Source organism: Centroberyx affinis, unplaced genomic scaffold (assembly GCF_046629955.1).
Source record: "Centroberyx affinis isolate AG114_WGS23_722 - 3 ecotype Tasmania unplaced genomic scaffold, CSIRO-AGI_Caff_v1 ptg002412l_1, whole genome shotgun sequence".
Classification (NCBI taxonomy): domain Eukaryota; kingdom Metazoa; phylum Chordata; class Actinopteri; order Beryciformes; family Berycidae; genus Centroberyx; species Centroberyx affinis.
Window position 1 is genome coordinate 1 of NW_027280660.1, and position 54365 is coordinate 54365.

The 54365-nt window shown below is 41.3% G+C and overlaps 1 protein-coding gene across 1 annotated transcript; it reads left to right on the forward strand.

Annotated features, from left to right (window-relative positions):
* The first annotated feature begins 6056 nt into the window (after nucleotides 1–6056).
* mgll (monoglyceride lipase) lies at nucleotides 6057–52520 on the forward strand. The gene is made up of 8 exons (XM_071533727.1): nucleotides 6057–6127; nucleotides 8672–8801; nucleotides 27232–27338; nucleotides 34049–34185; nucleotides 45482–45592; nucleotides 46964–47053; nucleotides 49376–49591; nucleotides 51062–52520. Exons 2-8 carry the CDS (start codon nucleotides 8677–8679, stop codon nucleotides 51200–51202), a joined length of 927 nt encoding a protein of 308 aa, XP_071389828.1. The 5' UTR covers nucleotides 6057–6127; nucleotides 8672–8676; the 3' UTR covers nucleotides 51203–52520.
* The last annotated feature ends 1845 nt before the right edge of the window (nucleotides 52521–54365 follow it).

A 54365-nucleotide genomic window follows, 5' to 3' on the forward strand; every position in this document is an offset into this window, starting at 1 on the left:
CACACACACACACACACACGCAGCCCCTATGAATAAATGTTTCCCATGAGACAGTGAGGGAGCTCACAGAGACAGAGGTTTTTGGAGCGATAGTAAGAAGCTGGTCAAACTAAATCCTGACAATCTTACCATGAAACTCATCAGGGGTTGGATTCACAAAACCCTCTTAAGAAAAAAACCTTCTCAAGTGCCATTTTTTCTTAACTTTAGTCTTAAGGAAAGAAAATAGGACAAAATGCTATTCACAAAAACAGTTCTTATATATTTTCTTAACTTTACTTTCTTGTTATGTTTCTTCCTAAGAAAAAAACTTACGAATAAATGGTATTCTTGAAATGAAAGTTCTCAGATTTGTTCTTGATTATTTTCTTAACTTTAAGACAACTCTTCACCTGTCTTAAAACTCCTACAGTGAAAAGGTAATATCATCTATTTAAACACATTTTAGACAAGTAGGTTATAGTTCAAAGTCTTCATAGGTTCCCCTACACCTAACATTAAGATGAACATTTATTGTAAAGCTTTATTTGGTGTAGGGCCAGGTAGGCCTCTGTCTCATGTCTGTTGAAAATAAGCTAACAAATTTTACAGTTACCAACAGCAACCAATGTTTAAATCTTTGCTCTAGTTGCCCTAAACAATTTGTTTTGTAGATGGAAGCACTTTGGGTTGCCTCCTAGCCTTGTCTCCTAGCCTCCTAGCCTTGTCTCCAGCCTCCTAGCCTTGTCTCCTAGCCTCAATGGCAGTAAGCCTAAAGTTTATTAACCAGAATTAATTCAGGCCCTATTTTGAGAAGTTCTTAAGTAGGGAAATTAAAGAAATTCGTAAGAAATGAGACTGTTACTAAGAAAATATTGAGGAATTGCACTTAAGAGCCTTCTTAAGAACTTCCTAAAATTTCCTCTTGTGTCATTTCGTAAGAACTATCTTAAGAACACATTGGTGAATCCGGCCCCTGGTCTTTGGTTCTCAATCTCTTTCTCAGTTCAATCCAATTCCATTCAGTTGAGTTCAGTTCAATTCAAGTAAACTTTATTGGCATGAATTTAAGATAACCAGTATTGCCAAAGCATTTCAGTAGATTACATTAAGCTCAGAAATACATCAGAGAGATATAAAAGTTTAGAAAATGCACTGAATACAAGACTCAAAAAAGTTATGTATCTATATAGAGACAATAAAAAGTTTAAATCAGACATAAATTATTTAAATCTTAAACAAACAACAATTATTTCTGAGTTTGTATCATGCTGAGCCAAACTTTCCTGCAACACACACACACACACACACACACACACACACACACAGTCTTTTCCTCTTCGCCAAGTGCTACTGGGAGTTTTATGACACTGGGGGGAGAGAAGAGGAAAAATCTGGAACACATTTTTGAAATTCAGGGTGGTGTTCGTCTCTCACTGGGTGCCTCTCTCTGTCTCACTTTATATCTTTTTTCCCCTCCCACCGTTTCTCTCTCTCTCTCTCTCTTTCTCTCTCTCTCTCTCTCTCTCTTTCTCTCTCTCTCTTTTCGCAGGAGATCACAGCGACTCATTTCTGAGCTGTGAGAGGACGGATGGAGCGTGTATTATGAGAGAGTGACAGACACACAGTCCGAGCATTTTCATCTAGTGAGCCTTAAATAACTGGGACTCCTGTCTGTCACCAACACAGACGCATAGACCTGCAGAGGAACATGCACACACACACACACACACACATACACACACACCAGAACACACACAGCGAGGGCAGCATACACAGCAGTGCAATAAACAACACAGAACGCACACATAATCACACACACAGAAACCCACATTGCTGGAACAAGAGGAACAGGATACAAACTGATGCAATAGACAACAAATGCACACACACACTCATGCAATGAACAACACAAGCACACACACACACACACACACACACACACACACACAATAGAAACTGTCAGAGATGCAAAGACATCAACGTACATCGAAACTGAATGATGTTCTTCTATATATTCTATTTTTGACCAACTTGAATTTTTGTGGTTTTGCGGTGCATAACTTTTTTTTTATGAAAGTATTACATTGCCTCATAATCACTACACTGATTGTATATTTATGGAAATGCAAAAATATGCCAATATTTATGAAATTACATGGAAAATAAATATTATTTGGATTGTTAGTTGGAAGCTGCTCTCTGTTCATTTACATACTGCAGATGGAAGGTTTTGGATTGAAGCCTCTCTAGGGAAGACATTTTGAGTTGGTGATGCAATGACAAGTAATCTCCAAATAACCTTTGAAGTGATCTAGACTGATGAGACAAGATGACAAAATGCACTTTAGAAAATATAGAGGTGTCCCAAACCTGGATCCAGTGTATTAGTCCCCCTTTCCCTTTTCACACAGTCTGCACCTTACAGTACACCTTACAGATCGGGCTGGGCGATATGGTTGAAATCAATATCATGATAATCATAAGGATTTTTCTCGATATCAATATATATCACGATATGGTTAATGTATGCAAAATCACGTTAAATAATCAAATGAATGAAAACAAAACTGAAGTTTTCAAATAATATTCCTATCATACCTCATTTTATCAGAGTTTTTAAGTAAAATTTGCTTGTCATCATCAATTTAGACAGCAGAAATGTGTGTCACGATATCAAAATATCTTCATATCATCACGATATGATTCCACTGAAAGACGATAAATGATAATATTGAATTATCGCCCAGCCCTACCTCAGTGACTGTTATGTGATTTCATATGTGATTCATCGTTCCTGTGCATTATAAGATGTTCTCTGAGACGTTAGCATTCAAAACATGTTTGGAACTGAAAACTTTAACCAAGCAGATTAAAAAACGCGCAAATCACGATCTTAAAGCTGCAATATGCAACTATTCCACCTTAAAATGACAATAAATAAATAGGATATATTATAGATTATCAGTCTGTGTCTGTCTGTCTGTAACCCCGGGTGTTCATGCCTAAATCTCCTTGTTTAAGTGAAATTGGGTTTTAAAAATGTTGGAGCATTTTGGAGCGTTTACACCATTTCCTGTGGGCGTGGCCAGCGGTGAGCTGGGTTGTGGCTATCAAAGTGAGGCTAGTGGCCCCAGAGCGGAGTCATTCCTATGTTCCCAGGGTCCTATGTTCCCAGGGTCCTATGTTCCCCGGATTTATATGACACATAATGGGAACATGACAAAGGGTCCTGTGTTCCCAGGGTCCTATGTTCCCCAGTCTAGGTTTAGGGTTAGGTTTGTTGTGTGGCCTTCAAAATCAAATAAAATGATAACCATTGGTTTTGTTGTGTTTATATAGCTGTTTTGAAGCCTTGTTCCAAAAAAAAAAACTGGATATGTATGAAATATTTGATCTTGAAACGGGTCAAATTTAACCCGAACACAATAGGAGGGTTAATGTGTGTTAACAGAATGTCGAACTGGGGAACTTAGGACCCTGGGAACATAGATACGCTCCCCACAGAGCAGGGAAGTCACAGCAACAACAGCAATGGAGGAAATCAGTAAGAGAAGAAAATACAGCGAAGCTAAACGTGCAGCAGACAAGACCGGTTCAAAAACACGGTGAACGTCTGTGTTTCTTTTCCACGCTGGAGCCTCTGAGGAGGGCGACTTCCAAATAGTCTTCACTGCCTCTAGGTGAAAAATGTAGGCTATACTTATTGTAGCTTAATCAGCTTAACCAGTTGCCAGACAGAGTGAAAAGCATAGAAGAAAAGTAGAGTCCGCACACTGGAAGCTGCTGAATACATTAACACCTACACATGTGATGTTTGTGGAAATGGGGAAAAATGGAAATGGTTCGAACATGTTATCTTTAATCCTTTGTGTTGCTGCCTGATATTCACTGCACATGCAGACTGAGACACACAGCTCTCATCATCAGATATGATCAAACCTGATTTTTTGGGGTTGTTTTGCTGCTTTATATCCTCCTTTCTTTTATTTGTTTTCATAAGCTCTTACGTTTTTTTCTTACCTCACCTGCAGAAATTAGAAATTGCCATCTCATATTTCTTATGAATGATTTTTAGCACTGTGTTTATTTTATATTACCGTGTTTCTGTGTTCTTTTTCACTGTGCAAATAAACCATGCAGCCATGTCAGTCAGATCTCACCTCACCTGTGTGTTGCTATGGACAGAGGCAGGTGGGGTGAAGCTTGGAAACGGGGACATTACAGAATTTTGAACGGATTTGTTTTATTTTCTAGGCTAAATGCTGTTTGGCAGACATTTAGAGATAATGTTAGTATGGACGGCCCCAGTGGAAATCAAACCCATAACCACCAAAGAAATACATTTGACATTTTTAGAAAAATTGCAGGCTTTATTATGCCAGAAATGCACTGTATCGTGTAGCCTTTTGCTTGCCTGGCTTGACCATTATGACTATACTGTATGTTTATAGATATAAAATCCAGAATTTATTTGATCATGGACATTTATGGTGTTTTCCAAAATGTCCTTGAAAAGTTTGACTTAACTGTGATAAATACAGGTGTGTTTAACTCTCATAGCCACAAGCATTCCAGATGTTAGCACACCTTTCACAGCCTCATAACACATCTAAAAATAATGTGTAGTTGTCACATATACTTTCAGTCCTTGTATCAAAACAAAAGATAATTATTCAGTGTGAAAAAACGCCTTCTATCTCGTAAATAGTGGAGCAACAGTGTTTCAGTTCAATAGATTTGGCCTTCAGTATCTGCATCAGAATGACATTAAATGTATAAGAATTTGTCTTGGTGGCTTTAGTGCAGAGACATTTCTACAGCTCACATGGAAACATGCAAACATACAGTACATGCAAATTAATTCTTTCCTTGTTTAAAGTCACACACACAGAAGCAAACACACAAATACATTATGGATTACAGTCATTTTTCTCTGACTCTGCCTCTCTTCTCTCTCACTTGCATGTTTGCTGTTTAGAAAGAGGGAAAACTGTGTCTCTTTTGTGTGTGTGTGTGTGTGTGTGTGTGTGTGTGTGAGCAATTAGAGAGAGCAAAAGGGGGGGAAAAAATTAACGTCAGCGTTGCACAACAGAAATGTGCAACCACAACAATCATCTGTAACCCAAACCAGATCTAATGAGCCTCAGTTTATTGGAAACACGAACGCTGAATCATATGTAATCGTAAAAAAAAAAAAATCGATTCTCATCTAATGGATTTCATTAAAATGCCTTTTGCGTTGTATGGTAAAAATGTCCGTTTCTGTTCTCCAAGGATTCACTTACAAAATCCAAAAAGCAATATTTCTCTCATCATGTGGAACGCAGAACATATGCTGAAGCTTTAAACGAGGAGAGAGAGGCTACTAATACTCAGTGTGTGTGTATGTGTGTGTGTGGGGGGGTGGAGAAACTGAATATGTAGCAATCTACATCATCCTGAAACTCATTGAAACAATGGAACTGAAACACACACACACACACGCACACACACACACACACACACACACACTGATACAAGGAGGCGAGAGAGAGACCATGAATGGAAAAGTGTGTGTGTGTGTGTGTGAGAGAGAGAGAGAGACAGAGAGAGAGAGAAAGTAAAAATAATGATCTTCTGTCCTGATGATTTGTCAATATTATTCTTTACGTTCATGCCAGGAAAGCACATTAAAGAGAGAGACTGAGGGGGGCTAAAGAGCGAGGGAGCGAGAGGGAGAGAGAGAGAGAGAGAGAGAGAGAGAGAGAGAGAGAGAGGTGTGTGTATGTGTGGGAGGGGAGGGGAGGTGGAGGGGAGGGGGGGCATCTCCAAAAGCGACTAGAGTAGGGCTGGACTGTCGAGCAAGCACTCCCCGCCTCTGGGGAAAATGTGTGTCAGTGTGTGTGTGTGTGTGTGGTGTGTAGTGTGTAAGGGTGTGTGGTTATGTGTGTGTAAAGAGGGTGTGTGTGTGAATACTTAGTGTTTCCCCAAACGTCTCTGACTGCATTCTTCTCTCGACGGGCGGCGAGAGCAGAGCATCAGAGAGAGAGAGAGAGAGAGAGAGAGAGGGCGAGAGAGAGAGAGAGAGAGAGAGAGAGAGAGAGAGAGACCAGCGGAACCGGAGAGTCCGAGAAGAAGCAGAAACTTCACAGACGCTCCTGTGCAGGTTGGTGCTTTCTCTATAATATCCCTATAATATTCCTATGATATTCCTATCATAGGACTTAACAGCGCGTCCTCGGTACTCAGCAGTTGAGTTACAGCGACCTTATAGTACTTTAGCGTATTTGATCTCCTAAGGCATCACTATAGCCTAGTACTCCTATTGGGAATGTATGGCTTTTTATGGCTTTAGCTGTCAATAAAACTTAAGAGTTGCAGAGATTTTCGCACAGCATCCTCATATTTATCATAGAATTACCTTTTGTTATTTATCGTTAGGGTTCCTCCATTCATCATTTTCATAACATCAACAAAACCCGGAGACATTTACAACGTTATAGCCTGCTGTTATAGGCATTGGCTCGGATATTAACCGTAAAAATCAGGTGAGTTAATTGTAATTAACCTGAAAGACAGGAGAAGCCTGTTCTGATATCGCAATCGTTGGCTATTTCTATACAGGTGGAAGCATCTGAGTGAGTTCAATCTATTCCGATGACTGAATGAATTTCCCCTAGAATTGCCCGGCTACCCACACAGTCTGTCTGGTGGAAATGGCAAATCCTCATCATTGCCTGTTTGATTCCAGCTGGGACGAAAACAGAGGAAGGCTGTTTGTGTTTGATGGGAGCAGTCACTGTCATGCGTCCGTGTTTCCAATCATGATCCACTGAGTTGTTGCTGATATAGCCTATAGCGATTGCCTCCACATGTGTGATGCACATGATTCACGTTGTGGTTTCTCCGGATTGTTCATATATATGCCGTTTGCTCTGTTATGATCCTGTCATATGCGGTTGAATTGACCCATATTTCCCTGTCGCAGAATTGGAAACAAACATGGATGTAGTGGAGCGTAAAAAACCCCACCAAAACCCAGTTTACACATCTTTTTTATTGAATCCTTATGATGAAAATTCATAGCAGACATCATGGTGAATAGAAACAAACTGGTGTAATTAGCCTACATGAGGATATTGTCTTTCAAGGGGAAAAGCATGAATTAAATATTCATAATCCAAGTTTTTGTCACTGGCTATAACATACATAAAATGACAAAGTATGGTCTAGTATAGGCAACCAGGTCACCAGCCTAGGTTGCTCCAAACCTGAAACTAGATACCTTCACCTCAGGAAATAGCACTCGCACCATACAGGGGCTATTTTTACCGCAGGCGGTGTGCCAGGCGGTCCGCACGCGCTGCGCTTCATTGTAATACTGTACATACCATTTCATCGTTATTATTATATAATAAGAGAGAGAGGAGAGAGAGAGAGAGAGAGAGAGAGAGAGAGAGAGAGAGTATCCCAGTGTTGGAGGAAAGAGATGAAAGAGATTGTAAGAAAAAAACTGTTTTGTACATTAGTGATTCATTTTTCATTATTGTCTATATGCAATTGTATTTGGATGCTTGGGCAGTGCTATTGCCAAGGCAGAGCGAGAGAGAGAGAGAGAGAGAGAGAGAGAGAGAGTATCCCAGTGTTGGAGGAAAGAGATGAAAGAGATTGTAAGAAAAAAACTGTTTTGTAGCCTACATTAGTGATTTATTTTTCATTATCGTCTGTATGTAATTGTATTTGGATGATTGGGCAGTGCTATTGCCAAGGCAGAGAGAGAAAGAGAGAGAGAGAGAGAGAGAGAGAGAGATAGAGATAGAGATAGAGAGAGTAGATGTTTTCCAGCCAAATATTGAATCATCTCAATGTGCTTTGAATGTACAAAATGTTGTGTTTTGTCACTTTTCGGAAATGACATACTGTATTCTGTTCTGCTTTTAACTGGCAACATTGTTTCTGATAAACCGCGTGTGTGTGTGTGTGTGTGTGTGTGTGTGACCACGCAAAGTCACCCGAGGGAGGGAGAGAGAGAGCCATAGAGAGAAAATGGGAAAGAGAGACAGAGAGACAGACAGGGAGAGAGAGACAGAGAGAGAGAGAGAGAGAGAGAGAGAGAGAGACTATGTTCCAATGTTGGAGAGAAGAGGCGGTACACTGTTCAGCGCTGTCCAGTATTTATTTCCATTATGTCTTATATTCAACGAGGCTATATTTAGATGCTTATTGGCTTCTGACGAACCGTCATGGCAAAATTGTGTGTGCGCGCGTGCTTGTGTGTGACCACGCAAAGTCACCCGGGGGAGAGAGAGAGAGAGCCATGGAGAGTTCAGAGAGAGAGTGTGTGTGTGAGAGAGAGAGAGAGAGAGGGAGGGAGAGAGAGAGAGAGTGGGCGAGAGACATTGTGGACAGCAGAGCATATGGTTCCGTGACGTCACGCTGGTCGGTGCGGGCGCTCTGACAACATTCCCTCTGTTTTGCATGGCAGCATAGGAAAGGATCCAGTCTAACCCAATCTAACCTAATTTACCCTAACCTAACCTCGCGCTAACCTCCCGTCAGCCCCCTGTCATTTCCGATGCACGGTCCATTCAAAAGAAACTAAACATGAACGCCGTGACCGCCGCCACCTGCCTGCTCGTCGCCGCGTTTTCCTGCTACCTCTACGGCCACAGCAGCGATGTGTTATCGGTGCTCCGTGTCTCTGTTGCAGACCCCATGCCCGAGCCGGGAGCTCCGCGGCGGACCCCGCAGGGAGTCCCCTACGCCGACCTGCAGCACATCGTCAACGCCGACGGACTGCACCTGTTCTGCCGCTACTGGGAGCCCGCCGGCCCGCCAAGGTCAGTGGACGGAAACTAAAATAGCGGAAAAGCCGGAATTAAGAGCTCGCTCTCGCTCTCTCTCTCTCTCTCTCTCTCTCTCTCTCTCTCTCTCTCTCAATTTAATTCAGTTCAATTCAATAAGCTTTATTGGCATGAAATAGGAAAAGCCTCAAGTAATCTATAATGAAAGCATTAATAATGATGATGATAAAAAGTCAACCCTAGCCTAATGGTAATAATGATAGTTGTAATAATAACAACAATATATGTAAATAGAGAATAGATTAATGTCAATATTAAGTAGAGAAGAGTATACCATAGAGAGTGCAGTATAATGGAAAATACAGTAAAATATCTCTCTCCCTCTCTCTCTCTCTCTCCCTCTCACTCTCTCTCTCTATTAAACTTTATTGGCATGAGTGTTGCCAAAGCATATTACAACAGCGCAGGAGAGGTGAATATGGTACAAATTCAGTAGAATAGGCAAATTCAGAATGTATAGGAACTCACATTTTCCCCATGTGATATGTATGACTCCATAAATATGATTATAAGCAATAAGATTGCATTGATTGCATATGCATTGATTCATAAATGCATCATTGGAAATTTAGTAGCTATTTATCATCCCTGACATTATAACACCATGAAACTCTCTCTCTCTCTCTCTCTCTCTCTTTCTCTCTCTCTCTCTCTTTGTAATTTGTAGAGTTGTTTTGCTGGCTTGAAACGAGCGAATATGTCTTTATTATGAATGCTGATTAAATCTTCGGGTATTTATTATGCTGTGTGGGGAAAAGTTAGTCTCAGTCACATGGTTCTCAGTTTGTTCAACCAGGGAGTCATGTGAGACTTTATTGTCTCTCAATCTGGGACCCAAGCTCATTAAAACACACTGCATTTATGTTAATCTTCTCATAGTGGGGACCCTAACAGATGTACCAGTGACTCATATTGTGTCATGACCCCATTAAAAAAAAAAGAAAACAAAACAGGACTTAGTTTGCTGTAAGAAGACCAAAGTACAGTAACTTTCTCAGCCTGACCCAGCTGGAGTGAATATAAACATAGACGTTTGGTCACTCATTGTGGGACTTAGGCTGAATAAAACATATTACAGTTATTTTAACCTTCACATGGGGGGGAACTATTAGGAATAACACTGACTCAAAAGGTCGTGACCCCTTGACCTAGTTTACAAAAACCCAAACGGGACCCAAATGTTGTGAATTAAGAAGATAAGAGTATCATCACACCTACAGTACAGCTTGTTTTCTTCAGTCTGAACTGCAGTGGAAAAGTTGACTTTGTTGCATTTTTGTATATTTGGTTCATTTAGGTTCACACGCTCAGTTACAAGCCAACCAGGGCTTGTAAACAGAAGCCACTTGGACTCACCAGGAGCTCATTTATTGGACAGGATAACTGCAGGTTATACATTAGATTTTGGCATAAGGGAAAGTCAAAACAAATCTGACTCCAGTCCCTGTAACTTTAGCTGAGCATGATGTACTTGTCTGCACTCTTTGCTGTAATTTACCTTCTCTTAGTGTTCAAACCTCATGAAGAAACAGCTGAATATGAGCATCAGTCCAGACTGCAGTTTGCCCTCGGTTTGTTTTGTCATTCTAGGCTTTCCAAGCATGAGGAACTGCTGGCTATCAGATGTCAACATCCGTCTCTTTATACCCATAAACCCTTGTGTTTTGGGGTCGTTTCCTGTAGTTGGTTCAGACTACGTTCTCACTCCTAATGAACCGCACTGCAGTTCTCCTGTTAGAGGACTGAGACTCACATCTTCAGGCGTCTCGGTGCCGTTATTTGATGCCACCAGAGTTCGACCAAATGCTCCAGAGTTCGTTTGACCTGCTCCAAACATACTTGGTGTGAACGTGCCCTTAGTCTCTCATCCTGGGACCCATGACAACATAATTTCAGCTCTTCACATGGGAATCCTACATTAAGTGGTTTATTTGGTCCCCAATTGGTAGTGTAATAGCCAAGCTGGCCAAGTTTTTATGAACTAGATCATAAAAACCCCCGGGCCAATTTTGCACAGACTCTTAGTAGTGATGTTTTCCACAGTAAGTTATATGCCCCATACTGCTGCTGGAGGCCTCTTGCCCTGAACTCTCAGCCCCTAACTCATAACCTTTCCTCCTCTTTTCCACTCTCCACACATGTGGAAGAGGCGCAGTATGAAACGCAACACAGATGTCACTCTGAAACTGGGTTACGGCACACATATAGCTGCAAACGCAACGCTTACGCACAACTACGAGATGTGCTGGAAACATCTGGAGTCAAGCACACACACACACATACACACACACACACACACACACACACACACACACACAGACACATGCAGCAAGCCGTGACTCATTAACTGACACTGTGTCTGTGGCTTTGCTGTGTAATAAACCAAGGCTCATAGGTTACCATAACTAGCGTGTGTGTGTGTGTGTGTGTGTGTGTGTGTGTGTGCGCATGCCTGTGTGCTTTTTTGCATTTATCCTGCATTCATTCACACACGGATATGTGTTTACAGTATGTGTGTGAATATGTTTGTGTGTGTGTGTGTGTGAGCGGCAAACCTTGAGTTTTTTTGTATTAGTGGGTGGAATTGAACTTCTCCTCCTGATTCACACTGCCAGTTCTTGCTGAAATGCAAAATGACTTGGTTCTGCACAGGCAGTGGGACTAACATGTGACTTGTAGTTGCCATTGATGCAATGACTTCCTCTTAGAGGGAGGCCCTTGAGTGATGAAGTTGCTTAATACACACACTCAAACACTAACAAAAATCTACCTACATATCTACCTACTCACATATTTAGAGCTTGCAGCCTTTCTAGACAGAGTTAAGCCTCGGAAATAAAAAAAGCAACACCACAAAAGTCTCCAACTCCCCCTGACAGGAGGTTCAATAAACCGATAAGTGCAATTAGAGTCAAATAGCAGTTTTTTGGGCCAATATTGCTTGCTTACCTGGAAGATATGGTTCTTGGAAGGAAAGAGCTGAGTCACCGGGGGCTTAAAATAGCTGCAGATCCTCCTGTGTTGTAACTGTTTTAGATCCAAGGCTTTGGATGGCTTATGTAAGAGCATTCTCACTGGAGAGCAGCCATGCTAGAGATGTATGCACTCGAGGTACTGAAAGGTGCTTTGGATGAAAGAGTGCATGAAACGGTTCGACCGACATGGGGTTTTGGTTTTTGAAGGCTGAGAGTGATATTTTTAGACCGAAGCTCCCGATAGCCGATATTTTGTGTCGATATCTTGTGCTGTATATTTGAATTTGACCATTTTCATGTAAAAAAAAACCCATCATGGGACACAAAAACACTAAAGCTCTCCATTGAAAGCCATAGCAATTAAATTATTTTAGGTGGGTTAGGGTTAGAAGCTGTTAAGTAAAATCATACCTACAACACTGACTGGCTGATATGCATATACAGTATTATTTCGTTCTTATCTATTTTATATTTTGGTAACATTTTACAATAAGGGTCACTAAGTTAAGGGGTAGTTAATGCTTAATAACCCTTAATTAACAGTTAACTAATGTGTAATTTACTAATGGTGTTCATGTTAACTAAGGTATTAATTTATACATTATTTAATAGTTTATAAAGATGACTATTACATAATGTATAAATTAATACCTTAGTTAACATGAACACCATTAGTAAATGATTGCCAGACACATTAGTTAACTGTTAATTAAGGGTTAGTTAATGCTTATCAAGCATTAACTAACCCTTAATTAACAGTTAACTAATGTCTTAACTTAGTGACCCTTATTGTAAATTGTTACCTATATTTTTGTATCTTATACTCTATTTTCTTATAGTTTTTATCCTTAATTAGGCATCTATAGGCTTGCTCCAAACGACATTTCATTGTACTCGTACAGTGACAATAAAGATATCTATATGTTTTTGGATCCAGAAGGGCTTAACTGAAATTTTAGGCAAAAATTAGATGTACAGATATATTAAGTAAAAGCTCTTGAGGAGATTTAGTAGTGTAAATATTTGTGTATTTATATGTGATGACAGTACCAAAAGATATTTACAACAGTTGATCAAAGTTAGGACCGCTCTCCTGTAAAGTTTACCCAAAACCTACACACAGAAAAATAAAGGTGCGAACTGGAACCGAATTGTGTTTTTGTTATCTGCCCCTGTATAGCCTCATTTGCAAATTGCACAATATATATTGTACTATGGAGATGTTTGGTTATTTTCCACATTTATGTCATCACTCACCATCCAATAATGAAGAATTAATAACCTTTTAATATCCCAAAGAACCATATATGTTTCTTCTTTTTAGTTCCAGTTCGCACCTTTATTTTTCTCCCTCGTTATCTTTATTAAAAGCCAATATTGGCCCAGTATATCGGTCTAACACTAGTCCTGTCTTCTGTTGTGTTGTGTTGTGTTGCGTCATCCTATCAGAGCGTAATCCTCGGTAGTAGTGAGTAAAATCAGCATCCTCCCAAACACTCCGCCATCCAAAGTTCCTGTCACAATATCACAGTTACACAGGAGAAGTCACCATGCTGTAAAACTGCTGAGCAAGTGACACACATGGCGGCACTTGGGTTTGTTGTTGTCTATCGCAGAGTCTATTCTACAGCACATGGAAGTTTTTTAAGCGTAAAATAAATTATCTGAATGCACATTTCCTGACATGCCACTGCTCTGTGATTTTTCAAAGATAATATGTTTTGGGTTTTTTTTGGTTTTTGTGGTGTTAACGGGCGGACGGAGCCTCTGCCAGACTCACTCCTACTCGCTCGCTCCTGTCAGATTAGTAATTTAACACAGTGTGACGCGGCGTTTCAGAACCACTGGAGATGAAGCATGAAATCTGCGGCTCTGTAGATGCAACTTAGCCAAGAGCTTATAGCATTAGAAGTACTTAGGCTGCAAGTTGGTTTGAGCCGTCGGGCATTCATTGGAAATGGGAAAATATCTGTGGATGTTTTTTAAAAATGCTCGAGCGAACGCATGTACCCGTCTCTTCCATGAAGTTTCAGCATGACTACAACTCTGAGATGATAAACTGTATGAAATGATGAATTAATGGAGTTTTGGAGATTTTTCAGAGTTCCTGAAAACAGGAAAATTTATCTTTCTCCCTTATTGGGATCATTTCATACGCACAGCTGCAGTTGCTGTAGCGACGACTGTTTACTATCATTACCGTCTTCCTCGTTCTTTTTCTGCTTCTGCCTCTGCTTCTTCTTCTTCTCTTCCCCACCGCTAACATCGGTGTGACCATCATCATCATCATTATGGTGTTTGTTATCATCACTACCATCATCATTGTTATCGTCTTCTTCTTCTTCTCTTCCCCACCCACACCCACTCTCTTCCCTTACAGTACCAACATCGATGTGATCTTCATCATCATCATTATGGTGTTTGTCATCATCATTACCATCATCTTCGTTACGTTCTCCTTCTTCTTCTACTTCTTCTTCTTCCCCACCGCTAACATCGGTGTGACCATCATCATCATCATTATGGTGTTTGTTGTCATCACTACCATCATCATTGTTATCGTCTTCTTCTTCTTCTTCTTCTCTTCCCCACCCACACCCACTCTCTTCCTTTACAGTACCAACATCGATGTGATCTTCATCATCATCATTATGGTGTTTGTCATCATCATTACCATCATCCTCGTTACATTCTCCTTCTTCTTCTACTTCTTCTTCTTCCCCACCACTAACATCGGTGTGACCATCATCATCGTTATGGTGGTTGTCATCATCATTACCATCATCGTTCTTACCGTTTTCTTCTTCTTCTTCTTTTTATTTTTCTTCTTCTCTTCCTCACCCACAACCACTCTCTTCCCTTACCAACATCGATGCGATCTTCATCATCATCATCATTATGGTGTTTGTCATCATCATCATTACCATCATCCTTGTTACATTCTTCTTCTGCTTCTTCTTCTTCTCCTTCTTCTTCTTCGTCCCCACCACTAACATCTGTGTGACCATTATCATTGTTATGGTGGTTGTCATCATGATTACCTTCATCGTTCTTACCGTCTTCTTCTTCTTCTCCTTTTTCTTCTTCTCTTCCTCACCCACACCCACTCTCTTCCCTTACCAACATCAATGTGATCTTCATCATCATCTTCATTATGCTGTTTGTCCTCATCATTACCATCATCCTCGTTACCTTCTCCTTCTTCTTCTTCTTCTCCCCCCCCCCCATCCCCACCACCAACATCGACGTGGCCTTCATCTTCATCATCGCTATCACCTTCACCATCATCATCATCACCACAGCTGTGTTTCGATGTGCTGTAACCATGGTGACAGCCAGCCTATAGGCCTACTGTTATTGTCTCAACCACTTCTACCAGCAGAATCCAGACAGTTTATTGCGTGGATTGTTTGTTTAGTAAAAAAAAAAAGGCGGAAATAATGCAGACTGCTTATTATTAAATCTCATGCTGAGCTCACCCACGGAAATATTTTTTTTTCCAGAAGAGAGGCTTTGGACTGATTGCTGCATCAGTTTGGCAGTTTGGCAGGGAGAACTGATGTTAGAGCAGAATATCAGTTCCAGGCAGGGAGGGAAAGTACCTCCAGCCATCAGGCAGATGAGGATAAATTATGACAGGAGCTTGGTATGTAAATTAGTTTTCTCTACCAACCACTTTGGCAGGTGTTCAGGTTTCATTCAGGCATCCAGTTCTGTTTCAAACATCATATTTGGTCGGTGTGATAGTGAAATTGTCAGGTGAATTTTGGAATCCGTCAGTCTGTGGCAGGTGGACTGAAAAAAAAGTTCTAGGAAATCAAAATTGAATCACCTCTCTTTACAGTGCAAAGATGTTTTTTTAAATTAAGATTAAACTAGTGCAGTGCCCGTTCGCGCCGCTGCTCTACAGAGCGCTGTCCGCTTGTTTATTCAAAGTTTATGTCCAAATCGTGTCCAAATTGCACCAAATCTGACACTGCACGTCCTTGGGTCCCCAGCAATACACCCGCCAAGTGTGAAGTCGATCAGACGAACGGTTCTCGAGATATGCGACGGACACACACACACACACACACAGACAGAGATTCCTTGCTTTATAGTGTGATTATAATATTCAGATTCTGATTATATCTGATACTGGCTGAATGGGAAATCCCCATGGACACAGTGTGCAGACAACAATATAGGGACACCAGGTGAGTGCAGGTGAAAGTCATGATCCCTCACCTGTTACAGTAAAATCCCCTTCAGTCGTGAACAGCAGATGTAGGTGAAGGGGAGGAGGAGGCGGGTTGCAGAGGCGTTTTCAAGCCTTGAGACAACTGTTTGATTGCATCTCAGCATTAGGAAGGTGGTCCTGATGCTTTGTGTTCCAGAAACATGTATAGAAACAGTAAACTGGGGAATAAATTAGATAATCACTCCTTTGTCTGGAACAAATATTGATCTGTCATAAGTTGAAATGCCCCACAAGGACAGTAATGACATCAACAAATGGCAGTATGTGGACATAGATTAAATAACTAACATACATTGAGCGAACAAAATATTAGGATAACCTTCCTGATATTGACTTTTGTCGTTTCACCTACTTTTTTTTACACAATCAAAGCCCTAATTCTTGTCCAGACTTGGAAGCTTTTCAGTTTAGTTTGTTTTGTTTTGGATAACAGTGATGTCCCGCTGCTGTTCACCTGCACAACTGTGCTTTCTGTATCTTTTATGTTGTTTATTCTTTCACGTTTTTCAGTGTCCTAAATATATAGAATTAAACCAAATGGAAGGTGATTTTAATATTAAAATTCAAAACGGGCTTGTAGCTTTTTTCCTGGATTCCCCTGCAGTCTGTTTTCAATGAAAGTGACAGGGAGAAACAACTTTTTCAGCCATCAGCCATCTTTCACTACTTTACCAGACAAAATTATTTTTACAATAGAAAACAGCTGGTTGGTTTGTCTATTCTTAGTTGCTGGAAGAATAGAAACAAACTCTCCAGTCACAGACAAACATTTGGCAGCAGTTTGTCGGTGATTGGTGAAATATTCCCATCCTGCTCCTACAATGTTGTATAATAAATAACATGACAGGAAAACTGCCAAAATATACAAAAACATAACTACATATTTGTCAGTGAGATGAGGACGAGACGGGGTCAAAGGTCATGGGCTTCTGAAAGGCCCTTTCTACTAGAACCAGGAAGTAGGTGAAAGGTGCACAGACGGGGGGGGAGGGGCCTCTGCAATGATTGACAGATCTGTCAATAGATCATCTATCTGGGGTTGTGAAGGGCGGTGTACACACACACACACACACACAAAACGAGGTTATCAAGGCGATGAACCCAGATCGGTGTCAGATTGGTGGACGTTTGTGTGTTCATATAGTGTATATCTCTTTCTCTATCACACACACACACACACACACACACACACACACACACACACACATAGCTTCCTGCAGGTTTAAGTGGGTCATGCTGTTATTGATGTTTTAGCTGATGGCGTCTGGATGAGATTCCTTCCCAAACAAGGCCGGCTCGCTCTGTTTGTCTTTCTTCTTTTAGACTATTTAATTTCCCCGCTCCTCTCTGCCAACGTTACGCTTGTCAATTTCATTTGGTGGGAACTTTATAAAGTGATAAAAGGGCTATTTCAAAATATTGGTCTCCTGCTTCTTTGTGCCTTGGGGGGAAATTTGCCTGAATAATACTCAAGAGTGTATAAAATGTTAAGGCCACTTGGTATTTCCGTGGAATATACAGACCAGGTGATTTAATGATCATTTAATGTTATGTTTATGAGGAGGAGAGAGGAGGAGACAGGTTGGAGAGGGATTTTTAAGTCTTACATTTACAGTTTTCATCCTGCACTTCAGGCATTTCACTGAAGCTCTTATCCAAAGTGACTTATTGACTGTATCAGTAATAAGCTTAAATTCCTGGATCAGCAACATCACCAAACAGCCTCCAAGTGAAACAGACTGAGGTGTGGATTGTGCAAATCGGTGTGTAATTATCATAGTGTTCCTAATACTAAGTACTTTTTTTTAATTAGCCTTTATTTAACCAGGTTTATCCCACTGAGATCAAGGATCTCTTTTTCAAGGGAGACCTGGTCAAGAATAGCAGCAACACAGAGTTTCAACAAAAAATTAAGATAAAAAACACATAGAAAACACAGATTTGACATTAAAATGATCAGATAGAGCATTTGCACACAGGCAACCTGGTTTCAATAGATTTCACCAAAGCTTTAAAATCATTCAGGGTTACTAAGTTTTGAAGTTTAAGATCAGACTGTAGATTGTTCCATGCAGTAGGTGCAGAAAACCTAAAAGCTTTCTTTCCCAGTTCAGTTCGGACTTTGGGAACAGCAAATCGCAGAATGTCCTGAGAGCGGAGCTTATAATTTCCATATTTAAAAGGAACGATAAGTAAGTAGGAATTTTGCCAAGAATGGCTTTGTAAATCAAAACATACCAATGACTGAGGCGGCGTGCACATAAAGCAGGCCAATTCACTTTTGAGTATAATACACAGTGGTGAGTAAGAGATCCACAAGAGATCCACCTCACATTGAGAACCACTGATGTACAACACATCACCATAATCAATAATAGGTAGAAAGGTAGACTCAACCAATTTCCGTTTCACTCAAAAAGTAATGATTACAGAGTATTTTCCCACACACTGCAAGGCTTCACATCTATTTCATATTGAAATATATTTAAAGGTACAACGTTTTAACGTCAATAAATCATTACTACATTAATTTAGTATAATTACTGTAAACAAATGAGACCATCGCTGAGAAGACTGGCAGCCTCCAGTCTTCCTCTTCTCACTGCATTTTGCGTTGTGTAATTTGCTTTTGCTTTACAAGTAATACACAACTTTATTCCAGTTCCACTATTCTCACGGCATAGTTTCACCTTCACATCAGTTTGCCTCGTGGGAAAGTATATAAAGCAACATCCTCTTTGCAACAGGAACTAATGGGGTCTATGTGTAACGTGAGCTTCATTTTTAGAAACAGAAAATGCAACATTTAATGTTTCTATACAGCAGGAACAGAAGACACTGGAGGGAGTTTTGCTGTGTTTTGCCACCAGGCTCCATCAGATTTTCTCATTCATCGTATTCTGATTTTACTTCATAGATACATTAAATAGTAGATTGGATTAGATTGAAACTTGAATGATCCCTGTGGGGAAATTGGGCCATTGCAGCAGCAAGGAGTAATAGGATAGATCAAAGAAAAGTAGGATATGAAGAAGAATAGTGCAAATGGGGGTTATATATATACACTATTACAGTATTACAGTATTACAAAGAAATTTATGAATGAAAATGTGCAAAACAGTATGGACTCCAGCATTAACAGGAGGTGCAGAAAAATCAGTAGCAGCAGAACTGAAAATGATAAGAAAAAGGTGAAATATTCTATAAAAAATATGAAAAATATCAACATATATGCAATCTATAACAATGAGAGGATTATGAGAGCATGAAAAAGACTGTGCAAAAAAAATACAGTATACAGGATGTGCAACGGATGTACAGAAGATCTAAATTTAAATAGAAGTTATATATTTAAACATGAAATGGGCCTGAAGCCTTTCTCTCTCTCTCTCTGCTGTACAATACTTTCATCTTTGTGCGTCGTTTTTCAATTTAAATTTTTTTCTTTCCTATCACTCACTGGTAGAAACTCTCCTGCTGTGTGAAATGGATGCAGGGAAACTCACTGTGTGTGTGTGTGTGTGTGTGTGTGTGTGTGTGTGTGTGTGTGTGTATGTGTGTGTCTGCCTCTGTCGCACTTTCTCCAATTTCCTCTTCCTCTCCCCTTTCCTTTTTTTGCTCTCTCTCTCTCTCTCTCTCTCTCTCTCACATACTTTTTTTTCACAACTTGTCCTCATTTTCTCTTTTTCTTTTTCATACCTGTTTGTCACACTTGGGTCACACTCTCCCTCTCTCCCTGACTCTACATCTCATTTTCGAATCTGTCTCCCCAACTCTCTCTCTCTCTCTCTCTCTCTCTCTCTCTCTCTCTCTCTTTCTCTCTCTCTCTCTCTCTGTTTTCTGTTGCTCTCACTGCATTTTATCTTCCTTTTCTTCAGGGAATCTGCAGGTCATTAAAAATTTAATTATGTCAATCTGATGTCTTGAAAAGTATTAAAATGTTTAATATCCAGAGAACAGAACAGTACAATATGTGAAACATTTGTTTTCATTGTATCTCTCTCTCTCTCTCTCTCTCTCTCTCTCTCTCACACACACACACACACACACACACACACACGTCTCGTTATCTCCTCTTTCTACCTTTGGTCCTCTCTTCTCTCTCATACTCTCTCTCTGTCTTTAATTTTTTCCCCTCTGTGTCTCCATACTTCACACACACTTCTAGCAGCACATTCACTGAGTCAGCACTTAACAGCCCTGACAGTCACACACACACACACACACACACACATATGCAAACACACACATGTGGACACACATGCACACATACATTAAGACCCCTTAGTAGCTCTTCAAAGAAGACTCAGTAATTTGTGGTTCTTTCTTACTCACACACACACACACACACACACACACACACACACACACACACACACATACACACACAGACACAGACAGACACACACATGCACACAAAGTACCTTGGGAATTTATTCAAAGAGCACTCAGTAACATACAGTATATCTTTCTCTCTCTCTCTCTCTCTCTCTCTCTCTCTCTCTCTCTCTCTCTCTCTATCTCTCTCTTTCTCTCCCCCTCAAACATGCTCTCTCTCTCTCTCTCTCTGTCTCTCTCACACACACACACACTTACACACACACACAAACACACAAACCCTGACCCTGAAGTTCTGAGCAGTTTAAGTCATTAATCAGATTAACATGCCATGCGTTCGGTCGTTCTGTCTCGTCCTCTGGCTCCTGCCTAGTCTGGACACACACACACACACACACACACACACACACACACACACACACACACACACACACACCGGTACAGACTGCACATGTCAGCTAGATCTGGCTCTGTATGTGTGTGTGTGTGTGTGTGTGTGTGTGTGTGTGTGTGTGCGCGCCTTAATGTCTCTTTACTTCTAACCTTAAAGCTGCATTAGGCAATTTTTCAAGTTCCCAATGGCAGCCAGACGTAACTGTTTGTATTTTATGGACTTCATTACCCAGAAATCCTCTAATGTGAGGTCAGTAAACGTCACACAGCTCGCTCATGTTTACCCACTGGCCAGTCTGTGATGCTTTATACCAAAGGAAACCAAAGAGACAAGAGAGGAGAAGATCTCACTCAGCTTTCACTTGCTCACTGCTGTTTATGAGACATGAGTTTGGATTTCACTCTCAAGTTTTGATTTGTCACTTCCTGTGAGCGGAAAAGTGTACTGAACTGACACCAGACAACAGGGTGAATCTACAGCATCTCAATTAGTGGGGATGGGATGGGATGTTCTTCTCCATTGCAGCCCCACCTTGTGCTTTAGGCTCATAAGCTGTTGAAGAATTTTTACATGAATACCTGTCCTACTGCAGTTTTAACCAAATTTATTTCACAAGGACACAAAGATGAGGAAAGCGAGGACATTTTAGTAGTCATTACTTGAGGTTATGCAGAGGTTAGAGTTAGAATAGCTGCTGTTGTAGCTGTTTTACTTGAGATTGTATACTGTGTAATTTGTATATTTGTATGTATTCCTTGTAATTTTACATTGTGGTTTTGTGTTGTATTTTTGTAACATCTGTTTGCTGCTCTCTTGGCCAAGGCTCCCTTGCAAAAGAGATGAACATCTCAATGGGACTCACCTGGTTAAATAAAGGAGAAATACATAAAATAAAAATAAGAATCAGGGCTAGGCTAAGGGAGGTGTAAGGAGAGTAAGGAGTGGAGCCAGGCATTTCATAGTTGGGGTTAGGGGTAAATGCATAACTGAAATAAAGGGGCAAAACTCTCCTTACCCCCTTAGACCCTGAGTTTCCCCTTAAACCTGCTCTTAAGTATCTTCAAAGTTAGAAAGATTTTTTTTTAACATTTGAACATTGAAGCTACAGCTGCTTCATTTTGTTTTATGTCTGTGCCATTTCAACAAATGGAAAAACTCTAGATGTCTTGTGCATCATTTTATACACATTTCCCTGTAATTCAGCCTGACATGTTTGGTATCTTTGGAAACCTTGGGATCTTGACTAGAAGTTAAAGTAAAGCTCTGTGGGTTTGAACAAAACAAAGCTTGGCCATGAAACATGTGTTTGTAATGATGGACCGCATGAGGGACCTTAGGGCAGGATTCCCACTGGTCAGGCAATTTCTGGAACATCGCTGTATATTCCAGACGGGGAAAGTCAAGGAATTTGATCATTTCTGTGGGGAAGTCAGGGGAAATCAGGGAATTTTACAAATACTTCATTTTACAGGAATATACCAGACTGTGTTTTACAACTTGTTTCACAAATTGATTGCATTAGATGATACTCAGCTGCTTTTCTCCACAACAATTGCCAGCTGCAGTGGAAACCAGACTGTGTATCCATGTTTAGAAAAACAACATTAACAAATTGGGAAGGAATGAAAATTGTTGGGTCATGGAAACGCTCCGACTCAGTTGTGGAAATTAATGGGAAAAGTCAAGGAATTTTACATGAGGGCCAAGGTGGGAACCCTGCTGCTTTTACCATAAGTCACCATCAGCTAAAATGTAAATATAATATAAATGCACATCACTGGCTGTGGTAGTTGTTTTTTATTTTAAAGCCCTCAGACAGGGAAAATGGATTGTGCAAAAGTCTGTCCAGTATTAGGAAGGTTTGCCCTCATATTTTGACATAAGTGCGGCATTTTAGCAGAGTTAGCAGGTTAGTAAATTCCTAAATAATCTTCGAGTGGCCAGTCAGCATCGCATTAAGGGGATTAGGGTCTTGGCTTTGTTTTAGGGCCTGTGGGTGTTTGGAGTAGCTTTGAGTTGAGCCAGTGGGAGGACTGGACTCTCTCTCTCTCTCTCACTCTCTCTCTCTCTCTCCCTCTCCTTCTCTCCCTCCCTCTCTCATGGGTTCTTAGGTTCTTGGGGGTGAGTTTTAATAAGCCTGGGTATAAGCCATGTTGCTCGAGCGAGGGAAACAATGTGGGAGACAAGTGGGTCTCCAGTTCCCATGAGAGGTGTGCGAGAGAGAGAGAGAGAGAGAAAGAGTGTGAGAGAGAGAGAGAGAGAGAGAGAGCAAGAGAAATGAAAAGCCTCCTTTTTTGTTGGGGGAAGATTAAAGTACTGCATGGCTAGCAGCTTCGTTTGTCTATACTCCTTTCACAAAGCAAGGCACAATAAGCAGAAAAAACATCTTTTTAGCCTATACGTTCATAGCTTAAAGCTGCACTAGGTAAGATTTTTATGTAAAAAACACACACCGGGCTTATCGGTCTAAAACACAAAGAGGTGCTGCAGCAGAGAATGGTGTGAGAACAAAAGTTTGGTGTTTGGTTTGCTCACTGGCAGGAAGAGATGAACGGACGTGTGGAGAGCAAAATACAAAACTGTCTCCTCAACAGCAGCAAGCCATGCATGCATCGATATTACCAGATGTTTCTCTTTCTTTTTACTTTACTTATTTATTAAATCTAATTTCCCCTAATACTGTAATTTTTTTTAAACCGTGTCTGCAGTTACTTCTGTATGTAACAGTATATTTTCTTCTTCTTTGTAGTTTCATTTTATTAGTATTACTTTTACTTTGGTACTCTCTTCCTTTTTCTCATTTTAATGATTCAGTGTACAGTGTCCTTGGGTGACTTGAAAGGCACTTACAAATAAAATGCATTATTTTTGTTATCGTTATTTCCGCACTCTATATGCTTTGGCAACACAGATGTATTTTAGTTGAAATCGAAATTGAGAATGAGAGAAGAGGGGGGTATAAAGAGAGAGAAAGAAAGAGAGAGAGAGAGGTAATGAGAGAGAGAGAGAGAGGTGTTGTGTGAGAAATACATAGAGAGAAGCTGAACAGTCTCTCTCCAATGCATCCAGATTCGCCCCATTGAACCCCTACTGCCCCTCAGCATGTGTGTTACATACAAAGACACTCATTCACACGCAAGCACATACTGTAGCGGGCACACACACACACACACACACACTCACACACATATACACACACACACACACACACACTGGTTCTCAGCCAACAAGTGCAGAGGAAGCCTTAGCCTGAGGCGCTGCATTTCTAAAAGGAGGGAAAGAGCATGGAGAGAAATCAGAACAGAGTGATTTGCTAATGAAGCTTGATGAACAGCTACTCTTATTCTACTCTTTTTTTTTTTTTTTTCCCCGCCGCCTCGCTCTCTCTCGCTTTCTCCCTGTTTCACTCCGTTCCCTTTTCTCTGTCGCTGAATACATTTGGGCTAATTGTGTGCTGGTGCTGATTGAAGCTCTCACAGGCTTCTCAGCACTTGCTTGCTGCTACTTAGGGAGAGAACATTGGCGCGCTTCAATGCCGCAGAGCTGGTGCGTTGATTAATATGCGCCGATACAAGCAAGGTGGTAAAACTTATCACCTAAAAAAAAAAAACCTTTGCCTCAGAGCTGCCCGACATGCAGGTGGAGATCTGAGTCAAAATGAGTGGGGATTACTGCCTCCTGTTGGCACAAATTACCAAATTACCAATTCTGAGTGGAGATTTTAGGCAAAATGTGAAAGTAAACAACGATTTACTTCCCTAACGTCGTCATTTGAGGACCAGCTTAAGTGAAGTTATGTCCCCTTTTTTGTCAGTCTGCATCTCAACTGTCTGGTGGTTTAACAGTCCTTCTTTAACCTGTTCTTCCCCTTCATGTTCTTCTCTTCTTCATGACTGAAGTGGATTTAACTTCATTGATTTCACCTGTTAAAGGACTCACTTGTTTACAGTTTATTTTGTGGCAAGAGCAGATGATCCTGATGTTTCTATACTGTGTTTTAGCACAATACTGAACCTGAAAATGAAGTAGTAGAAAGTAAAAAGTAAAATATGTAGAGAAACAAATTCATTACACTGTGTAATGTGGCTATGGAAGTGCTATAAAAATGCAAAGGTATAGAGTCATTTATCAAAAATGGTCCGCAAATGGCCCAAAGATAGGGCTGCACACCTAACTGTGTATAGTCATAGCCTGTTTCCATAATTAAATTGATCAACTTTGAAACATTTCACTTCATTTAGAATACCCGCTGTTGTTGAAAATAGTCAAGATATTGATATAAGTTGCAAAAACTGCAGTAAGATCATTTTTTGACTTAATCTATCAATACTCATCATAATCATGATAAATAATTGTTATCACAATATATTGAAAAATATCAGGATAATGTCGCCAATAATCTTGCAGCTGTGATATTCCTGATAAAAGCATCCTGCCTCAGTTTTTTTTCCTGTGTGAAAACCAGTGGTGGAATATAACTCACTCATTTACTCAAGTACTGTACTGAAGTACAAGTTAGAGGTACTTGTACTTTACTTGAGTATTTCCATTTCATGCTACTTTATACTTCTACTCCACTACATTTCAGAGGGAAATATTGTACTTTTTACTCCACTACATTTATTTGACAGCTTTAGTTACTAGTTACTTTGCAGATTTAGATTATTAATATGAATTATAAATCAACTAATAAATTATGATATATTTTTATAGGTTAAGCTACCCAGCAGTATATAAAGTAATTAAAATCAGCTCCACCTTTACCAGCTGCAACATTAAAGTGATGAACACATTAATGCATCAATAATTATAGTCCAATAACATGATATATATGATTCTGAAATGGGCCATTCTGCATAATGAGTACTTTTGCTTTTGCTACTTTAAGTATATTTTGATGCTAATACTTTTGTACTTTGACTAAAGTAATACTTTGAGTGCAGGACCTTTACTTTTACTTACTTAAGTCAAAGATCTGAATACTTCTTCCACCACTGGTGAAAACTGAACAAATGTCCCAATGCCTACTTGTGAGGAAGAAAAAAAAACGAGGTATGATGTTATTAGAATATCCACATGTGTTTGTTAAACTGTGTCAGAGCAGCAGCTCGGTCTGACAGCAGTTTGCCTCTGAGGCTGGATTGCAAAGTTCAGAGGTCATGTGACATAATCAGTAGTTTCTGTATTTTCCCATTCAAATGTCACGTGAATTTTAAGTGAACTTTTGCAAATGTCTGCAAAAGATGAAAATGAGGATTAGGTTCAGTACATTTCCATCAGCTGGGTTGAAGTGAATTAACTGGCTCACTGAACGTAGAATGAAGCTACTAAGCACTATGCAATTATTTATTTGACAAATGCGATTCCAATGCGATTTATTGCATAAACGCTTAAGTAACAAAAACCTCAGTCTACATTTTGCCCATGTTTTTATCGCAATTATCAGAAAACCAAGCTGTTTTCCATGTGTTTTTTTTTAGGATAGACTTATGAATATTCCAGGAAAAGAGCGCAGGAATCTCTCGGCTAGAAGGCCTGTGTGTCAGTTTTCTGTGTGTTTTTGGATCACATGCAGTGTTTTGCCAGATTCCCTTCGGTGTCTGTTTCAAGTTAGCTCCCACGGTATATAAGGGTGTGTTGGGGTGGACAGACGGGCAGATGGATGATAGCTGTTATCTCTCAAAACACAGGATGTCTTTCTCTGCCCGTCTTACTCTGTCTTTCTGTTTTTTTTTTCTATCTTCTTGTCTGTCAATCTCTCTTTCCAGTATCTCTCACACACACACACACACACATAGTTACAGTAAAGATCTGCTCGATAAATTCTCTTTGACTTTTTTTTAAACTTTTGTGGGTTGAAAAGTTGAAAATTCCCAGCTGACGTGATTTTTGCAGAATCCCGCAGGAGCCTGAACTGCAGTCAATGAGGCATTTTGGGATTATCTTTGCATTGGATCGTTCATATTTTTCAAGCTTCTCCCCAGCCAATCAGGTCCTCCATCTCTCTCCCCCCTCTCTTCCCCTCCTCCCCTCCCCATCTTTCACATCCCAAACAAGTCCCATCCTGATGGAGACAGATCGGCTTGATTTGCTTGATTTGCATCAGTTGGAAATGTTTGATAAACCCGATCAAAGTAGGACAACACCCCCATGGAGAAAATGCAAACAACATTAGCTGTTTGTTTGTGTCTGTGTGTGTTAGTGTGTGTGTGTGTGTGTGTGTGTGTGTGTGTGTGTGTGTGTGTTTAAGAGAGGAGAGAGAGAGAGAGAGAGAGAGAGAGAGAGACTAAGTGTAGGTCTGTGTTTGTGAACACTTGAATTAACTTTGTTTACTTGTGTTTTTCCTCCACTCCTCTCCTCCTCTCCTCTCCTCTCCTCTCCTCTCCTCTCCTCTCATTTCCTCTCCTCTCCTCTCCTCCTCTCCTCCTCTCCTCTCCTCTCCTCCTCTCCTCCTCTTAGAGCCTTGGTATTCGTGGCCCATGGGGCAGGAGAGCATTGTGGGCCGTACGATGAGATCGCACAGAGACTGAAGGAACTGTCCCTGCTGGTGTTCGCTCACGACCACGGTGAGTCACACACACACACACACACACACACACACACACACACACACACACACACACACACACACACACACGCATGCATTTACACATACACACATGGATGCACACACTTCTACCAGTAATTCACACACAATAACTTAGGCAGCTTTTCAAAGAGAACTGAGTAATTAGCATTTCTCTCTCTCTCTCTCTCTCTCTCTCTCTCTCTCTCTCCCTCTCTCCCTCTCTCCCTCTCTCTCTCCTCTCTCTCTCCCACTCTCTTTGATAATAGGCTTCATTAATTGTTGAGTGAACTAAGCCTGTCGGTGAACATTAATTAGGCTCCTTGATAGAATTGCTGCTCTATTGTTCTGCCACAGTGCTCCTGTGTGTGTGTGTGTGTGTGTCTGTGTGTCTGCGTGTGTGTGTGTGTGTGTGTGTGTGTGTGTGTGTGTGTGTGTGTGTGTGTGTGTGTGTGTGTGCATGCGTAGGTGGTGTGCCTCTCTCTCTGTAAGTTCAAGGTTTAGTTCAGACAATGTCAAGGAAATCTCCCCATGAAGCCCATTGTGTGTTTGCCAAGTGTGAATGAAACTTCATCTGGTTTCAGTGAAAAGCCCTCAGCACTGGGAGAACTGGTTTGGTGCTCAAACAAGAGAGAGACCAGAACACACACAAATCTACATTATAGGCATTTAGCTGACACTCTTAGCCAGAGCGACTTACAATGAGTGAGCAGGTTGGGGTTCAAACCTGTGAGCTTCTGGTTACAGGACAGTCTCTATAACAATTTGGCCACACTGCTGCTCAGATTGAGATATGAGGTTTTTTTTTTCCACCATAGCATCGATATTTGATGGCCTGTTTTATCCAAAGCACCTCAAGTATGAATTTAGCCCAATTAAAGTTTGTCCTACATTCTCCAGGAATAGCTGTTTTTGTTTCATTACATTACATTACATTGCGTTGTCAATTAGCAGACACTTTTATCCAAAGCCACTTACTATAAGTACTTTTTTTCAATAGTAGTCAAAACCGACGGTATATCACAGTCTTCATCAGCTAAGTCTTCAATAGGAATAAATAGCATTTTGTACAATCAGATTTTTTCATCATTCTTTTGGTTGTTTTTTCTTCATGCACTTTGTAGGAAAGGTTGCAGATTTTTTTGCCCTTTATCCAAATCTTCAGTATCAGTATCTTACAGTATCATGAGTGCATATGTGATTTTTTAGTAGATTTAGTATCAGGAGTGCCTACATCTATAGTATGAGTTGATCCAACAAGAATCAAACCCCAAACCCTGGCAGACTCTACTCATTTAAATACACAGGACTATATATATATATTTTTTTAAAGCTGATCATTACATTGACACACTGTGGCATCGGGTACAAACCCACAACCTCATGCTTTTCAAACAAGGATGCTGCTACTGCTACTGCAACAGGTGCATACTGGGTAATCTTATCTGGAGTTACTTCATAGGTGTGTTCCATGTTCAGAGTCTACATGCAGTACATGGAAAAATACTTCCTCAGCTCATCTTGTCTTCTAACCCTAACCCTTTGTTCAAGGTCTGTCTTATTATTTCAACACCTGCTCATTACCTGCTCATTACCGTATTTCCTCTAATATTGCCCCGGGCCTTTATTTACCTCAACTGCAGAGGGTACCAGGCCTTTATTGGAAGCAGGCTTATATTAGAGACAGGCCTTTATTTCTAATTCCCTCTGTTTGATAAGTATATTTGCTCATATTTTAGTACGAAGCCGTCCTTGTTTTCTGATCTGCCTCTGTTGAGGTTCGTTAGGTAGCCGTTTTTTTGTTACTGTAATGCATTACCGATAATTACGGTAATCAACGACGGCATGCTCCAGAGACTTCCACCAGGCACCAGGAGTTTACCGGTATCCACCCTTGTTTTTAGCTGCGACCAGCAGCTCTATAGCTCGCTCTGTCTGTCGGTCGGTCGGTCGGTCCACAAAAATTTCCCCACTCTCTGGCGGCCTATAGCCACACAGTGTGTGTACGTGGTTGCAGCTATTGTGAATTCACGCTTGTTTCCTTTGTTTTTTTCCCCGGCCTGTATTTGGGACCGGCCTTTATTTGTTCGGGCCGACCACGCCTCCGGCCATTATCGGAGACCCGGCTTTTAATTGACTATTCCACTATTAGAGGAAATACGGTATACACCTTCTGTTCCCATCAGTTCCATTAGATGTTATTGGATGTGTATTTATTGCTCTGTGTCCATGTATGTAACAGAGATAATTCATTCCAGTCCATTCCATTATGCTGGACCAAAAACAATTTCCACTGGCCCTTGTTTTGCGGCAATTATTGTATTGTATTGTATTGTATTCTATTGTATTCCATTCTATTCTATTCTATTCTATTCTATTCTATTCTATAGGACTAGAGAGATGGGATGAAGAGGGGGGAAGAGGGAGAGAGAGGGAGAAAGCATTGTAAAGAAAAGGGGAAAGAAGGACCAAATGAAATCTTAGCTTTGATACTATTTGGGTTTATGGCAGTGTGTATTTCTGTTTCAAATCAATGGAGCGGCAGGGAAAACACGGCAGAGAAAGGGAAATAACACTGAGGTGCCCTTTAGCAAGGCACTTAACCCCCAGCGGCCCAGGAGAAGACTGTGGTCGCACTGGGTGTGAACTCACATGAATGTGTAGCAGGACTTTGCTGGAAGCGAGTGTGTGTGCAGCAAACACTTCCATAGATAAATAAAGGTTATAAAAAAATGAGAGAGAGAAATAAGAGGAGAAGAAGAAAGAAATAGAAAGTCTCGAGTGTAAATTTGAAAATATTTACTGAGGCGGTATTTTCAATAAAGCCCGGCAGTTCTTATAAAAAGAGAGTGAAAGATGAGGCTGACTGAGGCCGAACAGAGATCCAGTTTGTTTAGTGACTCTCAGTAAATGTCACTGTTCAGTGGAAAATACTGAACTGGAACAAGTCCCTGTGGACGCTAGTTTTATCTCTCTCACACACACATACACACACACACACACACACACACACACACACACACACACACACACACACACACACCTTGCAGCTCCTGAAAGAAATCCCAGCAGTCAAGTCAATCTCTTTTTTTTTCTCACACTCTCTCTCTGTCTCTCAGGTATTTAAATCTAATTATAGGTGTGCTGGATCTTTTTCATTCACAAGCTACAGTGGCTGGTGGTTTCCTCTCCTATTAATGTTTTTATAAGGAAGATAATTAATCATCAGGTTATTATAAAGGAATATGAGAGCGAGAGGGCAGAGGTTTCATTTGATGTCAGTGTTTGTTTACTGTGTCTGTGTTTATTAGTGGTGCACCAGTTCTGATATTACAGTGTTATCAGGCAAAGGTGTAATACTCTGTAATACTGAAATCAAGTTTATCTGTTTTTAGGATTTCCCTACTACCACTTACAGTTAGATAAAGTAGCTGACCAGAGTGGTCAATATCAGGAAAAATAATATTATTAAAAATAATAATATTAAGGACTTTTGCTGTGGCTGTGATATAATTTATATCACAGCCACTCTCATTCTCATTCTGTGTTAGTCTGGATACTGTGTTAATTACCTCCGTTTTCTGGGATCAATACATTCATCCACCTTGTGTTTTATGAATGACTCTATATCTACATTTACTGCACTGGTTTTGTTGCTGCTTTGCACATCCGAGCTGTAGTTCTATTTACTACTACTGCGGGACACTGTTTATACTGTTCGTTACTTTATTGCTACCTTATCGCTATTTTTTTTTTTTATTATTTATTGTTTTATTTTTACCTTATTATTGTTCTTTTATTGCATCGAGTACGGAAGCTGCAAACTTAATCTCATTGTACTTGTACAATGACAATAAAGATATTCTATTGTATTCTATTCTATTCTATTCTATTCTATTCTATTCTATTCTATTCTAGTCTAGTCTAGTCTAGTCTAGTCTAGTCTATTCTATATCTTTAATTTATATCATGTACCTTCACTTTTTGGCACTCGATCATGAAGGGCGACCAAGCTATTTGTTGAGTGTTTCGTTTTTGGGGTTGTTTTGGGTTATTTGGTGTGTTTTGATGTTGTTTTCCATTTCCATGTAGACACAATGTATTCATATTCCTTTTCTGTATGAGGATAATAGATTGGTTTGTTTGTTTGTTGTCATGTGTGACATATCAGACATTGGATCATGATCAAATTTTGACCAAACTTTGGGAAATGATGCATCTCAGCTTTCCAAATCACACTTTTTGGCACAAAAGGGGGGAGCTACTTTCTTTGTTTTTCTCATGCGTCATATGTGATATCTCAGACCGTTGACTGGATTTTGCAGAAACTTGGGGAATGATGCATCTCAACTGATTGCCCCATGGGTGCAGCAATATACAGCTCAAAACAAGGTGACATACTTGTTACTGATTGGCCCAGAGGTTCGACTGCATCATTCATCGGGGGGGGGGGCGATCCGGCATTTTTTTAAATGACACCATGGATCTGTCTCCTTACTTAGTTTACTCTTGCCATGTTTGATATTGTATTAGACGCTTGAAAATTCCCTTGTTGGCGGTCATCAACTTTAAAATCACACAACTATAAAAACACATGTTATGAAAATATCAGGAAATAAACAATGATGGCCTGCCCATTGTTTCTTCTTCTTTTATTTTTCTTTTCTTTGTTGGCACGGGTTAGGATTAGTGCCAACAAAGAAAGAAAAATAAAACAAAAAGAAACAAAGTGCGGGCTATCTTTGTTTTTTAATTTCAAGATTGTCCATATTACAGTAGCCAACACACCAAAAATAGAATAGGATTCAGTTTTTTGCACGAGGACTCTATGTTTGTTTCATGAAAATATCAGGAAAAATATTCATATCACTGCTGGTTTTTGCCTGCTGCAACTCTTTTTGAAATTTTACCAATAGCTGTACTCTGCACAGTGTGTGTTTGCCTCTGTGTGTGTCTGTCTGCTTGTCTGAATGCCTAAGTGTGTGTGTGTGTGTGTGTGTGTGTGTGTGTGTGTGTGTGCGTGTGTGTGTGCGTGCAGTGTGAAGCCATCGATCTGTCACAGGGATTATAGTGTGTATTGATCACAGTTCGCAGCGCTCCGTCGCTCACTGTTCCTGTAATTATACATCGATTTCCAGGCTGTGGTGATCGGCTCGGTATTGACGAGCAGGAAAACACAGGAAACACAGGGGCAAGACACGCTCCTGCATACACACACATGCATTTATAAGTACACACACACACACACACACACACACGCAACATGTACACACACAGACACGCACTTAGGCACACAGATGCATAGAGAGGGAATGAATTAGTGTGTGTGAGAGAGAGAGAGAGAGCGAGAGAGAGAGAAGGTGTGTGTGTGTGAGTGTGTGTGTGAGTGTGTGTGTGTGTGTGTGAGAGAGCGAGAGAGAGAGAAGGTGTGGTGTGTGTGTGTGTGTTGTGTGGGGTTGAGATGGACAGCTAGAGAAGGCGTGAGCTGCACATGTTGTGAATGTTTAGGAGCTCACTGGTGTTATGGTTCAATGGTCGCCATGGCAACCCACCTCGCCTCTTAGCCACTGCTGCAGAATGCTTGAGGAAAACACACACACACACACACACACACATATAAATGCATGCACATTCATATATGCACACACATTCATATATGCACACACAAACACACACACTAACCTACTGCTGTGGAATGTTCTAACAAATTACACAAACACACACACACACACGCACACGCACACGCATATACACACACACACACACCTACACACACACACACATTATTTGAAAGTGTCTGCCTGTCTACAGAGACAGTAATGAGGATGAGAGAAAGCAATTTCATCCTCTCTTCAATCTGTCAGTCACAATTCTCTGTCCTCCCTTTCCCCTTCCTCCTCCTCCTCCTCTTCCTCCGCATGTTTCTCTTCCTCTCTCTCTCTCTCTCTCTCTCTCTCTCTCTCTCTCTCTCTCTCTCTCTTGCCCCTTCTCTCGTTCCATCCTTCACTCCATTTTCTCCTGACTTCTCCTGTCACCCTTCGTTTCTCCTCGATCAACTTCTGTTTCCCTTTCTCCACCTCCCTCTCTTTCTTCTTCTTCCTGTCATCCTGCTCTCCCCTCCTCCCTTCCTTCTTTCCCTCCTTCCCTCTCTCCTTCCCTTCCTCACACCCTCCATTTCTTCCCTCGAAGACCTCACTTCTTCCCTCTCCTCTCCCTCCTTTGCCTCTCTCCCTCGCTCCTTCTCACCCCTTCTTCCCTTTCTCCATCTCTCCTCTCCCTCCCTCCATCTCACTTCTCACTCTTCTCCTCTCTCCCTCGTTCTCCCTCCCTCACGCCTTCCATTTCCCTCTCTGGAGTCGCACTTTCCTCCCACCTCTCTCTGCCACTTCCTCCCTCCTTCACCTCCCCTCTTTTTATCCATCGCCCTCCCTCCTTCCCTCCTTCTCTCGCTCCCTCCTGTCCTCTTTCTCCACCTCACGCCCCCCACTTCCTCCTCTCAGCACTCACCTTCCTCCCAGCTCTCTTCCTCCCTCCTTCCCTCCTCTCCTCTCCTCTCTCTCTCCTCTCCCTGATGCCCTCCATCTTCTCTCTCTCTCTCTCTTTCTCTCTCTCTCTCTCTCTCTCTCTCTCTCTGTCTGTCTTACACACACACACACACACTTGGATAGCTCTTCAAAGATCTCTCTCTCTCTCCTTCTCTCTCTCTCCCAGTTGGCCATGGTCAGAGTGAAGGAGACAGGATGAATATCAAGGACTTCCAGATTTACATCAGAGACTCCCTGCAGCACATCGACCTGATGAAGTCCCGCTACCCCGACCTGCCCGTCTTCATCCTGGGACACTCCATGGTAAGACAGCAGGCAGGAAACCAAGATGGCGCCTGATGAAAACGTTGTATCTTCAAACCTCGTTTTCCTGCCCAGAAATTAAGAAAAGAAATCACAGGCTCATCCCGCTCGTACTTTTTTTTGGTTTTGTTTGAAGCTGCAGGATCATGAGACTCTCGCTCTCGCCCATGTTTGTCTGCTTGTTGGGTTAAAATTACAGAATATGTTTTGAATGGATTTCAAAGCTAACAGAGAGAGAGAGAGAGAGAGAGAGAGAGAGAGAGAGAGAGAGAGAGAGAGAGAGAGAGAGAGAGAGAGATGTAAAATTGAAGATCAAGTCCTGTTCAAGCACAGTAATGAAAAACACCAAAATTAGAGTTAAGAGGTTTCCTGCAACGATGTGACACTCAAATAAGAGAGCTGGCACACACTCTTCTTTCAGTGTGATCTTCTAAAGTGGTTTCATGTCCCAAAATAGTCTTCCAGCCATCAAAAACCTCAGAACTGTTACCATGCAATCAAGATAAAAATAACAATAGAATTTGCCTGTTTTAATATTAAACGCACTGTTGAGCAAAAAGTATTTCCAAAGTAATAACCTTTTGAGAAGAAAGAGAGAAATGACTATTCCTTTGACTCCTGCTGTGTGTGACGCTCTGCAGCACATTTTAAAACATGTTCTGTGTGTGACGGGCAAATTCCAGCTGTCTTTGGGTTTTTTGCAGGACACAAACCTTCATTTACCCAGGGAAGGTTTGCTGAGCATGTATCGCCCTGCTTCACATTCACACTCTGACACACATTCCCACCTGGAAGCTGCTCAGTGACCAGCAGCAGCAGACTGTAGTTGCACTGAGCAACTTCCATTAGAGCAGTTAGGGGTTTGATGCCTTGCTCAAGGGCACCATGAAGGTGTTTGTTGAAGGAGGGGAGAGAGCGTTATTCATTCACTTTCCCCAGACAGGTTTTCCCAGCCAGTCTGGGATTCAAACCGCCGACCTTCCAGTTACAAGTCCGTTTACAACACGACACTCATGCCTGCATCTCTTTTTGTCTGATTCACTTTGCCCTGATTCCCCTAATTCTTTAATCTTAAACAGGGTATCTGTGGGTCTTAAAGGGATCTTAAATTCTCAAAATGTACCTTTTTACATTTAAAACGTATGAAAATGTCTTAAATACAGTTATTCATTATTATCAGATGTTATCAGATTGTTTACATTCGGTGATATCTAGTGTTGTGCATTAACACAGTATGCTTAAACGAAAGAACTGGCATGCTCAACTCACAGTCTTTAGAGGGTAATGGGTGCCAACCCAAAAATCACAAAAATAACAAATGAAGTCATTAGCACTCACAGATAAGTGTACATCACTTCTTTAATGATGCACAGCAGCAAAAAAACTGAAGTGTTTTAGCCCTAGGCTTTCCTCCGCGTTACTGAAACAATTGTGGGTGTGACCCCTATTAAACAGCAGCCAGGAACCTGATGGTGATTACAGCCAGCTGATACAAATCATCCAAACAGGCATCATAAAAAACGTACTAATAAGAAAAATAAGAAAAATAAGAAAATTTGAGAGAATTTAACCCATCAGAGGAGATATATCACATTATGTGATTGTAACAACCAGATGTTGACCGATTGATTTACACACTAACAATAAAAATAGCATGTATGTGGGTCTACATCTGTAACCTCATCATGTGCAGAATCTCCATAAAAAATAGCCTACAAATAACTAAGCTAACACAGTATGCAAAACATATCCTATTATTCATTTAATCTGCTTTAATAAGCACAATTTGATAATATGCCTGAAAACAATTAATTTCCATTTCCTTAAGCTGCCCTTTGGTAGTTTCAGAACTTCTATAAGCTGTGTTCATTTGGAAATCTGCAGTTTTTGTCAGCTTTTCGTTTCTTTATATTGAAGTTAAGTTGGTCTTAAAATCAATCCAGGTAGCATTAAAAAGGCCTTAAATTTGTCTTTGTGAAAGCTGCAGATACCATGTTAAAGCAGGATTCTCATTGAGAAGAATTACATAACGTCTGGGCAAAAAAACACAGCATCTAGGCCAGGAGCTATTTTTAGTCCATCAGTCTATTCAGTTTAATACAAGGACAGAGTTGTATTCAGCATCACAGCCGCTCCTTGTCGAGCTTCGTGACCCGCTAACTTTTAGCACAAGTAATCGATATTACACAAAAGATATGTGTGGTGAATTATACAGTAAACCTTTATTGTCAGGGTTTGTAGGTCAAGTCAGTCTGTACTCAAACATGTATTGTACACTGTTGGGTAAACAAGCTGCATTCTGCACATTTTATATCAACATGGACTAGAGCTTTGAATGCACAAATTTTCAAGGTATGCAGCTAGTAAAATATTTGATGTTGTATAAAGAAGAGGCTGCTTTCAGTGTCACAAAATGTGAAACGAGAAATATGACGAGCAGGCTGCGTTCAATCCATATTCAGAATGACAGCTTTCCTTTGTAAACACATGAAATTCACAATCTGCACTGAACAGAACTGCTTCTCCATGTGAAGCGCTGAGTCTTGTTATCTTTCAGCACAGCAGTGATTCAGTGAGCCGGCTGCATTCAACAGCAAAAAGATATGAAGAGCTTTGTTCCACAATAAGAGAAAAAAATGATTGATCGCGCAACATGGTGCGTTTAACAAAAAAAAAAAAAAAAAAAAAGTAGTTAACCCAAGTCCTTGTTTGGGTAAATGGTAACACTTTTACAGACCGGATCCTCTATATTTTGGAGGTTTCTGAAGGATTAAAAAAAGTTCATGTAGCCTAATGTTTTTTTTTTTTTAGAATGGTTCATGAAAGGCTGTTTTTTTTGGCTTGGCTTTCATTCAACAGAGCAGCTTGTCCTTGTGAAGCTAAGATATTAAGACAATGCGGCATACGAGGCTGTTTGCATCATTATTTATGATTAGAAACTGGACGATAATTCAATATTATTGTTTATTGTCTTTCAGTGGAATCATTTGGGATATCATGACACACATTTCTGCTGTCTAAATTGATGGTAACGAGCAAATTATGATTTAAAAATTCTGACAAAATGAGGTATGGTAGGAATATAATTTGAAATTTTCTGTTTTCTTTGACATCACTCCTCAACATTACCATTCAGTTTAATTGGATGAACATTCATTTGATTATTTAACATGTGATATATATACACTACCAGTCAAAAGTCTGGACACGCCTGATTGAATGTTCTATGTTTTTCATTCTCTTAAAGCCATTTTGATCTAAAGGCTTCTGCTTAAACGCTTGAAATGTGTTTCTTAGACAAATATAAATAGTGAAGTTGATCCTATGTATGAATTTCTTTCCAAAGCCTTTTGCCTTTCCATCAAGGCAAAGGGCGGCTACTAGGGCTGGGAATCGCCACTGATTTCCTGAATCGATTCGATTCCGATTCACAAGGTCCCGATTCGATTCGATTTCCGATTTGATTTGATTCGATTAAATATCGATTCGGTTAGGGATATTTCAGTTACAATATCAATTTTGCTTGGATATGAAAGAGATTCTCAGAGAACTAATGCTGTAAATCGTATAAGGAACCCTCTAACCTGGTGCATTATTAAAACTATTAAAGTTTACATTAAGAATTGACCCCAAAGCAGTTACATTAATGTACTTTTTATTTAACATGACCAACACACTAAAGCCGTCAACACAATATAGTGCAAGTTGTGCAACTCTACAGACTCTACAGGCATATATTGGGCATATATTAAGAGATTGATCTTGGGATTTTATGAATCCATATTGGATCATTCAAATGAAGATCGATTTGAATCGGAAAATCGATTTTTTAAACCCAGCTCTAGCAGCTACTTTAAAGAATCTAAAATATAGTAGATAGTTTTGATTTGTTTAACACCTTTTTGGTCGCTGCATAATTCCATTTGTGTTATTTCATAGCTTTGATGTCTTTACTGTTATTCTAAAATAGTAAAAAATAAAGAGAAATGCGTGTGTCCAAACTTTTGACTGGTAGTGTATCGATATTGAAAAAGATCCTCATGATTATCGTGATCGCCCAGCTCTACTCCTCTAGTCTTCTTTCATGGAATCAGAGGATGACCGAGCTGCGTTCAGCACCGTTTCCCTGCTTCATGGTTCTCTCTCTCAGCACCCAAATATTATTCTCTGCTACACGAACAAGCTTTTAGTCCCGATGCTTCACACAAACACTTCTCTCCATTCAAAACAACAGCTTCTTCTCCTTGTAAATGTTATCCAGCGCTGTCAGTCAGGCTTTTCGGATCCTTTGTAAACAGAGCTGCGTTCAACGTGCCGGCCTGTTTCTGCAAAAACCTTTTAGTGCTGCGCAATATATTTACACGAAGAAGAACGAGGCTGCGTTCACAAAACAATCAGAGCTTTTAGGAGCGCAGATGCTGGTCCTGAAATAGGTTGTGTATAGATTGAAGAGGCGAGTATGGAGTGTGTGTGTGTGTGTGTGTGTGTGTGTGTGTGTGTGTGTGTGTGTGTGTGTGTGCGTGTGTGTGAGGGCATGTTTATGTATGTGTGTTTTTGTTTGCATCCGTGTGTTCCTGTGCCTTTGCTGTGTGTCGGTGTTAATGTGTGTGTGTGCGTGTGTGTGTGCGTGTGTGTGTGCGTGTGTGTGTGCGTGTGTGTGTGTGTGTGTGTGAGCCAAACATTTACACCGGGATCCCAGATGGAGGCTGAGTGCCGGTTTAGACTCTGTAAACAGTAAGACTGAGCTGAGGTCAGTTGGACCAACTTCTTCTTCTCCTCCTCTCCTCCCGTCTTCTTCTTCTTTTTCTTCTTCTTTCTCTCTTCCCTCTCTTTTCTCTCTCTTCTACCTTCTGTCCATCCCTCCATCGTTTTTTTCCTTTCCTTTATCCTCCTGTTCCCTCTGCACTGAGGACATGTAAGCCGGTCCACCTGTCCTTCCATCTCTCCTCTCATCTTCTCTTCCTCTTCCTCCTTTCTTCTGCTTCTCCCTCCATCCCGCCACCTGTTCAGTTCCTTATGTTCCTTGCAGGCTTTGCTTTGCTTTCATTATTTAATTTTCTCTTCTTTCCTTTCCTTGATTCCTTTCCTTCCATTTCCTTTCCTGTCTCTTTCCTTTCCGGTAATTGGCCATCCTTTCCTTTCCTTTCCTTTCTTCCCTTCCCTTCCCTTCTCTTTCCTTTCCTTCCTTTCCTTTCCTTTCCTTTCCTTTCCTTTCTTTTCCTTTCCTTTCCTTATGTCCTTTCCTTTCCTTTCCTTTCCTTATGTCCTTTGCTTTCTTTTGCTTTCCTTTCCTTTCCTTTCCTTATGTCCTTTCCTTTCCTTTCCTTTCCTTTCCTTATGTCCTTTGCTTTCTTTTCCTTTCCTTTCCTTTCCTTTCATTATGTCATTTCCTTTCCTTTCCTTTCCTTTCCTTTCCTTTCCTTTCCTTTCCTTTCCTTTCCTTTCCTTTCCTTTCTTTTCTTCCCTTTCCTTTCCTTTCCTTTCCTTTCCTTATGTCCTTTCCTTTCCTTTCTTCCCTTCCCTTTCCTTTCCTTTTCTTCCCTTTTTTATTTCCTTCCCTTTTTGTTATATACCTTTGCTCTCTTTTCCTCTATTTTCCTTTCATCTCTCTTTCCATTCCATCTCTTTTTTCTCCACTTTTTCCATCACCATTTTAAAAGTTTTGTTTTTTTAACCAGAGGGGACAGCTGTTATTCTACCCTACATGGATAAAAAAAAATGTGTGTATGTAGGTTGGGAGTTCAGCCAGTCTCTCTAAATTCCTGAAAAGTTTGGATTGTTTGGAGATGTGAGGCTCCTGCAGCCAGGAAGCCGGTGATTTCCTGAATCTCCTTGTTTAGAGGTTGTTTCATTATTCCAAGCCTCACTTTCCTCTCCTGATCACTGTGCTATATATAAAGTAATTAAAGCTGATAATTGGCAAGGAAGTATAACTGTTGAGCCAAACAATGCTAATGAGTAAAGAGTCAGCTGAAGTTCACTGAGCTCATTGATTCTTCTTCTCTCCCTGTCTGGTTTGAGCAACTGGAGGCTGTTGTTTTCACATTTATTATATTTCCTGCAGCTTATTCCCTTGCCCTCTTTTCTCTCATCCCTAGTTTCCTATTATTCTTCTCTTCCTTCCTTCCTTACTTTCACTTTTATGCCAACCCATCCCCTAAACCCGCCAGTTTGGTGCCAGCCCCAGCTTCACTACGCAAGTACTAGTGGGAGTAAGATCGTCTATTAAAGGGGAATGCCACCCAAATTTAGGAATTCATGTATGTTGTTCCTGTGTCCCAGGACAGTTCACTCAATAATTGTGAACACTGGGATGTCGAATCCGGCTCTGCTCCATAGATATTGAATAGATTTTTGTTAAGAATTTTGTGTGAGTTCTTGCATCCAATTAAGGTTTCAATTCTGGTTCATACCTGTTGGCAATGCTAGAATATAAACTTCATTTTTGGTGTGGCATTCCCTTTTGCTGCCCCGGAGCCATTTTGATGTATTCTTTTTGCCTGACTTGTTGTTTTTGTACCATTCTCATCCTTGTTTGATGTCATTTAGTTTCTTTGTCAGGATCACGTCATCTTGAATGTTTTTTTCTTTCTTTTGGAGTAAATCTAACCATCTAACCTCATCTAAACTAAACCTTGATCTAAAATCCCAGAACGCGGTTAGTTTTGGGAAACCCAGCCCCAAAAAATCAAAAGCTGTGTGTCGCTGTGTTGTTGCAGGCCTCATTTCCCCATTTCCCCCGTCCTGAGACTCCTCATCCTGTTTCTATTAGCCCGTTCCTCTGCTCCTCCGCTTGTGTGAGTTTCTGATGACGTAAAACCTTACAGGACAATGGAAACCACCTGTGGCTTTTACTGTATATTCAGACGCCGCTCCAATAATAACATCCTGAGGAGACTTTGATGCAGTTAGCGGAGTCCAGCCAAGATTTAGATTTAGTGGTTATAGAAGTCCCACTTTTTACACGCTACCTGCTCTGCTGCCAGTGGGCGAATTGTTCGGATTTGGCAGAGGATGGGGGAGGAAGTCTTTTCATTTCTGCCCAGGAGTAGAAGATGGACTCATTCACACTCAATTTGATCAGCAGAAGTTTCAGTCTAGTCAGGATTTCAAATGAAATTTTGGTCTATTCACAACACCTGTGCTACCTGCCACACTGATAGAGAAATGTAGTTTTTTTGAGTTTTATATATATGTGTTATTTATTCTGGAATTAATTTCTACCTGAAATAAGGGGAGACAGTGTGTAATTAGTGTTAACAGTTGGCCTGCCTGCAATGTCTCACCCTCATTCAAACTGCCCCCTCACTGCTTCTGCATTATAATAATAATAACAATTAATAATAATTTGGAATAATTTGGAAAACGCTGCAGGATAGATGAGGTTAAGAACTGGTTTGTTGTCTCCCGAAGAAGAATCTCCATGAGAAATTTGTCTTGCATCACACAAAACACATCACAGTTCATAAAAAACACAAATTTAAAATATTTAGTGTATACAGTGTCATAACATGTGAGAACTATATAGTTGTACATTTATACATACATGCAAGATGGGGAGACACTTATTATGATGCTATTCCACTGCAGATGACTACAGGAGTTAAAAGGTAATTTTGTGTAAGTACAGTAATACAAGCCATGTGTTTGGTTTGTGAACTTATGTTCTATTTAGGGAAGGTTTTGGTAAACGTCCCGTTACTGTTCATTGTTTCACAGACACAGAAGAGGAAGTTGAAAATGGGAAATAATTTCAGAGTGATGTCGGGAATGTCAGCTGATGTTGGCCACACTTTCTTTCTTTAATTTCTCCCAGACCTCTTTCTTTTGTTCCTTCATTGTCTTTTATTCCTTTCTTATCTCTTTTTTCTTTCTCTCTTTCTTTCTTTGTTTTTCTTTCTTTCTTCCTTAATCCCCATCACCTGACCCGTCTAATCCATCTCTCCCTCTTTCCATCTTGCCCTACATTCCTCTCCATCTTTTCTACTCTTTTCATTCAACCCTCCTTCTCCCTCTCTCTTTCTCTCCGTCTCTCTTTCTCCCATTCTTCTATATCAGATTCACTGTAGTGACTATATTACAATTTCCTCTGTATTCAGTTTCTCTGGACTCCGGGAATAATAGTGGATATGTCATGGGAGCACTGACAGATACCTTCAGTTTTGTCTTCTTCCCACTCTTCCTCTCTTCCTCTCTTCCTCTCCATCAGCAGATCTGGCTGAGCGTCATGTGTCCTACTTCCTCAGTGCCAGAGCTTTATGTAATGGTTTGTCACCGTTTTAGGGCCCTTCACTCTATTTTTTCATCTCTTCATCCCTCCGTCTCCCTCTTTCCCTCCATGCTGGCAACCAGACATGTCTGTCACTCGTTCAACATCTTCATACTAAACCATTTCACTCTTTCTTCAGTTCAGTGTTTTTTCACCTATAGAGAAAGTCGACTGAGCAGGGAAAATGTTTTTACCTCTTTACCTTTTTTACTTTCTACCTCCTGATTTGCTTTTCTTTCTTTCATTCTCACTCCCCATCTGACCGTATTATCTGTGTATTGAATCCAGGGCATGCACTGTATTAAAGTATTAAACAATAATATGAATAAATCAGTCTGTTTTGCGGTCTAGCCTGGCAGGGTTATGTGGCTGCGATCGTCATACCATTTCCATTAGATCTCATTCAAATTCTGGCCATTTGTAGTTTTGTAGAAGCCTGGGCTGAAAGGCGCTATAGCTGCAGGTGACACTACAGGACTATGACATTTTCCATTCCTGATTTTATAGATGCAGGCTACTATTCATCTTACGTTGGTGTGCTAGCCTGTATAACATCAGTATGTGAGCTGTTTAATCCATATAACATCAGTATATTAGCTGTTTACACTATGTAACATCAGTATATTAGCTGTTTACACGATGTACCATCAGTATTATAGCTGTTTACACTATGCAGTGTCAGTATTTTAGCTGTTTTTATTCCATATAATGTCAGTATTAGCTGTCTAGTCCATATAATTCAGTATGTTAGCTCCTCAGGCAATCTTTTACAGTTCACGTCCGCCCAGTGTCAGGGGACTGACAGTATACAATACCAGTATTCATCCTCTCCACCCAAGTTCAGAGAGAGAGAGAGAGAGAGAGAGAGAGAGAGAGAGTGTGTGTGTGTGTGTGTGTGTGTGTGTGTATGTGTGTGTGTGTGTGTGTCTGTAGGGAAGCCTCGAATGGTCTAAGTCAGCTTCTTAAAGAGCTTCTCTGTTTCTATCCCACTCTCTCTCTCTCTCTCTCTCCCTCTCTCTCTCTCTCCCTCTCTTTTCACACTTATCTCTCTCTCTATCGGGGGTCCAATGGACAAACGTGTGTGCGTGTGTGTGTGTGTGTGTGTGTGCGTGTGTGTGTAAGGGCATGACTCAGAATGGCTTCTTGCATGGAATTACATTCAGTCATTCTGTTGCCTATAATAAGTATCAAACAGATTGAAGTGACTAGCCAGTTTGTGCCGCTTATATCAGCCGAGAGAAATGCCATTTGACCAAGCTACATTTCGGTGTGTGTGTGTGTGTGTGTGTGTGAGAGAGAGAGAGAGAGAGAGAGAGAGTCTGCATGTGTGTACATGGGCATGTGAGTGTAAGTTTGTCTGTGAATGTGTGTTGGAGCGTGTGTAAGTGTCTGTTTTGCAGGAGAGAGAGAGAGAGAGACGGACAAATGGAAGTGAGAGGCAAAAGAGATTGAGAAAGCGAGTCTGTCGTGTGTGTGTGTGTGTGTGTGTGTGTGTGTGTGTGTGTGTGTGTTTGTGTGTGCGTGCTTGTGTGTTTGTGTCTTTAGAAAGTGAGATTTTCTGGTGGGAAATGTTTTGTCTCTCTCTACTTAGCGCCTCTTTTCAGGAGGCGAGCCTGTCGTTGGCCCCGGCCTGATGAATATTCACACAGCTGACAAAGAGCGCTCACATAAACAAAGTTGAAGCAAATTAGTCTCCAGAGAGTCCCGGCCAAACTCACCCCTATAAAACCACTTTGAGTGTGTGTGTGTGTGTGTGTGTCTGTTTTCGGCTCATCCCTGTGTACAGTACAGTAGTGTGTGTACTTGTGTGTGTGTGTGTGTGTGTGTGCACCTGCATGCTCGTTGCGTATGAGGACTGGAAAGCAGGCCAAAGTCAACCATGACAAATCGATTTTGATTGTTGGCAGCCACGGCGCCCGCTAATTATCATGGCCCTACATCATCGGATTTAAATCACAATCCTAAATGTCAGTGTGTGTGTGCCAAGGTGCGGCCCGGCGCTCGTGTTTAGAGTTACATGTTGTGTCCCAGAGGGCTTTGGGTCCACGTCCCTCCGCTTTCTCTCCTGGTCTGTGTATAGAGCAGCAACAACAAGAGGGCAGGGTGGAAATTCACACACCGTCTATAGACAAAAGAGCGGATTGTTTTACGGCCCGTCTTGAGCCTCCGACTAGTTTTCCCACTGTTCCTCGCGCCGTAACCTCTCACCTACTTTGTTTAAAAGCCTTTGTCGCAAGATCTTCCCACTCCTGTCAGGACAGAGAAGTCGCTCTTCGTCTTCCATTGTAGGCTGGAAACCGGTCGCTTCCAGAAGTACATCATGTCACCCCTCTCTCTCCCCACGGAGTCACATCCCCTCTGCCATATCTTCCTCCTCCAGACACTCAAATTTGCTCTTTTCATAAAAAAAATCCCTTCTACCTCTTAAACCATTTATACAAAATGGAAGATTTTGACACTTAACAGCTCCAAACAAATGGAGAGTTACATTCCAAAACATATTCCAGAAGATACAAAATACAAAGATACAAAGATATGATGATACAAAAGATACAAAATTGAACAGCTTTAAAGACCCCAGGAAATGGCATCTTTACTTCCTGGATTTGATGCATTTCCTGTTGAAACAGGATGTTGGGGCGGGACATAATGCAGTGAGGGATCATTCAGAAGTGTACGGGATTGTTCAAAAATCTGATGGTTTTATTGGTTGGAATTTACTGTATATTTACGGCTATATTGCAGCATGAGGTCACCAAGAAAGGTACACTGTTTTCCTGGAAGTCAAAGTAATGGGAGTCCATTTTATGAGGACTTTAATAAAGAGTTTAATTCTAAAATGTGATATCCACCATTTGAAAACATGACGCCTGCTCTTACAAAGTGATAGATAGCACAAAATTAAACAAATGATGGCGCTCTATCTACAAAAACAGATAAATTAATTCCTTGTTTGACAAAATGACTCATTAACTCAAATTTCCAGTTCATTTTTGATACATATTTTCTGTGTTTTTCCCCCCTCAGGGCGGAGCCATCTCCATCCTGACGGCCTGTGAGAGACCCAGTGACTTTGCAGGAGTGGCTCTGATCGCCCCCATGGTCCAGATGAACCCGGACTCTGCCACACCGTTCAAGGTACGGACACACCACCGGTCTGCCTCCTCTCTGTTCTGCTCTTCACTTCTTTTCCTCTCCTCTCTCCTCCTGCTTCACACTATTCCAGTCATCTGATAACCGCCCACTCCACTTGACACAGGCCTACTATTATTTTCCAGGGCGAAGAAAGATACAAGTACCTTTAAAGGAAAAAAAATCCACCTTAAAGAACTTTAACACTGTAAAAGAAAAAGCGATTGGCAATGTGCCTTGTGTTTCTGGGTCCATGTTGTTGTGTGGTGGTGTATTTTTTATTATTCCTGAGGATACCTGGCCAAGATATTGAGATATTTCCAGCAGCTACAATGGGGTTTGATATCAGAAAATGTTTCAGGATGTAAAACAGACCAATTTCTCCACCCACAGGAGCAGGAGAGAGACCAGAATGCAATGCAGCCACAGGACATGTTGTGTTTTGATTAAGGGGCACGACTCTTTGCTTTTTCTGAACAGGAAAACAGCTATTGTTATCGCTCTCTCTCCACCTACGCCCATAACCCGTAGCTGAATGCAATACGTTTACACCTGTTTTCTGGGGGGTTGTCAAAGGGCATTCTGGGAAACGTAGGAAATCACTAACTGCAGTAGAAGCAGACGAGGCAGGTTGAGGGGAAAGCGGGTTCACCGAAAAAAGTAAATTACAACACTTGATCCCGAAAATAACTCCTGGAATGCTTTGAACATCACAGATTAATGATGTATAGCAGTCTAAGGGGATCTGAGGGTGGATTTCTCCTTTCAGTCGCGCTATTCAAGCCCCTCTAATAACGAGGGAGTCAGTCCAATCTTACTCCACTTGACACAGTCCTACTAGGGATGACCGGTATAATGCCGACACCTGTTATTTTCTGCCTTGCCAGAGCGGGAATCGGTGTAAGTGCCACTTGAGCGGCATTAGCCGTCTCTTACTGAATCAAAGGCACGAGAGCCTTTAATGTTCCAGGCCAAGCGCCGACAAGACTGGTGTCAAAACCTGCTTGGGAGCAGAAGAGCCTGTGACTTATCCTTTTCATCCTGATCATTAGCATCCAGCAAGGTGGTGTTTATACCCTACGATCACACACTCATATATAGAAACGCTTTGCATGCAAACACACGCGATTGCACTCCCGGAAACACACATTCTTTCTCTTCTCTCTTCTCCGTCTTGTTATTAGCAGTCACCACATGACGGTATCTCTTCTTAATGTTTCTCAGATGGCAGATGGTTAGAGAAAAGCAGAGAGAGCAGGGGTGGTACCTCAGGTCACTGAGCAGTCTCTCTCCGCGCTCCAGACCCTTCAGCGGCGAAGTGTTCATGTGTGAAATAAACTCAAATTCTCTGCATGTTTTGTTTTTTGTTGGTTCCAGGTTTTTCTGGCGAAGGTTCTGAACCACATGCTGCCCAGTCTCTCTCTGGGCTCCATCGAGTCCAAATGGGTCTCACGGGATAAGAAACAGGTGAGAGGCTGGAATGTGTGTGTGTGTGTGTGTGTGTGTGTGTGTGAGTGTGTGTGTGTGTGTGTGTGTGTGTGTGTGTGTGTGTGTGTATTGTTATCGTATTGTTACTTGTGATTGTAAAATCAGATGCAAGTATTGTGTAACTGACAGAACAAAGAGTTCACAAAGTCTCAAGAGACAGATTTGTGTGTGTGTGTGTGTGTGTGTGTGTGTGTGTGTGTGTATTCTGTGTACGTGTGTGCACTCACGCACCCATATTTTTGTATAGCCGCAAGATGAAAGACTGCTCCGTAATAGACATCTTGACTCAGTTCCAAACCATAGAGGTTTTGTCACATCTAGCTGTGTGTGTGTGTGTGTGTGTGTGTGTGTGTGTGTGTGTGTGTGTGTGTGTCTAGACCTGTTTGTGCTGTTGTACCGTTATGCATCTGTGTGTGTACATACATACCTGTGTGTTTGTGTGTTTGTGTGTCGGTGTGTGTTGACACACCAGCCCTGGCCTTTCAGAAGCAGCCTGCAGTAACAATAGATGTTGATCCCACATCCTGCTGCTTCTGCTTCCTACAGTCTGTCAGAGGAAGTCAGACAGGTGTCAGAGTCGAGTTTCACATCCACTACCAGCTATTAACTTAACTTAAAAAAAATACTTGAAAAACTCGAAAGACATTTTGTATTAGAAAATGAGTTAACAGTGTGACAGAAGTCCCAGGCTAGATTCAAACCCAGATCATCACAGGTACATGGAGTGTTTCAGCCAGCTGAGCCACCAGGACTCACACAGAGACATTTTATGACTCCAATCAGATCTAGGCTGGCAAATACAAGAAATCATTCAAATTTTTTACATTACATTAAATTAGAAACTTAGCAGCATCTCTTTGGCAAGCACTGAAAAAGAGGCTACTTTATTCTTTTTTTTTTCATGAAACAAAAATGTGGGAAAAAAAGGTAGAGAGCTGATTATAAAAAATGGTCTTCAATTCAATGTGATTGGGCGGGGGGGGCGGGGGGGTCACTATGGAATCAACAAACGCTGTACTGAATCTAATTAATTCCAAAATGCTAAAAAAAATGTTCCTACCTGAAATTCATCAATCAACATATCAAAAGCAAAGATGATTTTATACTGAAAGTGATATAAATATCATTGATCATATTTTGTAAAGAAAGGTCATAAGATGATTTTAACCTACATATAATTTATGCATGATTGGAGGGAGTTTCTCCATATGGCTCTGGCATTTGAGACTCTGTTTCCTCGTGTCACTGACTCCTCTGAGCTGCTGGAGAGGTCAGAGTGTCAGTTCACCTTCCAGTCATTCATTATTCAAAGCAGCAGTTCACATGACCCGAGATAAACGGCTGCTGCGGGTGTTAGCTGCTGTTGAGCTGAAGTGGGTCGTGAGCTTTATTTACATACAGACTGGATAGATATGGGGAACGGGTGAAGTATGTGAGAGCATGAGGTGTTCATGTTTTGCATAAAAGGCCCGAGGTTTTCCCATGCGATTTGACTATGAATAAACTAATCTAAACTTTATCTCTTGTTTTATTTTGCCCTAAATCTGCCCTTCTTCCCTGCCTCTGTCTCACCCTCCCTCTACCGCTCTCTCTCCCTATCCCTCTTCCTTCTTCTCCCCCTCTCTCTTTATGTCTCTTACCATAAATGCCCCCCTCTCTTTTATAACGCATTCTTACTCCTTCTCCCCCTCTTTCTCTCCCACCTCCACTCTTTCCACCCCATAATTTATGGGGTGGAAAGAGCACTAGAATGTCATACTCCAGTAGAAGTTTTGTTACTTTGCTGATATTTAAGTAGAAGTAAAAGTACTGGTGTAAAAATCTCCTGAAGTTACTGGGTTACTTCTTATGTGATCTTTCCCATTCAGTTCTAAAAGGACGAGAGGATAGAGTTCAAAATTGATTCTTTTGACTGGAAAAAATGTGAAATAATAATAAACTGCACAAAGTAAAGCCAGATTACTCTTATCTTCTTTGCCGACTGATTGTTCGTTGTAAATGGAATTTGTCAGTATGATTGTCCAGTTTCTGTTGCTGGTGGAGAGCCACAGAAAGTATACTGTGTAATGGATGTGATTTAAAATGTACGATACTTACAATACAATAAAGAAAATGAACTTAAGTAAAAATAAAATTACTGACAAAATACTCAAAAAAAGGTGAGTAAATCAATCAGTTCCTTCCCACCTTACCCATAACTCTCCTCTCTCTCTCTCTCTCTCTCTCTCTCTCTCTCTCTCTCTCTCTCTCTCTCTCTCTCTCCCTCTCTCTCTCTCTCTCTCTCTCTCTCCCCCTCGCCAGGTCGAGGCGTACGACGCCGACGAGCTGAACTTCCACGGCGGGATGCGGGTGTCATTCGGCATGCAGCTGATGGGGGCGGCGGCGCGCATCGAGAGGGAGATCCCGTCCATCGCCTGGCCCTTCCTGCTGCTGCACGGGGACGCCGACAAGCTCTGCGACATCAGAGGCTCCAGGATGATGTACGAGAACGCAGCGAGCGCAGACAAGAAGCTCAAGGTGGGCATGATGTGTGAGGTGTTCACACTGCACAGGCTTGACTTTGCATTTTAGGAGTAGCTTCTATGTGATTTGATTGCATTTTTGTGTACACTGCCAGTCAAAAGTTTGGACTCACCTGATGGAATGTACTGTGTTTTTCATTCTCTTAAAGCCATTTTGATCTGAAGGCTTATGCTTAAATGCTTGAAGTTTGTTTTTTAGACAAATATAAATAGTGAAGTTGATCCTATGTATGAATTTCTTTGCCTTTCCATCAAGGCAAAGGGCGGTTACTTTAAAGAATCTAAAATATAAGATAGTTTTGATTTGTTTACCACTTTTTTCTGAAGTGTATTGTTTGGTGTTCAAAGTGGTCCAGCACCACATTTTGAAGTGGTTTCATTCCAAAACACTGTATATCCACTTTGGAAGAAAACCTTCCCTGATGTTGATTGTTGAGTATTTGAAAATGCAACTGATTATATCATCAAAAAAGGTACTATATTGCAAGCAAAAGTCTTACAAAGACAAGTCATTTAAAGAATAATCTGTAATGAGTTTTTTCTTGCCTACCATTTTATAGATACATGTATAAAATGTTGTTGAATATCTTATTTTGGAAACTCTTCAGCAAAACTTGAACTTGAGCTTTCTCATCCACCAAAAGCAGAAATGATTCCAGCAGGCTGATCAGATCACTGATAGACAGACAGGAGACCGTCTGACCTCTAGAGAAGGATGTGTGTTTTTAAAGAAGGAAGCGGTGTTAGTTCCCACACTATATCATCATGTGTCTCATCACAAGGAGGGAAGGAGAGAGAGAGAGAGAGAGAGAGAGAGAGAGAGAGAGAGAAATAAATTTAGATTGATAATGGTTTAACAGAGTTCCAAGTCACTTCCCATCTTTCTCTTTAGACATTCTGCTTATTCTTTACTTCTTGTAGCATGATGTGATCAAGTGGTATTCATTAGGTTCAGGCGCTGCATCATCACATGTTTTATCACGGCGAGAAAGAAATGCAGGAAGGGAGCAGAGAGGAAGAAATTGAGAAAGAAAAAAACAAAAATAAACCATGAGAAAATGAAGGAAAGCTACAAAGAAAGAGAGAGAGAGCAGATGGAATTGAGTTAGGTTCATGCACGGTATCATCACATATCTAATCACAAGGAGGAAGAAAGGCAGTAAGAGATGAGCCAAAGATAGAAAGACAAAGACAATCTGTCCTCCTCCTCTGTTTCCTCATTCTCAAAACCAGAACTGGTATTTTAGGGTTGACATGTTGCATTGTCGTGTCTCATCACAAAGAGGGTTGATGACATCAGGAAGAAGGATGAGTGGTGTGGTTAACTTTCACTTTATGACTGTCATGTGTGCCGAGCCTCACTCATTTGGCACCAAGTCGACGAAAAAGTACTTGGTTCGCGTCCCGTCCCTCCCACTCTCTCTCTCTCTCTCTCTCTCTCTCACTGTTCCCATCTTCCCTCCAGGTCTACGAGGGAGGCTACCACGCTCTGCACCACGACCTGCCGGAGGTGGCCGAGTCGGTGCTGAAGGAGGTGACCGGCTGGATCGCGGAGCGTCTCCCCGCCGCGACAACGCCTAAACAACAACAGCAGCCGGACTCCTAGACCCGCCCTGGACCCACTTCGACCCACTTCGACCCGCTTTCGGACCCGTCGACCACCAACCTCGTCCCCCAAGAGGCCCGCGCACCATCCAGTAGAGTAGTTCAGATATACAGAGCATTCCTCACCTCTTTCTCTGGACCTAACAGTGTATGTCAAGCTCTTTTCCTGGACATATAGAGCATACCCACTTTATTTTTGGGCATATAGACTATTCTCACATTATTTTCTTGGCATATAAAGTTTACTCCCCCTCTTCCTCTGGGCATACACTGTCCATCCACCTCTTTCTCTCTGTGCATATAGAGTATACCCACCTCTTCCTCTTGGAAAATAGACTATCCATGCTTCTTTCTTTGTGCATAATAGAATATACACACCTATCAGCCAAATTATCATTGATCATATTGGATGGTGGAGTCAGAAATGACTGCTCCTGAAATTTGGCGGTCAGTTTGGCAAATTCCCTGCTTCATTGTTAAGGTTATGATCAGGGATGTTTCTCACGCATTTTGGCTACTAGCCCAGTTGGGTGCCATCTCAATACCGCCTCCATTAGACCTTGCTGAAATGCAGACCAATAAGGACTAGTTTGCGCCAGCCTGGGCTCAGGAGTACCAGCCGAGAGGTAGGGAAGTTTCCGTCTCCTACTTTATACTTTATTTGATCCATAGCATAGAATAGCATAGGGCTATTCGCTACTTCCCCGGTCCACAGGGAGGTCAGAGGTCAGGCTCAGCTACAGAACGGCACCGTTGGAGCTGGTAGGGAATCGGTGTCTTGCTCAAAGACACTTCAGCAGGGCGGATTCTTGTCGACAAGTGGGCTTGATCAGGCCCGTTCCAGCTGAAAGACAGTCTCTCTAGCTCAGTGTGATAGCCAGCTCCTCATGCAACCGAAATGCAAGTCATCACAGTGTCAGCAGCTGTAAGGTAAACAACACTAGTGTATCCAATGCACAAAATCAGTGAGCTAGTACGATTTTTTTTAAGTACTTCATTGATCGCAGAGGGGGAAACTTCAATCCCTGGTTCAGATTTGGGGGGTCAGGAGGAGCTGTTCTCTCCTCAGCAATCAAAAACAAGCTCACTTCAGTTTTCACCCCCCCCCCCATATGACCTGACCTAACCCCCGGCTTTCCCCTTCGCCTGCCCTCCTCTCTCCTCCTCGACTGCGCTGTTATACAGATAACCCAAAATACCCCTTCTGACATTTTGCACTGACAGTTCTGGCAGAGTCAATAGGAAACTTAGACTATAAGCACATGTGACTGTGTATATACCATGTATATATAACAACTCCCACCCCACCCCCCCAACTTCCTCCGTATATCCTTTTTCTCTGGCCCAGAAGACAGATGGTTGGCACCCATACCTTCCATATGAAAATGGGTCTAAATGTAGCCTGAAGTCTACTCTTAAATCTATTCCATCTAATACCTAGTCCTGATAATTATGTTGATTTAACATTTACTTATTGAAAAGTTGGCTTGTCTAACAAGCGATTCAGGGTGATGGATCCAGGCAATATCTTTTATCTTTGTACTAATTTATCATTGCGTTGCATCTTTTTTTCTATCCAAATATACAGTATTTTCTTCTTTTCTACCCATATATTTCTACCCAAATATTTTCTTGACTACCGCTATAGCCACATCATGACCCCCCTCCCCCATCTATGCTTTGGCTGAGTGACCAATCAACACCTGAACTGTCCATGTAAACTACTATACTTCTTTCGGGGAGTGCAGATAAGATTGGAAGGACATGTAGATGAGGAAAAGGAAGTAATCCAGGTGAAGAAAAAGGAGAAGAGAGATTCTCAAAAAGAGATGCCCCTACTCTCTCTCTCTCTCTCTCTCTCTCTCTCTCTCTCTCTCTCTCTCTCTCTCTCTCTCTCTAAATTGAAAAGTGATGCTAGAGCTGTCTCTCTCTTTCTCTCTGCAGGTGGGAATCAGAGAGAGAGAGGGGCAGAGGTTGGGAGGTCAAAAGGTCTCTCCTCTCTGTGACCTTTGACCTCTCGGGTCACGGTTGACAGCACTATTAGGGTCGTCCTCCTGAGACCATATTTTCTTCATTAAGCGCAGACTGCAGCTGGGGCCCGGCTGGAAAACGAAGGGGGACACGTCGCTCCGTCAATGTGGACAAAAGAGTAGTTCTCTGTCTGTTCATATAACATCTGCCATGTGGTGGACGCTCTCATCCACAGCACCTTACAGTACTGTGAGTACATGGATTACTAGCATGGGTGGCCACAGTGGGACTCAAACCCCTGTCCCAGTGTTAGTGCCATGCTTCACCCATTGCGGTAAAAAGGAGCATCATAGGACGTAGATAATCATAGTTTTGGAAAAGAGGAAATCTGCTAGAATGAATTCCAGACAAGGATAACAGTGCAGAAAGTGATGTTAGCATATGGGATTCCTTCTCGATAGTCATTATAGTGGCAATCACACAGATCACCCTCAGCATGTGCACTAATGCATGTTTCCCAAGCAGTGAAGTGTTGCAGTGGACCATAGACCCTTTTCACAAACATGGCTGACATACTTCCACTTCCTCGTTGTAGTGTATGGATCGGGTCTCACCATTGCCAGCAACGTTAAAAAGCCGACTCTGTGTGTGATCACTTATTTTCTGTTTCAACATAGTGTATAACACAATACAAGTGTTGTCGTTGACAGATCTTTCTGTTTCTGTTGTCAGACGACTGCAACACTATAAAAAAGTTATTTGGTCGAGGGTCACAAAATGCTAACAGCACAGAAGTTACCGTTAGCCTTGGTTAGCCAGTTAGCATGTTGTGACCCTTAATCAAATCACTTCTTTTTTTATAGTTTTCAGTCGTCGACAACAGAAACAGAAAGATATGTCAGTACCAACACTTGGATGGTGTTATACAATTATATGTTGAAAAACAAAATAAGTGATCACAGAGTCAGAGGTGACAGAAATGGTGAGAACCCATCTGTACCCTGCCTGTCAGGTATCTTTGTGAAAAGGGCCCACACATATGTTTGGGAGTTGAAATTGGCCCAATTTAAATGCGCAATGCGCCACACTTTGTGATTCCTGTGACAGCAGAGCAACAATTGCTAACTAGCGACTTGGGTTTTCAAAGCTTCTAATTGTCACATACAGCAAGTGTTGCCAAAGCATTAGAAATG

Excerpts from the sequence above, each read along its gene's own strand:
- mgll (XM_071533727.1), top strand. The coding sequence starts at position 8,677 with ATGCCCGAGCCGGGAGCTCCGCGGCGGACCCCGCAGGGAGTCCCCTAC. Across the intron at positions 8,802-27,231 it reads GAGCCCGCCGGCCCGCCAAG|AGCCTTGGTATTCGTGGCCC; the intron begins GTCAGTGGACGG and ends TCCTCCTCTTAG. Across the intron at positions 49,592-51,061 it reads GCGCAGACAAGAAGCTCAAG|GTCTACGAGGGAGGCTACCA; the intron begins GTGGGCATGATG and ends TCTTCCCTCCAG.